Source organism: Aegilops tauschii, chromosome 5 (assembly GCF_002575655.3).
Source record: "Aegilops tauschii subsp. strangulata cultivar AL8/78 chromosome 5, Aet v6.0, whole genome shotgun sequence".
Lineage (NCBI taxonomy): Eukaryota > Viridiplantae > Streptophyta > Magnoliopsida > Poales > Poaceae > Aegilops > Aegilops tauschii.
Window position 1 is genome coordinate 539,782,590 of NC_053039.3, and position 72,089 is coordinate 539,854,678.

General features: G+C 42.7%; 3 protein-coding genes, 2 long non-coding RNA genes and 2 other non-coding genes across 7 annotated transcripts; 3 read left to right on the plus strand and 4 right to left on the minus strand.

Annotated features, from left to right (window-relative positions):
• Positions 1-1,759: 1,759 nt before the first annotated feature.
• Positions 1,760-5,641, plus strand: LOC109760595 (leucine aminopeptidase). Its single transcript, XM_020319408.4, has 4 exons — positions 1,760-2,875; positions 3,228-3,461; positions 3,578-3,904; positions 5,100-5,641. Exons 1-4 carry the CDS (start codon positions 1,883-1,885, stop codon positions 5,391-5,393), a joined length of 1,848 nt encoding a protein of 615 aa, XP_020174997.1. The 5' UTR covers positions 1,760-1,882; the 3' UTR covers positions 5,394-5,641.
• A 1,088-nt stretch (positions 5,642-6,729) lies between these two features.
• On the minus strand, positions 6,730-8,377 carry LOC120964161 (uncharacterized). The gene is made up of 2 exons (XR_005755807.1): positions 7,444-8,377; positions 6,730-7,016 (listed from the first exon to the last, which is right to left on the minus strand). It is a non-coding gene; the product is annotated as an uncharacterized lncRNA (long non-coding RNA).
• An 8,973-nt stretch (positions 8,378-17,350) lies between these two features.
• On the plus strand, positions 17,351-17,423 carry TRNAE-CUC (transfer RNA glutamic acid (anticodon CUC)). The gene has a single exon. It is a non-coding gene; the product is annotated as a tRNA-Glu (tRNA).
• A 407-nt stretch (positions 17,424-17,830) lies between these two features.
• LOC120965408 (uncharacterized) lies at positions 17,831-21,303 on the minus strand. Its single transcript, XM_040391105.2, has 2 exons — positions 21,139-21,303; positions 17,831-19,479 (listed from the first exon to the last, which is right to left on the minus strand). Exon 2 carries the CDS (start codon positions 19,467-19,469, stop codon positions 18,084-18,086), a length of 1,386 nt encoding a protein of 461 aa, XP_040247039.1. The 5' UTR covers positions 19,470-19,479; positions 21,139-21,303; the 3' UTR covers positions 17,831-18,083.
• A 34,196-nt stretch (positions 21,304-55,499) lies between these two features.
• Positions 55,500-65,350, plus strand: LOC109760597 (uncharacterized). Its single transcript, XM_020319409.4, has 4 exons — positions 55,500-55,598; positions 55,746-55,982; positions 64,337-64,727; positions 64,881-65,350. The coding sequence occupies exons 1-4, from the start codon at positions 55,500-55,502 to the stop codon at positions 65,102-65,104; spliced, it is 951 nt and encodes a 316-aa protein (XP_020174998.2). The 3' UTR covers positions 65,105-65,350.
• TRNAE-CUC (transfer RNA glutamic acid (anticodon CUC)) lies at positions 63,864-63,936 on the minus strand. Its single transcript has one exon. It is a non-coding gene; the product is annotated as a tRNA-Glu (tRNA).
• A 1,221-nt stretch (positions 65,351-66,571) lies between the features above and the next one.
• On the minus strand, positions 66,572-67,296 carry LOC109760596 (uncharacterized). Its single transcript, XR_006664701.2, has 3 exons — positions 67,007-67,296; positions 66,864-66,928; positions 66,572-66,763 (listed from the first exon to the last, which is right to left on the minus strand). It is a non-coding gene; the product is annotated as an uncharacterized lncRNA (long non-coding RNA).
• Between the last annotated feature and the right edge of the window lie 4,793 nt (positions 67,297-72,089).

The following is a 72,089-nucleotide window of genomic DNA, read 5'->3' on the forward strand; positions in this document are numbered from 1 at the left end:
CAGTAGCATTACAGCCTTGGGCGCCTCCCTCCTCCCCTGCTACACCTCTCCCTCTCGCAGAAGCTCGGCGAAGCCCTGCCGAGACCCGCTACATCCACCACCACGCCGTCGTGCTGCTGGATCTCCATCAACCTCTCCTTCCCCCTTGCTGGATCAAGAAGGAGGAGACGTCGCTGCACCGTACGTTTGTTGAACGCGGAGGTGCCGTCCGTTCGGCACTCGGTCATCGGTGATTTGAATCACGGCGAGTACGACTCCGTCAACCTCGTTCATTGGAACGCTTCCGCTCGCGATCTACAAGGGTATGTAGCTGCACTCCTTTCCCCTCGTTGCTAGTATACTCCATAGATGGATCTTGGTGAGCGTAGGAAAATTTTAAAATTATGCTACGATTACCAACAGTCGCCACATACGCCTTCGTACTCGACGTGAACGTCTCCTCCAATTAAACGTGCATCGTTGGAAGGCCTAAATTAATTCCAGAAAAATGCGAGCACCAATGTCAAGTCTAGGACTTGAACTCTGGTGGGCTTAGAATACCATTGTCTTCCTAACCATCCAACCAGAGGTTGATTCACATGTGTCCGTGATTTTAGCATGTCATGCACACACACTCTTTCATTTTTTAGATAGACTAGATGATTGTACATGTGTTGCAACGGGCATAAATATTCTAGTATGCTACCTGTGATTATCTGCCCATATAATGTGATTGTATAAATAATTGTTAAACAAATCGTGCTCATATCTAAATAAACTTTTAGATTCTTTGGTAAACACTTATTTGATAAGGACTTATTGGCTTACTAAAGAAACCATAATTTTATTTGGTAAGTCAACAAAAGGTTTGACAGTTAATGCGATTTAAAAAAAAACCCAGATATATGAAGGAAAAAAAACCAAAACCAAGAGAGACAGGGGGAAAGTATGTAAGGTCAAGGATGAGATAGACCACATATTCTTACATTCATTTATATATATATATATATATATATATATATATATATATATATATATATATATATATATATATATGTGTGTGTGTGTGTGTGTGTGTGTGTGTGTGTGTGTGTGTGTGTGTTCCCTTGCTTTAGTCTACAAAGTCCACCGGTTTCATCATCTTCCACAAAGCCTTGAGTTATTATTGGTTTCAAATTCAAAACAAAGAACCTTGTGCCTATTGCTCGGTTGCGGTTGCGGTTGCGATTGCTTAATCATTCCAAAACCAACAAAAGCTTAGTAGAGTAGTACCTAACATTATCTTAAACAAGTTGCAGCCATGTTCTCATTCATCACCATTTATTTTAAGAGTAGTACCATCATATAATACTCCCTTCGGTCCTTTTTACTCCGCATATAAGATTTTTTTAAATCAAACTTTATAATGTTTGATCATATTTATTTATATGAAAAAATATCAACATCTATACTATACTAAAGTTATACAGTATGAAAATTAATAATATCATGACGTATCTAATGGTATTGATTTCGTATTGTAGATGTTTGATATTTCTTTTATAAAATTTGAAGTAAAAAGGACCGAGGGAGTACTAAAAGTATTATAACCCTTTGGTTTACAACCTGGAATTTCCTACACCGGCAAGTTGCACCATGATGTCATTAATCATTCCAATCAAAGAGACCCTGCAAGTTGCACCCCATCTTTTGGGTTGGAGCGACCGATCGAGTGACTCACTCGTGATCGGAAGCAACTCACGCAGGAGGAGCCACCCTTTCGTTTCGTTCCCCCGGTTTCGCAGCAAAAGCACGGAGACTTTCGTTTCGTTCCCCCGGCTCGACCAGACCCAACCCCGACCCAGCCGGAAAGGCCAGCCAAACCCTCCCCAGTCCCCATTCCCCACCCCCCTCCGAGCTCGCCATGGCGCCGGTGGATCCGCACTCCTACACCGACGGCGCGCACCCGGTGACCGCCCACGCCGCGCTCGCCTTCTACCTCGACTTCGCCGCCTCCACCATCCACGCCTCCGCGCTCGTCACCCTCTCGGCGCCGCACACCGGGGACCTGCTCCTCGACACGCGCGCCCTCGCCGTCCACTCCGCCGCCACCGCCCCCGCCCCCGACGCGGCCCCCTCCCCCATCCCCTTCTCCCTCGCCGCCGACGCCGACCCGGTCCTGGGCACCGCGCTCACGCTCGCCCTGCCCCCCGACACCGCCTCCTTCCTCCTCACCTTCTCCACCTCCCCGGCCGCCTCCGCGCTGCAGTGGCTCGCCCCGCCGCAGACCGCCTCGGGCCTCCCCTTCGTCTTCTCCCAGTGCCAGTCCATCCACGCCCGCTCCGTCTTCCCCTGCCACGACACCCCCGCCGCGCGCATCACCTACTCGCTCCTCCTCAACGTCCCCGCGCAGCTCTCCGCCGTCGCCGCCGCGCGCCACGTCGCGCGCCGCGACCCCGTCCCCTCCGACCACCGCGGCGCCTGCGACGACGCGCTATGGTGCGCGCCCGGCCGCATCGTCGAGGAGTTCGAGATGGCGCAGTGCGTGCCGCCCTACCTCTTCGCCTTCGCCGCCGGCGGGATCGGCTCCCGGGACCTCGGCCCGAGGACGCGGGTCTACGCCGAGGGCGGGGACACGCTCCTCGACGACGCCGCCCGGGAGTTCGCCGGGGTCGAGGACATGGTCAAGGTCGGGGAGTCGCTCTTTGGGCCCTATGAGTGGGAGAGGTTCGATCTGCTGGTGCTGCCGCCCAGTTTCCCCTACGGCGGCATGGAGAACCCCAGGATGGTGTTCCTCACGCCCACGGTCATCAAAGGGGACGCCGCAGGGGCGCAGGTGGTGGCCCATGAGCTCGCGCATAGTTGGACTGGAAACCTCATCACCAACAAAACCAACGAGGACTTCTGGCTAAATGAGGTGATCCTTTTGTCCTCATGTGTGCTTGTTTTTTTATCTTATATGCAAATGGAATTCGAATTTACCAAAACACCTGTTGTTGTCTAATTGAGGGGGCAGATTTGTATTGTAGCTACTGATAGTTAACTTATCCATCTGCATTTGCATGAGGTAGATTTTGTACTGTTGTGTGTTTGTAAAATCCTTTCAAGCAAGCAATTTAATTTTAACTAGAATCTCAATCAAATGCGTTACAATTTTCTTCAACCAGGTCTCATTGTATAGTTGATTCACATCTGCTTTTTCCAACTGTTGTGAGTGAGGTTCACACATTCAACTAGAACTGTCACGGTAATATCTTTTCCGCATACAGGGTTTCACAACATATGCTGAGAGGAGGATTGTCGAGGTGGTTCAAGGTGAGGAGCGGGCGGCCTTAAACAGCGGAATTGGATGGAGAGGGTTGAACAGAATGATGGAGAGGTTTAAGGATAACATGGAGTTTACCAAACTGAAGCCGAAGATGGCTGGGATTGATCCTGATGATGTTTACTCAGAAGTGCCCTATGAGAAAGGCTTCCAGTTCCTTTGGCGCATCGAACGCCAGGTGGGTATAACACAAGATTTAGTTTACACTTATTTGTACCATTCTCTGATGAAATCGGTGAGAATTTGATGACTAACTGTGACTGTGTACTGCGCTCTGCCTGTTGATTGTATTAGATTGGCCGACCTGCATTCGATGAATTCCTCAAGAAGTATATTGCCAACTTCAAGTTCCAATCGATAGATACAGAGACATTTCTTGAATTCCTGAAAGCCAATGTACCTGGGATTGAAAATCAAGTTGACCTTCATGAGTGGATCAATGGTACTGGTCTCCCTCCGGATGCCATGGAGCCAGAATCAGCTACCTATAAGAAGATTTGTGTCTTAGCTGCAGAGTTTAAGTCTGGAAAAATTCCAAGTGAAGAGGAGGTGGCAGACTGGAGTGGACAAGAATGGGAGCTTTACTTGGAAAATTTACCCACAGATGTTGAAGCATCACAGGTTTGAATTGTTGGCAATACTCTGTTTTGATACTTCATCCAGTTTCGAATAGTCTATCTCTTCCTTTATAAAAGTGAAAAACGCCATCAGACATGCTTTGTTAATTTGACAATATACAGTAAATGCATCCAAGTCAGTTGTTGAAGCATTTTCTTATGTAAAGAAGAAGTCATAGTATGTTACATGACCAGTTAGAATAGATTGTTCCTCCTTCGGGACCAGAGATAACCTATTTGTTGTCAAATCATGCAGTCCTGCTGAATGCCAAATAAATAAGATAGTTGTCTGTGTGAGAACAGTTGTCCAGAGCAAGTCACATGTCTTTTGATTCATCAAGGGATATCAAACTAGCATCAGATTTTAAATACATTGAAATTAGTGGAAGAAGCATATATTCCTTTGTCTTCTTCACTCTGGAATGATATTAGAACCAGATTCTCCTTATTAGTTTTATTTATAATGGGTTGGGTAGACTTGTCAACGCAGTTTCTATCTCGAATATCAGTTATGCTGAGGGTACTTTGGAGAAGTCCCTTACTCATCATATATTTAGTCTATTATGAATGTGATGAAAACTTGGCTTTCTATTATAGAATCGTTGGGTGGCAGCATGAAAAACTACATACTCTCTCCGGTCCGAATTAAATGATGTGGACTCTATACAATGTCCATTTTACATTGTACAGAGGTTGCGTCAATTAATTCAGACCGGAGGGAGTAATAGTTTCTCAATTTATTGATACTGAAGCAGTTGTTTCAAGTCACAGAGGGAGTAGTAAAGTTCCACCCTCTTTAGCTAGGAAACTTCATTTATAGATTACACAGTACCCAATGTGAACATTCACATGATCATGTGTTTAAGCCTATGTTGGGTTCAATACTTATTGAGTCCATAGCCCCCGTTTGAGCATCTAATTAAAAAGTATGGATAGCTCTACAAAGCAAGATCTAGAAAGTACCGAGACCTTCAGGTGTGTTCAGGCTAGGGAATTCGTTACTATCTTTCAGAGTATTGTTTTATTTATATGTGGTTTTCAGTTACTGCAAACCGAAGTATTCAGTGTTATACTATACCGTTATATAGTCATTCTGTGGACAAGAGCTTGGCTTCCAAACAAATATTGATAGAAGTTACATAACTGATAAGTGACTTAAGATTAACTGATTTTTATCGCCATTTGTCGTTTCTATCCAGGTTACTGCTCTTGATGAACGGTACAAGCTGTCAGAAAGCCGCGACTACGAGGTCAAAGTCGCATTCCTCCAGCTAGCGATCCCCACGGGCTGCAGGTGTTACTTCAACGAGGTGGAGAAATGCTTGAAGCAGGTGGGGAGGATGAAGTACCTGCGCCCGCTCTACAGCTCGCTGGCTCGGTGCTCAGGGGAGGAAGAGAAGATGCTGGCCAAGAGGATCTTCTCGGAGGCCCAAGAGTTCTACCACCCGATAGCCCGCGGCGTCGCGGAGAGCATCCTTTTGAAGCATGGCTAGTTGAGTTGAAGCCACATTTTACCGAGCCTGAACTAGAGAGAACATCTTTGATGCCTATTGACTGTTTGCTCGCTCATTTCTTCCGCATAAATTTATCTCTAGAGCTGACCTTGGATGAAACACTGAACTTCCTTCCGTGATGTGTTATGTGAGACTGCATGTGCGTAATTTATTCTGACCCTGTAAGGAACTTGAAACTCTGCCTCCTGATAACAATATCCTGTGTTGATACTGCTATGATCTCTTAATGATCATCGTCTTTTAAGTCAAATCTTGCTTATACTCCCTCCGTTCGGAATTACTTGTCTCGGAAATGGATGTATCTAGAACTAAAATACGTCTAGATACATCTATTTCTGCGACAAGTAATTCCGAACGGAGGGAGTATATATTAGACTAGCAATGTGCCTGTGCTTTGCTATGGAATGAGGATGTTATCAGTAGTGTGTTGAGCACCTGTGGTTGACGTGGTTCTATCGACTGCGAGCTAGTGCCCCAACGGGGATTGAGCGTCATGGAGGTGATTGAACACGAGGAGTGGGAGTAGGTTATTGAATTTCAAACCCATCGTAACAGAGATCGGAGAACAAAAGCGGCAGGGGAGGGATTGGATTGGATGAGAAGAGATGGCGGCCGTTTATGCAAATGGTTTTTGTGTGCTGGTTTGTACAAATAAAAGTGTTGTGTTTCTTTTTTGGATCGGAGGGAGTAGCTTATTGTGCTGCATGCTATGCAAGGATCTCAATCGTCTGAAAATGCTTGATGCAACACTATATGTCTGAAAATGCTCGATGCAATGACTGCAACGAGTTGGAGTCTGAAAGTGTTCTATGCAATGCTGGCTATGTTTGAAGGGAGTGTCTATCTCGCGCGCGCGTGTTGCAGCGCTCGTTTTCGGACAGGCCTAATTTGGAAAGTGACTTAGTTACATGGATTAATTAGGGGTGGATTAATTAGCAGCGGGCCCCCTGAAAATCAGGGGGTGGCGATTAGTGTTGATTTGGGGTGGGGCCGACTCCCAGCCTTCGCATGTGTACGCGCACAAAAGTCTCACATGGTGGGCCCTGATAGAAAATCTGGTCGGCTGAAGTCTTGCGCTGGATTGGTTTCGCTCGTTGCAGCGGCCGAGCGTGAAGGAGTCTTCTCGATGTTTGAAATGATGTGCTACCAGCATGCTGACCAAAAAAATAAAATAAAATAAATATTCTCTCCGTCCGGAAATACTTGTCTTAAAATGGTTGAAAATGGATGTATCTATAACTAAAATAAGTCTAGATACAACCATTTTTAGGACAAGTATTTCCGGACGGAGGGAGTAAGCTAGAGGGGCTCCGGCTGGCAAGCCTTATGATAGGCAGTTTGTGACCCTGGCCTTCCCGATGTTCCCAAGGTAATAACTGCCATATTATGGCCCATATGTTTGGGGGTGTGTGCAAAGAGATCAGCTAGCAGAGAGAAATATCAATATTGTTCTTCCTCGCCTCCTCCTGCCGCTCCCTGGCCTCCTGCTCCTTCCTCGCCTCGTCGAATCTGTATCCCAGTATTCCCTTCCCTGTCACATTGTACTTGTATGTGACCATCATGGTAAGGGCGATGCAGCCAAACAGCAGCTCAGGCCCTCTCCTGTAATAAAGCCACCATCAACAGATCAGATATGTTGCAAACCTCAGCAACAATCAGAAAATAAATGAATTTATGAACAGTTTGTTGGGGAATAATTATGAAGAAATGAGCAACGAGAAGAGGTTGGAAATGGCAAAAGCATCAAATAAGGATGATGTATGTAGTAAGTGCCAGTTTTCGTAAAAAGATTCTATTGCTCTCTTGATGTTATCAGCCGTCCAGGATCCATAATCCGTACCATCGGAGGACATCTTCCTCTATAAATCGGAGTAGCTGAATAAGTTACTACAGTCAAAAGGAAGCTGAAAATCACAACTAGTCGAGCCTCGAGCCAAGGTAGGGAAATACTACCGCAGGCTTACAATCCCAAACATATGAATACGCAAATTACCCATGGACAAGCAGAGGTACCTACGTACGTACGTACCCTGGTGGTGCGGCTGCATCCGCTGCTGCCGGAGAACCGACGGGCCGGCGCCTGCCGCCGGAGCGCGACCCCAGTGGCCGATCGGAGCATCGCCAACGCCGCGCTTGTATTGCTCTGGACGGCCGAAGATCGCGGTGGTTGAGTCGGCTGAAAGATCGCCGGAGCGTGCGTCTTCGACGTCGCCTGGGGTCTCAGGTCGCGCCTCGCAATCGCCTCAGCCTCTGGGTCTCCAGCGGCCTGGTCCAATCCTGCCCTTGGGCGTAGAAGCCCTCGAATTCACCACTGATCCGCCAAAAAAAAAAAACATTACGAATGGAAATCATCGATGCAGACCAGGAGATGCGGACGGCCGCGATCTGTGAAGCAAAGAAAATCGCCACCCCCTAGATAAGAAAAAAAAATCAATAAGGGCCAGTAGAAACCGAGCTTTGGTTTCAGCAAAAGGCCCAACTCAAACAATCAACCATATATTGTGCTACATCTTCCCATTTTTTGAGACCTCCTGATTTAGTCGAGGAAATGACGACTGAAGGACCTTGTATGAACCGGCCATGGAACACCCCATTTACTTCCTCGATTTTTATAAAAAGTACTTTTGAAAGAAGCATTATTTTGTGAGGGTAGAAAGAAGCATTTCGGTTAACAGGTTCTAATAATTGTATTTACAAAAAGAAAATAAAGAAAAGGTCTGTGTATGTACACATATGGTTCATACATGTGAAATAAAAAGAAATCCTCATCGCCTACTTAACAAATTTTGATGTATGCGAAAACTATATCATGTGTTACAAAATTCATGTATTTTTTTAAAAAAAACTTAATACATGCGTGAATATATTTTCATGCATTTATGAAAAAAATAAAGTGTAAAAAGAAAAACCATAAACGTAAATCGAGAAAAGGGTGAAGGATATAGACAAAAATGCAAGGAATAAGGGGCTAATATGCTTAAGAGATGTCGCCTGTTCCTCTCCCGAAACCCACCCCAGGCGATTTCCTCTTCTCCTCGAGGATCCGCCCATGGCGTAGCCCTGAAAACAGAGTCTCCACGAAAACTAATCCTGTTTCCCTCCCCTTCAATTCTACCCAACCAGATCCCAGGTATTTAGCCAGTATCAAAAGCCGCCTCAGAGAAACCGCCACGACCGTCGAGTGCCTAAAGACCCAAATCGCGTCTTTGAGAGTTCATTTGGAGATCGTAAGAGCAAGTTTTCCTATTTTCCATCCCCCTCATGATGAGAGAAAGGGGCCGCCTGATCCTGGACGTGGGCAATCAACGGAGCAATCTTCCCGCTTTAAGGGTCATGAAGGGCAGGACAATTCATGGAGGCCGTTTCTGCTAAAGGAGATGGAAGGGCTCCCATTCACAGGGAGTAATTCGGTGCATAATGAAGGTATTAACATGGCCATGGAGGATCTACTATTTAGAGGAGGCTTTGTTCTGCATAATCCATCACCAGTCTCTCGTATCCAGTGTTGTGCTATTCTGTGGCACACAAGGTGTTCGTACTTTTGCCTCATGGCTGCAAAGGAAGTCCACCAGATGAAGGGTCTTGAGGAGGAGGCGGGGGCTGATGTTGTGGAGGCGTGTGGTGCAGTCGGGTCGGGGTCTGCTGCTGGTTCCTCGGCCGGCCTGCTTGGCGACCACGCCCTATCCACCATGGTCCAGCGGCCGGGGAAGGAGCTGGCCATGGCTGTGAAGGGTCCGACAAAGAAGACCCTGGTCATCAACATGACTGGGGCCCGGAAGGCAGTGCAGGCACGCTTCCTGGTGGTCGGACTGTTCCTGTCCGTACTGTTGGTGAACTCCAGGCAATTGATCGACCACATGAAGAAGGTTTGGAAGGTGCGAGGAGAGCTGGGTGACCATGAACTGGTTGCAGCGGATGGGCGAAAATTTGTCCTCGAGTTCTCTGAAGATGGAGACCGGCAGCATGTCATCAAGGGGGGGCCGTGGCAGTATAAGGGTGATGCGTTCTTGGTCGTCGGCCTGGAGAATGGAGTTGATCCTGCTTCGGTAATTTTTTCTCATGTGCCGATGTGGGTACAGTTCAGGGGCATCCCTTTTTACCTCCTCACTAAGGAGCTTGCTCGTAGCCTCGGTGATCAGGTTGGACCAGTGGTGATGATTGACAATCATGCGAGGGGCAATATCTGCGACAAGTTTCTCAGAGTGAGAGTGCACCTGCCCTTGTACTCGGCTCTACAGAAGGAGATCACGCTTGCCGATGAGATCACAGATGAAGAGGTGACAGTTTATCTGCGGTATGAGAGATTGCCAAATTTCTGTTTATTCTGTGGATTCATAGGACATATGGAAGCGAGGTGTGACTTCCCAAATGCAGAAAAGAAGCTAAGGTACAGTAAGGAGCTTGGTGTGTTCCCAGTACATTTCGATGATCCCCGAGCTTGGTTTCTAACTGAAAAAATGGGGCAAGCTACTGGATCCCGGTCGTCAACTCCCCTATGGCGTGCTCCTAATCCAGCCAGCCATGCCATGGTTATGTCAGCGGTGGAATAGATGCGGGACGAAGTTGCTCGCCTCTCGGTGGGCGATGGGATGGAAACTGATAAAAACCAGAAGTCTCAAGTTACAAGCACTCTGGTTGACTCTGAGGCTGAAGCAAATCTCAGGGAGATACAGAACACTGATGAATCAAATAACAGGCCGGTGAACGCGATGATATCTGCTAACTCCGGAAGCCTGAAGAGGGCCAACAACACCAATGCCTTGGCCCCTGCTGTGTGCAACAAACCCAAGGCCGATGAGTACAAGGAGGAGGAGACCAATGAGCACAAGGCGGGGGCTACGGTGGGTATTCCTGCGTCGGCGTCTGATCCTACGGGCGTCGATATGGTGGCCACGGCGGGGGTGTACGTCACGGGCGAACTAAACAAGACGCAGAGCTACGAGGATATCCAGCAACCTGTTGTCAACAACACCATGGCTCTCCCAGAAGGGTCCATGGTGTTTGCAATCGGCTCAAACACTCCCCCCGGTTCTGGACCGGGCAAGGGAAGATTGGGTCTGGGTGTGGCCAAGCTGGGTCGCAAGGGACTTGGTCGCTCCCCCATGCTTGTTTCTGATGTAGATGGCAGAGCCAGCTCCATTGTAAAATCGGCACTTGGAAAGAGGCAACATTGCTCTGCAGTAGAAAAACAGTTAGAGGAGGAGAGTAACATCTCAGAACAAAATGTAAACCAGAAAAAGCTCTGTAGTGGAGAGAAACACCATGTGGTAGGGCAGGACTTAGGGTTGAAGGGTGGCAAGGAAGAAACCGATCCCGGGGCTATCGGTAAACTGACGGGCGCGATTGACGACGCCCGTCAGGAGAAATGAGTATCCTCAGCTGGAACTGCCGGGGCCTGGGGCAGTCCCGGATAGTTCAAGAGTTGGTGTGCCTCGTGCAGACCTACTGCCCCCGGATCGTCTTCTTATCTGAAACAAGGCAATGTGAGGACAAGGTAAAGGCAATAAAATGGTGACTAGGGCTGAAGCATTGTCTTACCCATGATGGTAAAGGCAAAGGAGCCGGCATTGCTTTGTACTGGGATGATTCAATAAATATTAAGATTTTGTCGTATGGTCCACGTTATTTGATGTGCTTGTGTCTAATGACCCCAATGGCCCAAAGTGGCGGGGAACTTTTGTCTATGGAGAGCCACGTGCACAGGACCGACACCACATGTGGTCGCTTCTCAAGCGGATTCGACCAAATGCGAGTGAACCTTGGATGATGATTGGCGATTTTAATGAAACCATGTGGCAAGCTGAACATTTTTCTTGCTCTCGAAGATCGGAAGGGCAAATGGCTGGGTTCAGGGATATGTTGTACTTTTGCAATCTTCATGATATTGGATACAAAGGAAAACCCTGGACTTATGACAATAAATAGGGGGGGCGGAAGAATGTTAAAGCCAAAATTGATAGAGTTGTAGCCTCTCCTTGTTGGAGTGATAGATTCAAAAAGGCTCAGCTCACGCATATTATTTCCTCGAGGTCTGATCACTTCCCCTTATTACTGGACTATGAAGGTGTACCAGAAAGGAGAAAAATCCAAAGATTATTCAGGTATGAGGCCATGTGGGAGAGAAATGAAACACTTTCTGCTGAAATTGAGGAAGCTTGGAAGAAGAATAATGTGCCCAGTTCGGGCCTGCAGGGGATTGCCCGGAATTTGGCTAATGTGAAGCATGGACTTCAATACTGGAGCAGTAAATTTTTTAGGTCTGTTACTTTTCATGTGCAGTACCTTCGGAAACAACTCGCCAACTTATGGGACAGAGCTCCTTCGGTTCAGAGAGACGAGCTAATTCGTAGGAAGTCTCTAGAGCTGGATGAATATCTGTACAGAGAGGAAATCCTATGGCGTCAACGATCTAGAGTTAAATGGCTTCGAGAGGGCGAACAAAATACGAAATACTTCCAGCAAAAGGCCACTTGGCGGCAAAAGAAAAACAAGATAAGTAAACTGCGCAATACTGAAGGTAAATGGGTTGAAGGTGCTAATGAATTGGCTAGTATGGCCACTGAATTTTTCAAAGAGCTTTACAAGGCGGATAACAATCTAAATCCAGAGGCATTGCTCAACCTCTTTTCGGCCAAAGTGACACCTGAGATGAATGATCAGCTATGCAGTGAGTTTACTGAGAAAGAAATTAGTGATGCATTATTCCAAATTGGGCCTTTAAAAGCACCGGGTGTTGATGGTTTTCCGGCTCGTTTTTATCAGAGAAATTGGTCTTTTATGCGGGATGATGTAGTTGCTGCAGTAAAGGAGTTCTTTGTGAATGGAGTTATGCCCGAGGGCATAAATGACACGGTCATCGTTCTCATACCTAAGGGTAACGCGCTGGAGTGCCTTAAAGATTTTCGTCCAATAAGCCTTTGCAATGTCATTTACAAGGTGATATCTAAGTGCCTCGTCAACCGATTGCGGCCTTTCCTTGATGAGCTTGTGTCTGAAAGTCAAAGCGCGTTTATCCCGGGAAGGATGATAACTGACAGTGCCAGCATCGCTTTCGAGTGCTTCTATAAGATCCAACATAGCAAAATCTCCCAAAACACTCACTGCGCTTATAAGTTAGACCTGACCAAGGCTTATGATCGCGTCGATTGGAAGTTTCTGGAAGGTGCCTTGTCCAAGTTTGGCTTCTGCCAAAAATGGATATCATGGGTTATGACTTGTGTTCGCTCAGTGAGATATGCGGTGAGGATGAACGGGGAAATTCTGGAGTTCTTTTACCCTACGAGGGGCTTGAGGCAGGGTGACCCACTAAGCCCTTACTTGTTCCTCTTTGTGGCTGAGGGTCTCTCCATGGCCCTGGAAAAGCAATGTGAAGTTGGACACATTACCCCAATTAAAGTGGCCAGGGGAAGCCCAGGGATCTCGCATTTGTTGTTCGCAGACGATAGTTTGCTCTTCTTCAAGGCTTCGGAAGCTCAAGCTCGAAGTGTGAAAGATGCTCTATCTTTATTCCAGCAAGGTACTGGTCAATGTCTTAGCCCCGGAAAATGCTCTATTTTGTTTAGTCAGGCGTGTCCAGAACTGGTCAGGAAGGCTATTTCTAGTACCTTGGATATTACAACTTCTACTTTTGAGGAGAAATATTTGGGCCTTCCAACCCCTGAAGGCCGCATGAAAGGTGAACATTTTCAACCCATTTCAGCTCGTTTCACTAAAAGGCTTACAAACTGGGCTGAGAGGTTCATGTCTCATGGTGCGAAAGACAACCTTGTAAAATCAGTGGCTCAGGCTATTCCCACTTACACTATGAGCATTTTCAAGATGGGGGAATGACCCGTACTAAATCGCAAGGCGGATTGGGGTTCCGTGACATGAGAATTTTCAACCAAGCTTTGTTGGCGAAGCAAGCATGGAGACTTGTTCAAAGGCCGGACAGTATGTGTGCTAGAGTTTTGAAGTCAAAATATTATCCAAAAGGTAATATCATGGATACGGTCTTCCCCTCGGATGCATCTCCGGTTTGGCGAGGGATTGAACATGGGCTTGAGTTATTAAAGAAGGGCATGATATGGAGAGTGGGAAATGGAAAAAGCATCCAGATTCTTAGACATAATTGGATCCCTCGCCAAGAAGGGATGTCGATCATGTCCCTTAAGAACAGAAGCAGAATTCATTGGGTCAACCAATTGATTATTCCAAACACAAATGAGTGGAATAGGCCTTTGATTCATAGTTTGTTCTATGAATTTGATGCTCTAGAGATTTGTAAAATTAGGATACCATCAAGTCCTGTTGGCGATGTGCTAGCGTGGAATCATGAAAAGGATGGTAATTTCACGGTGAGAAGTGCGTACAAGTTGGGGCTGAACCTGAAAAATAGTACAGGCTGGGAAGAATCATCACATAGTCACGGCAATGGAAGAGTGTCTCTATGGAACCTCATATGGAAAGCACACATCCCCCACAAGATCAGAATTTTTGCTTGGAGAACTGCTACTGATTCCTTACCAACAAAAGAAAACAAATTAAAGCGGACTTTGGAACATGATAGTATTTGCAATATTTGTGGTAGGGAGCCTGAGGATGCATACCATGCTACTGTTCGCTGTACTAAAGCTAGAGCGTTCAGGGAAGCTATGAGGGAAGTCTGGCCTTTGCCAAAACAAGAATGCTTTGCTCGTTCCGGACCCGATTGGTTGCTGATGTTACTCAGCCAATCTGATAACACCTCCAAAGAGAGAATCTTGTTGTTGTTATGGAGAGCCTGGTACTTACGTGATGATATAGTGCATCATAAAGGTACTGCTTCCATTGCCGAATCTGTCGTCTTCTTGTCTAATTATTGGTACTGCCTTAACGGAGACATTAGTTCTGCTCATGACTTGAAGGGCAAAAGTCCTGTGGCTGCAACTCCGAGAGCGAAATATGAACTTAGTGCCTATGCTTCCAATTGGACCAGGGCACCTGTTGGCGTTATGAAGGTAAATTCTGATGCATCTTTCATTGCTACTTCGAGTTTGGCGGCGGCTGGAGTCATTGCAAGAAACAGCAACGGCGAGGTCTTGTTTAGTGCGGGCTGGATCCTCCCTGAGTGCAGTGATGCCGAAGAGGCTGAAGGGTAGGCGATGCTCTTAGGCATGCAAACTTTGGAAAAAAATATTTTTTGGTCCGACGATATTCGAGACAGACTGTGCGGCTGTTGTGGAGGCCCTCAATGCAAAGTCTGTGATCAGGCCAAGATGGTGGGCTACTTATAACGATTCTTTGGAGTTATTGAGGAATTACCCATCCTGGAGAGTGACAAAGATTGAAAGAGAGAGCAACGTGGCTGCTCATAATCTTGCTGCTTATGCTAGATCTAATGGCAGTTTTTTTATGATGGGCAATGTGCCATGCAGTATAACTGATGTAATCTTCAAAGATTGTAATCCGGGTAAAAGTAATATATAAAGCTCTCTTTTTCCCTCAAAAAAAAAATGCAAGGAATACAAGAATCAAAGAAATAAACCGAAACCCAAATGGGGTGTCCAGAACGGGCGCACGGCGCACTCCACGCATTTTGTTGACATTTTGACGGGTTGAGCATCAGATATGCATCACCCAATTTTCCCTGAGAATCCTATTTGCCGCTCGCATCGACAAATAACGAGAGCTATGCCTTTGTCCCAACTCCAAAGTGGGTGGCCGGGCCCAATAAGATCAGGACCATCTTCCGATTCATTTTCACATTTTTGCTGATGCCTTTTAGTTTCTCTCTTGTGTTTTTGTTTTTTTCTGCTTGTTTTGTTTTGTGTATGGGGAAAATACGTAACCACTTGCAATTTTTGTGTGTGGAAAAGGCCTAAGGCCATTTATTTAGTATCACATGTCTTTCCATACACCCTTACAGAAAAAAAAACACATCCAAATTCTTAGGAGTGTCGAATTATTAATACCCATGCATCCGTTGGTGACCTTCTCTTGATGGAGCGAACTTGTTTAAACCCGGAAGCTTGTAGAAGCAGCAGCCATGAAGTCGTCAATGTAGACCAGAAGACCCCGATGGCCATGATCTGCGTAGCAAATCACCGCCACCAGAAGAAAACACCAAAAAGAGCCTGCAAATCATCTGAAGAAACATATATTCTAACACACATGAAGAACTATTTTCAAATGCATGATTTTTTTAAATATGAATTTTTTGTACAAGGTTAAAAAATATGATATATACTTTTAATATATGAAGATTTATTTCTAGGTACATAACATTTTATTTTTCATAGACAAAATATCTCCATGTTAAACCGTTTATTTTAACAATACATTTAAATTTTATTAAATAATAAAATCCGGTGGCCAAGGAGGAGGTCCCTGATGCGTAGTGCAGAGAGGGTGGCGAGCGTAGAGCGGTAGAGGCTTTAGCAAAGGCGGCGAGTCGAGGTCCAAGTCGAGCGGCATGGGCAGTCACCAGTTGGGTGATTGGTCCACATCTTTGATGTCCGAAACAGTACGAGGTTGATTGGCTTGTGATTTCCAATACATTTAAAATTTTCTAGCTAAATACCCGTGCGATGCAAAGGTGGCAACTTTATTCTAGTGGTTCAACATAGGACAATTTTGATTGGATTGATGCGATTGAGATTGTGTACGTACAACTATGTGAGTTGATTTTATTGTTTGCTTGCAAGAATTTCTTGCTATTGGCGATTTATTTGATTTGTGCTGATTGCTTTGCAAAGGTTTGTTCACAAAAATAAGGAGGTGTGGGTCAGTTTCAGAAAAATAAATAAAGGGGGTTATCACATGGTTTAAAATAAAATCGGTGGGAAGGGGCATATCTCGATGAGAGAGGTGGAAGCGATGGAAGCAAAGCCAATAAACTTCCCTTTGATATCAGAGATTAAATAAGAAAATTAGGTGGCCAAGGAGGAGGTCGCCGATGTGCGTGCGGAGAGGGTGATGAGCATAGAGGCTTTGGCAGAGGCGGCAAAGTCAAGGTAGAAGGTGAGTGGCATGGGCAGTCACCAGGTGGGCAATCAGTCCACATTGTCGACGTCCAGAAAACTACGAGGTTTTTTGGCTTGTGACTAAGTTGCCTTAGGTTGCGGCACCTATAGTTAGATAGGTTTGACCAACTTAGGGAGTGTTTGGTTCAAGTCTCATCTTAAGCAAGATATTCTTTGCCACACTGAGGCTCAACTTGTAGTTTCCATTTTATTGACATAAGCTTAGACAAACTTAACAAAAAAATGTGGTAAAATATGGCATTGGCTGGCTTAGAACCACATGCAACATCTCGAAATTTTCCCTGTCCACCGCATGCGGTGTCCATGTTGTTGAGGGTACTTGTTGTGCTTTTAGTGTTGCCTCTGACGAAGACTTTGGTGGGACCGTTTGATTGCATACTATCTCCATACAGGTTTATTAGTCTCCCATCGTATTTTAGGTCAAATTTTGATCATATATTTGACTAGCGAAATGTTAATGTCTGTCACAAAAAATTAGATTGTTGGATTCGTATTTAAATATAGTTTCTAGTGATATTATTTTTGCTACGTATAACTTATATTTTATTAGTTATTAAAATCATGGTCAAAATATGACTACAAATACGAGGCGACTAGTGAACAAGGACGGAGATAGTAATTCCTATCCTAATTCTACCAAGTGATCAGCTTGGTAAGCTATCAACAAAAAATGCAATCAAATTTCAAGTCTCAAAAGTTGAGGACCTCCCATTGGTGCAGTGTTGAGCAACATCAAGACTAAGGTGCCCAGCTCTACATCTTGTTCTTCTGATCGTGTCAATTTGGTCTTCTTTTTTCTCACACCACGTTAATCGGTCAGTTAAAGTAACGGGTATAGCACATGTTCTTGCTTGCTCGAGTCGACACTGAATGTGCATTAGCCCGTCAGAATGTAACGAGAATAAAAAACAAATTTTACAACTCATAGCACAATCCGTCGTAGTCTAGGTGGTTAGGATACTCGGCTCTCACCCGAGAGACCCGGGTTCAAGTCCCGGCGACGGAACTAATTTTTTTTATTCTAATATAATTTGACTTTTGATGATGTCCTATGTGCCTTTTGGGGACAAGGCGTATCACAGAGATCAGTTCATTCTCACTAAACCTGCAAGCACTCAGAAGATCAGAAGGTCCAGGGAAAATTCAGTTGATGTGAAACAAAGCTGGCCTGTTGACTGTACATGCTTCTCTGACTAACCCAACACTAACCCTGAAACTTTTGAAGAAAAACAATGGGCTGAAGCTTGTAACGAATATTTGTTTTGGCATGGTACAGGTAAATGAATTGCAGCGTCCTATTATACATGGAAAAACTGTGGGGGGGAATCTGACAACCATGCTACCCTGGCGTCACTTGCACATCCCTTCAGCAAAAATGGCCTACCAGCTCAGATGCAAAGACAAACGCATGGGTCAAACACAACTTATAGTTGATAAAAATAAATAAACACAGCTTCCCTAAAAAACAGCTTAGGAAAGATAACCTTGGATTTCAACAGGACATGCCAAAGGTTTGACAGGAAATGTCGTTAGACTGAAGTAACAAACTGATAGTCACTACTCATTATTGTGATATGATGATCATACAAAATAAAACACTTCCAACCATAAATAGAACTCATGGTTGTTCTACCAGAACTAACCGGATTGACGTTGTTCCTAGCCATTAAGATGCTCCGTTCGCCGTCAAATTCCTTCCCATTAATGTCCTCCACCTGTCTTGAGCCTTTTTCCTTTCTACGTCCAGCGACAACGAGCCATCGACGACGAGGTTTGTGATTGCGAGGCAGGTCAGCCAATCAATCTCATATGGGCAGAGGAAGTACTTCTTGGTCACACTCGCACAGTCAATCTTCCTCATCGACCTATCACTGAGGCTGAATAGAAAGAAGCCATCTCCATCAACCCAGAGCACCACCGCACCACTCTTGCCCCGGAACATCTCCAAGCTGACCTTCCCCCTGATCCCTAACGTGACCACCCGCTGCGGCAAGGAACTTCTCATGTCAATCCTTTCAGATAGCACCCAGCTGCTGGTGTCACTGCCAAGCTCACTGTTGTGTTTCCAGAGTGACACCCGAAGGCCTTGCATGAAGAGCAACAGAAGCCCCCCGTCCGCTGAACTCCCCAACACTGGATCCTTGTTGCGCTTTGCTTCTGGTGGGAGCTCCAGGTATGAAAGCTCCATATTGCCAGTGTGTAGTGTGGCAACATGAGTGAGCGACAATTGTTTCCAGCTATCACAGAGCCAGCTGATGACACCATCATAAGCAGCTGCTGAGGATGGCACCAAACAAAGGCTACGCCTTAGCTCAGGAACTAATGGAGATTCCATCCATGTTCCAGTCTTTGAGCTGTAGCACACGGAGATGAAATGCTTTAATCTTCTTATCCAAATGGCAGTCAGCTGGAAGGACTGGGACACATGTCCATAAATGTCGACATCATTGGTGACTAACAAGGCATAATGGTGAGGAGGCATATATTCGAGGGTAGGAATCTTAAAGGTTTCACCAGTGAGAGGATTGCAAACACATAGCACATCCCTCGTGGCCTGACCATTGGCGTCTTTTGATTGGCGGTGGAGGACCAGGAAGCTGTCCTGGGATGCAATGGGCTTATAGAAGTTGAGGCTTGCACCAAGACCTGGAATGAAGGTCCCAAGGGATAATGGCTTGATAACACTGCGAGCGGATTTGCTGCCAAAAAATCGTGACAATTCTGACTTCCGCACAAAGCTTGGTGCCAAACAGCGGGTTTTGTCAATATGATGCTTCCAGAGCTCCGGGGAAGACTTTTTCTTGTCCTGGTAGAAGAAGCCAAGAAGGAGGGACGGGGTGAAGCCGTGGTCACCATGCCGCCTCCTTAGGCGATCAAGGAAAGTCGGGTCCTTGATGAGATTGCGCCAGAACTTGCAGGACGATGCCAGGCGGGCAAGGGAGGCTGGATCAGAGATGTGTGCCGGGATCTTGTACATGATGTCCATTGGAAGATGTGGTGCTGAGTAGTCGTCCTCCATTGGTCTCTTTTTTTTACAGTCTCCAATCTCCATTGGCCTTTCCCTGTAAAGAAAAGCAAGCCACGTGTGTTTATCCCATGAGTTAACTGATTGTCCCAAGGGAATTTATCATAGACTTTCTTAGGATGACTTAATAGAAAGATCTGATCGAAATATCCAAAAAAAAGTATTTGGAAGAACCCCCTAAGGAAAACTGCACATTCCAATTTAAATCATCATCCAGAATAATAGTAAGGCAGACTTGGAATATTCGACAAAGCTATGGTTATTTCCATAGAACCGCGATATAAGAGATGCGACACGCGATTCATGAAGCTACACGGTAAAAATCCATTCCACATTCATCAGCAGCGTTAGGGCTAATTTCTGATTAAAATATCAAACTGATTGAACTGGCATTAAATTACATTACATAGCAAGACATTCTTTTACTAGAAAACAGTTTGTATGGAAGGACACCAACATGGTCGTGAGCCAAACTTGGAAACATTAACAAGCAACGATTATTCTGCTGGAACCACAAACTGACAAACACATGGAACTGTATACCTATAACATATGACTAGTGATAATTATAGTGTACCAGTTTTGAATCTGGATTTGCTACCCTACCATTTGCTTACTGCCCAAACAACCGTTGGCTCAAAAACCACGGTTTATTTCTCCTCCCATGCATATCACTGCCAACCATCAAACAAACACGGACATAATCAGACGGCTAAGATCAACCGGATTTGCTCCCGTTTCCGGTGCACATGCCTGACTGGGCTTGTCAATAAAAAAAAAATCCTGATTGCTGCCGATGTCAAGAAAGTTCAGAAACTGATGTCACCTCATCACATGTATGTACGGCAATTCTGCAAGAGCTAGCACTTTGCAGTTTGTCTTATTTATTATACGCTAACATCATTACTCAATTGTAACCAATGTTAGCTAAAGTTTTATTCTGCTCCATAGAAGTGAAATATTTTTATTTCAGTCCACCATAAACTTTGTCTCAAGCTAATACAAGAGTATCTGTCAACTCTAAATAAATTTAGTTTCACAAAATAGCCCATATGTATGTACAGTACACAACCAGAGGACTCAAATGGAACTATGGATTAATGGAGCTCATGAAACAACATAGTATGTAAATAAAACTGCAGCTTTTATGGTGCACCAAAATTCACAAAATAGGCTTGCCTGTTGGAAGCTCAGTTCGATTTGTGCAAGTGATTTGCATCTTATTATGCAATTTATCATACGAGTTCACAGCTGTTGCAAATATATATACCACGAAATTTACTCGGGATCTGTGTACCGATCATACAGATCTATACACGTGCCTCCTACCAGTGACCGATGATTCGTGAGCCTATGCGGCCAGTAATAGCACAGCACGCCACTGTTCATCGCCGTTGCCGTTAGGGTTAGGTCTTCACCCAATATCCCCAGCTGAATAGCTGATCCAGCATCTCGTTACCCTACTGCGATCGAAATAAAACACTAGGCAACAACCCCACAGACACGGGATAAGTGGGGATTGGGGAGGAACTGCCAATCAATTTCGCTGGCTCGGGAGCAGACGGTTTATGGGGGTGGGGGGAGAACTAAGAGCAGCCATCAATCACGACGTATAATCCATCTGCCCCCAGATTGTTTCAGTAATACTACGTACAAGGCAACTTCGCAGTGGATAGATACCTAGGAAGAGCGGTACCTGGTCGCCGTCGCCGTGGGCGCCGCCGCGTTCGCGCCTGTGTGGCGTCTGTGTACGGGGAGAGGACGACAGAAATGGGGCCGGACGGCGATCACTAAGCAAGAAGCCTCAGTCGTGACGCCGTTGTACAAGAGGCATACGACGTGTACGGCCCGGTCCAAAGCCTGTTTTTTTTAGAAAAACGGTCCACAGCCTGCTGAGACAGTATTTTGGGGTGCTCCTATTTACCGCATTATGCGGCAAACAGACGCCTCTACGCACAGACCGCGCGCAACTGGGCCGGCCCATTGGAGTAAACCTCTTCGCGTTGTTCGGCGCAAAAAATCAGAACAAAAAAGAATGCGCAACCTGGAATTCGATCCCCAGATCTTCTGTTGTGGTCAGTACCGTGCTAGCCAGCCAAACCGTACACACAGATGTGAAATTCAGTAGCACCAAGTCTAAAGAACAAACTGCAGCAGCGTCATAACCATCACTCAATATTTTAAAAAACACAAACAATTTATTAAATTCCAATTTCTTTTCAAAATGCGAAAAATGGTTTGAAAGAACAAACAATATTTGAAAAGTTGGAACAACTTTTTGGAATTATGAAGATATATCAAAAAATGAGAACAAAAAAAATAAATTCCAAGCAATTAAAACACGAACAAAATCTGAAACTCCGAGCTTCTTTGAAAACGTGAATTTTTTTAGAAATTACGAACATTTTTAGGGAAAGCGCTTTTTTTGAAACTCTCAACTTTCTTAGAAACATGAATACATTTTGAAATTCTGAACATTTTTTTGAAAGTTTGAAGAATTTTTGAAAAAACGAACACCATTCTTATTCAAAACACAAACAAATTTACAGATTCCGAAAAAAATTAGTACAACAAAAAAATTGAAACGCTAAACTTTCTAGAAAACACGAACAATTCTTGAAATTGCGAACATATTTTGTAAACATGAACAAAATTTTGAAACTCCAAACATTTTTTGAAAACATGAACAAATTTCACAATTCAGAACTTTTTTGGTAATTGTGAACATAGAGCAGCATAAACCTTTAAGAAGCAACATCCAACCCAGATCCGACATATTTTTAGATCTTCGAACGCAATAGTTTTTGAAAAACCCTGAGTGTTTTATGAAACAAAAACTTTTCAACTTTGTAAAAAGAAATTTTTGCAAACAGAAACATTCAAAAATAGGAATATTTTATGAATTCCTAAACAAATTTCGGAACTAGAACTTTTTCTGAAATTCCCATACATATCTTACTTTGTGAACAAATTTCAAACTGAACATTTATTGAATGTCTGTACAAATTTGGAAAACAGCAACATTTTCTAAAATTCCCAATTTTTTTTGAATGTGTGAACAAAATTGAAAAACGTGAAAGTTATCTGAATTTGCAAAGAAAATTAAAAAAGGGAACATTTTTAAAATTTGTGAATTTTTTTAGAAATTCCTGAGCATTTTCTAATTCGTGAACAAATTTTAAAACACAAACACATTTTTAATTTGTGAACAATTTTGAAACGTGAATATTTTTGAATTTTTGAACTAATTTTGAAAATGCGAACAATTTCTTAAACCAAGCATTTATTAGTTTGTGAAGGTAATTGAAAAAGACGGACAGTTTTTGAAACTTTGAACATTTTTTGAAAATAAGCAAACACATTTTGAAATTCTAAACTTTTGTGAAATTTTTGAACAAAAATTTGAAGACAGGGACATTTTCTGAAAAAAAAATTGAAAATTTCTGAAACAACAACGACAAGCCTTTAGTCCCAAACAAGTTGGGGTAGACTAAAGGTGAAACTCATAAGATCTCGCAACCAACTGAAAATTTCTGAAACATTCGTTGCAAATAGAAAAAAATTGAAAAAGAAAAGAGCAAGAAGAAAGAAAAAAAAGACATAAAAAAGAAAGAGAAAAAACTAAAAAGTAGAAAAAATAAAAAATAAATATAAAAAGAAAAATAATTCAGGAACCTTCTAGAAGATTCCCAAAACTGAAAAAAAAGCTGGCTAGGAACATTCATAGAAGGTTCCCAAAACCGGTAGGGTTGGACCGCTTAACAGGCCGGCCCGCTGGTGTGGGCTCGGTCGATAAGCTGTGCGGAACGCCGACTGTTTGCCGCAGAGAGCGGCAAATAGGGTTTTCCAGTATTTTGTGCGCTTGTTAAAAAGCCAGACGAGCATTTGTTTCGAGGAAAGACGTAACCCAACGAGTCCCCCACAGAGCCGAGGCACAAAATTAAATCACGAGCCCATGAATGGTCGCAGTCCAAAAATGCTACACCTACGTAGCCTGTTACTTGAACTTACGTTTCTTTCCTTCTCAACTAATCATCTCCCCCCTAAGGAAGATATTCTGTAATCGTCGAAGAGATCATTGCTAGGGCAAGAGAGTTTAATAGGTGTGTTTTTGTCTTTGTGGGTCGAGCTATATGAATTGGGATGCTCACAACTTAGCTAAGTTTTCTAGTTCTTTAGAGTCTAGTCGCCATGTGTGCTGGGGGTTCCTCATGATCCCCTCATTATCCCTGTAAACCTTGCAGCTGAGTAATAAAGATTGGTTTATCACTAAAAAAAACTAATCATCTCCCCCCTGATTTTTATGGTGTGGCCTTGGGCCTTTTTTCTCCTTCAACGAAATTAGGCCAAATCAGCTCTTACATAACTTTCTTAAGTAGTTTTACGTAGGTGTAGCAAAGCTCATCGCAGTCCCCGTAGGAATCTGTACAGAGCGCAGGAGGAGAGCTCCTCCCCAGCGCGGCGGCTATTTCTGCGGTGGATCCTCTTTCACGCTCATGGGCGTCAAAACGTCATGCCTTCGCTGAAGGCGCTCCCATTGGGCCGGCCCACATAGGCGGCATCGTTTCTCTTTTTTATTTAAAAAAAATATTCGTACTAAACGTTCAAATATTTTCTGTTCTAATTTTCAATATTTGTTCACAATATTTGTGTGTTATACAAAAAGTTCAATGTGTATTGCAAAACTGTGCATATGCATTCAAAAACTGTTCAACATATATCACTAAAATGTTCAACGTTTATTTAAAAATTGTTCAGTGTATATAAAAAAATGTCTAATGTGTATTTAGAAATTGTCTAGAGTATATTACATGTTCAATGTATATTTAAAAATTGTTCAGTGTATATAAAAAAATGTCTAATGTGTATTTAGAAATTGTCTAGAGTATATTACATGTTCAATGTATATTTAAAAATTGTTCAGCGTATATGATTTTTTTTCATTTTTTCTATTTTTGTTTATCTTTTCAAAATTTGTTTGCGTTTTAAAGGTTTTTTCGAATATTCAAAAAAATTGACATTTTCAAACATCATTTGCATTTTCCAAGAAAATTGCAAAAAAAAAAAAACTGAATATGCTACTGTGGCTGGGTACTTCAATGTTACCGCTGTGCTTAAGCTTGCAAGCTCGAGTGGCCAACAACCGTTGATTTGTAGCAGGAGGCCGGGAGTTTGAGTCCGCACTGCTGCTTTTTTCATGAAGTTTTACATTCGTTGCCTGCGAATGGTCGGCCCGCTTGCGCGACCTTTAGCAAACCCTGCACGAAAGCTGCTCCATTTGACGCTACCGAGCGTCAAACGGGCTCATTTCTCGCTTTACGCGAGATGATGGAAGGAATCTCTCGCGTAAAGAAGATACAATAACGGGCTGGTCCAGTTCTAGTAATAAAATAGGAGAAAAAGGAAGGAAAGGAGGGCTCGTAGGGATTCAATCCCAGGTAGCCCGGGCTAGTGTGAGGCTACCCGGGATCGAATCCCTACGAGCCCTCCTTTCCTTCCTTTTTCTGAGGCTACCTGGGATCGAATCCCTACGAGCCCTCCTTTCCTTCCTTTTTCTCCCATTTTATTACTAGCACTGGGCCGACCCGTTATTTTGTAAATATTGTTCAATATTTTTCAAATACTTGTTCAACATTTTTATATACATGATTAACATTTTTTCAAATACTTGTTCAACATTTTTGAAATACTCATTCAACATTTTTTGTATATGCATTCACCATTTTTCAAATACATGATTAACATTTTTTTAAATATTATGTAAAGTCTTTTTTGTAATATATATGTGTAGAGTATTTGAAAGTGTAAACAAAATAAAAAATGGAATAAACAAGCAAAATAGAAACGTGAAGAAAAAACATAAAAGAAAACGAGGCAGTGTAGTACCCCTCACATATTTTATTGCAGTTCTACCAAAATAACCATATCTCTGTTCAATATTTTCAACTCTGCCTTACTACTATGTTGGATAATGGTTTAAATTGGAGTTGCAGTCTTCTTGTGGGGGTTCTTCCAAATGCATTGTTTTGATATTTTAGTCAGATCCTTCTATTAAGTCATCTTAAGGAAAAAAAATTAATAATTCCCTTGGGCCAATTGTTTAAATCATGAGGTAAACACACATGGTGCCTTGCTTTTTTCAAGGAAGGACCAATGGAGGATGATGTGATGGAAATATGCCCGAGAGGCAATAATAAAATGGTTATTACTATATTTCCTTAATCATGATAAAAGTTTATTATTCATGCTAGAATTGTATTGACCGGAAACTTAAATACATGTGTGGATACATAAACAAATACCGTGTCCCTAGTGAGCTTCTACTAGACTAGCTCGTTGATCAAAGATGGTTAAGGTTTCCTAACCATAGACATGAGTTGTCATTTGATAACGGGATCACATCATTAGGATCCGTTAGCTTAGCATATGATCGTTCAGTTTATTGCTACTGCTTTCTTAATGTCAAATACATGTTCCTTCGACCATGAGATCATGCAACTCCTGGATACCGGAGGAATAACTTGTGTGCTATCAAACGTCACAACGTAACTGGGTGATCATAAAGATGCTCTACAGGTATCTCTGAAGGTGTCTGTTGAGTTGGAGTGAATCGAGATTGGAATTTGTCACTCCGTGTAACGGAGAGGTATCTCTGGGCCCTCTCGGTAATACATCATCACAAGAAGCTTGCAAGCAAAGTGACTAAGGAGTTAGTTACAAGATGATGTATTACAGAACGAGTAAAGAGACTTGCTGGTAACGAGATTGAACTAGGTAATAGAGATACTGACGATCGAATCTCGGGCAAGTAACATACCGACAGACAAAGGGAACTACGTATGTTGTCATAAAGGTTCAACCGATAAAAGATCTCGTGGAGTATGTAGGAATTAATATGGGCATCTAGGTCCCGCTATTGGTTATTGACCGGTGAGGTGTCTCGGTCATGACTACATAATTCCTGAACCCGTAGGGCCGCACGCTTAATATTCGTTCACGCTAGAGTAGTATTGGGATATTTGATGAGTGGTAACCAAATGTTGTTCGGAGTCCCGGATGAGATCCCGGACGTCACGAGGAGTCTCGGAATGGTCGAGAGGTAAATATTTATATATGGAAAGTCACATTTTGGGTTCTGAAAAAGGTACCATTTTTTCGGTATTGTACCGGGAAGCTTCCAGAAGGTTCCGGAGGATTCCGGAGGGGTCCGGAAGTCCACAAGTGGGCCCACCATGACCCAAGGGCTAGCATGGGATGTTGGGAGGTGCCTTGGCCTTATTGGGCTAGGCGCACCAAGTCCTCAAAAGCCCATGTGGCTAGGGAAGGCAAAAAGGAAGGAGTCCTAGTAGGAATAGGATTGGACTTGGAGTCCAAGTCCTCCCCCCATTAGTTGCGCCTTAGGGCTTGGAGGGGCTGTTTCCCACGCCCCTCCACCTATATATAGAGGGGAGGGGCGCCCCAAGAACACACACCAAGCCCTTGGCGCCCCTCTCTCTCTCCCGTTACTCCGTAGTTCCACCGCCTCGTCTCGGCGACACTTAGCAAAGCACCGTCGGTGCTCCACCACCACCATCACCACCACGCCGTCGTGTTGGTTGTGAGCCCATCTACTTCTCCTCTCCCGCTTGCTGGATCAAGAAGGAGGAGACGTCATCGAGCCGCACGTGTACTAAACTCAGAGGTGTCGTCTGTTCGGCACTAGATCGGTTGGATCGTGATCGGATCGCGAAGAGTACGAGTACATCAACCGCGTTGATAAACGCTTGCGCTTAGCGATCTACAAGGGTATGTAGATTATCTCCCCCTCTGGTAGTTATGCATCTCCATGGATAGATCTTGCGTGCGCGTAGAAATTTTTTGTTTTCGGTGCAACGTTACCCAACATGATGATGGTGCACGGCATCTTCCTATGGACATCATGTACAAGATCCCAACACACGTATCCGATCCAACCTCCCTTGCCTGCCTCGCTTCGTCCAGCAAGTTATGGCGCAATCTCATCAAGGATCCGATCTTCCTTGATCGCCTTAGGAGGCGGCATCGTGACCACGGCTTCACCCCGTCCCTCCTTCTCGGCTTCTTCTACTAGGACAATGAAAGGACTTCCCCAGACCCATGGAAGCATCACATTGACAAAACCAGCTGTTTGGCACCAAGCTTCGTGCGGATGTCTGAATTGTTATGCTTTGTTGGCAGCAAATCCGCTTGCAATCAGGGGCAGAGCCATAATTTTCGCCAATGGGTTTATTCACTAACTAGTTGTGAAAATTCCATATGAACTAAGTCCTGCTTTGTGACATATCAGAACGAGATTATATCAGTCAAAGAAAGCACAATGAATATGAATATGATATCACTTATCACACATATTTGTTACTTTAAAATTGAAGAGTGCATAACACACCGATCGACTGCAATTATAAAATCACTCGTTTACACATTATAAATAAAGTCGTACCAGATAAACTTCATATTTCAGATCCAACTTCTCATCTTTTTGAAACATTGAAGAAAATAACAAGTTAGTTTGGCAAGTTTAAAATAAAAGTGACATCATGTAAAGTCACTCACATTTCAGAGCGTCCCTTTTCGATTTTTCATCGCCTTAAAAAGATCAAACACAACATCATTAGTAATGGGAGAAAACATCTCGTTCTCCACATAGCAAATTAGACAATCACTCATGAATTGATCACCAATTTTGTTGCGCAACTTTTTCTTGACAACATTCATAGCCAAAATGCATCTTTTCACGGATGTTGTGGCAACTGGTAATATCAATACTAGCTTTAGAAGATATACCAAAGGAAGAGTAACATGTTTATTATTCTGCACCAATAACTTTGCAAGATCAGCAATCCCGTCCAAATTAGAAAACCTTTCATCCGCTTGCACATTATCAATGTAAGTGCGCAGTTCAGGACCATGATCATCCATTTTTTTGAATCAAAATCATCTGGATAAAACTCAGCTAGCTTCACTAACCTATCCAATTTAAAAGGGACAATTCCATCTTTTGGGTTGAAAGAAGCGATGTGACCAAGGAATGCAGAATTTACCTCATTGAAACGGTCATCAAACTCTTCAAGTTGCCAGTCAATAACAGAATTAAGACACTCTACTTGGTAATGCTGGAGGTTTTTCTTATTAGTTCTTGTCTTGGTTTGTGTTGATTGATATATTGCTCCTGCATATTCGCGTTCTCAATGTGATGTTCTTCAAAAAATGAATATGCCTTCTGTATCAATGAGCCCCATCCATTCTCCCTTAGTTCTTGTAGCTCATTTCCTTGTTGAATTCACACATGACATGGCATTAAGGATGTCTTGATCCTTTTTTTGTAAAGAATGTGACAAAGTATTCGCATTTCCTAATATATGCATCATCATGTGCAAATAAAACACAAAATCAAAGGTCTCGAAATATGCTAAAAGACCACGTGCCTGACTTTTCTTTTCATTTTTGCCTTATTTCTCCACATATTTCAGAACATACATGACTGAAGGGAATAACTTCACTAGACTTGAGAGAGTTCTGTAGTGTGAGCCCCAACATGTGTCACCAGTTCTATGAAGAGTTTGATCTTGATTTAACCCTCTGCCAGTGCTAATCTGCCCACTACCTATGGCTTTTATTACATCCTCTTGATGTTTCTCTCTAATCATGTCCTTTCTTTCGCAAGAAGCTCCAACCACATTAAATAAAATGGAGATCATGTAGAAAAAAATCTGCAATATCTTTATGCTTCTTTGCTATTGGTACAATAACCGTCTGGAGTTGGTGAGCAAAACAATTCACATAATAGACCGACTTATTCTCTTGCAAAATCTTTGCTTTCAAGCCATTGAACTCGCAACACATATTACTAGCCCCGTCATAACATTGTCCTCTCACTTGTCTTATGCTTAAACCAATATAAATGAATAATTTTTTAAGTGTGGCCTGAAGACACATTGCCGATGTTTCTTGCACATGTACAACTCCAACTAACCATTCAATGATAAATCCACACTTGCTAATTAAGATATCTCAAAACAATTTCCATTTGCTCTTTGTCAGACACATCAACAGCCTCATCAATCAAAAACTGAACACATCACCTCCAACTTCTTCAATAATAGAATTCAAAGTTAGATGTGCAAAACAATAAGGGGATCATAAGAGATTAGTTTAACTTGTAAGACAACAAAAATAGTAGGAAATATAATTTAATTATGATGTTACCTTGGCAAAATAGTTGGCAATTTCCTTCTGAATATCTCCACATACCCACTTGCAATTTCGTGGAGCATTCTCAAGAACTACCTTCTGTATATCATCATTTTGATTTGCCAAAGTCTTTACCAACTCTCCAAAGTTACCCTTGTTTTTTGACTCTTGTGATTTGTCATGGCATCGGAAAGCTAAGCCATCATTTTACTGCTACATTATGGAAGCTATTAACATTACCTTTACCGTCATGGGTATCCAACCTACTTTTCTTGTTCTAGCCGTTAATTCCAAATGCATCACTCCCAGCTTGTCCCTCATTATTATGTCTAAAAAGATAGCAACACAAATAAAAGGCCTTATGCACCTTGTCACTATACTCAAGCCAACGACCATAATCTTTAAATCATTCTGGATTGAACCTTCGTGGAGTATCTCAAATGTCCCTGTGTGGGTAAATGATAATCCCCAAGTGCAGGGAATCATCGTAGCAATTCCCAAAGGTGGAAGTGATAAGTATGGAGTGTCGAACCCACAAGGAGCTAAAGGTAAGATCAATATTCTCTCAAGCCCTATCTGCCACTGATACGACTCTACGTGCACCGAACGTTTGCTTCCAACTAGAAACGAGAAATAAAACTACGTTGTGGGTATGAAGAGGATAACTTTGCATGGTATCGGAGAGCTAAAATATAAAAGCAGGTGCTGTTATCATAAAGTTAGAATAGATTACTAATATTATAAATAGCGAGTGTGGAATAATGGTGGATCGGTGTGCAGAATTGTCCTAGGCAATTGTTAACAAGACCGGTAGTCGTCATTGCAATTTCATATGAGGGAGAGGCATAAGCTAACATATTTTCTCTTCTTGGATCATATGCACTTATGATTGGAACTCTAGCAAGCATCCGCAACTACTAAAGATCATTAAGGTAAAACCCAACCATAGCATTAAAGCATCAAGTCCCCTTTTATCCCATACGCAACAACTCCCTTACTCGGGTTTAAGCTTCTGTCACTCTAGCAACCCACTATAAGCGAATCATGAACGTATTGCAACACCCTACAGCGGGAATGCCTCACGCTTGCGCGACACGGAGGGCACCATAGGACAGCACCAAAATAAAACATACAACTCGTACCAATCTAGATCATCAATCAACCCAAGGACAAAAGATATCTACTCAAAACATCATAAGATGGCAACACATCATTGGATCATAATATGTGGCATAAAGCACCATGTTCAAGTAGGGATTACAGTGGGGTGCGGGAGAGTGGACCGCGTAAAATAGATGAGGATGGTGATGATGATGGTGATGTTGATGAAGACGATCACCGCGGCGGTGATTCCCCCACTCGATGGCACTCCGGCACCACCGAGAGAGAGGAGGAGAGGTTCTCCCCTTGTGCTTCCTCCTCCATGGCCTCCCCCCTAGATGGGGAAAGGTTCTCCCTCTGATCCTTGGCCTTCATGGCGATGATGGCCTCTCCGGGATACTCCTCCATGGCCACCGGTGATGATGGCCCCCTCCGGCAGGGTGCCGGAGAGGGCCTAGATTGATTTCTCGTGGCTACAGAGGCTTGCGGCGGCGGAACTTCCGATCTAGGTTAATTTTCCGAGGTTTCTGTATTTATAGGAATTTTTGGCGTCGGTCTCACGTCAAGGAGGTGCCCGAGGTGTCCACGAGGCAAGCCCACACGCCTGGGGGGGGGGGGGGGTGGGCGGCCCCCACCCTCGTGGGCACCCCGGGACTCTCCTGGCCCAACCCTTTTACTCCGGGGTCTTCTTTTGGTCCATAAAAAATCGTCAAAAATTGGCTCGTCAATTGGACTCCGTTTGATATTCCTTTTCTGTAAAACTCAAAAACAAGGAGAAAACAGAAACTGGCACTGGGCTCTAGGTTAATAGGTTAGTCCCAAAAATCATATAAAACCACATATAAATGCCCATTAAACATCCAAGATAGATAATATAACAACATGAATACTTCATAAATTATAGATACGTTGGAGACGTATCAGCATCCCCAAGCTTAATTCCTGCTCGTCCTCGAGTAGGTAAATGATAAAAAATAATAATTTATGAAGTGTGAATGCTAGCGGGTGCACAAGTTTGATCAATGATAATTTCAATCACCTTTTCTAGCATCATTATATGTCATAACAGTAGCTCATCTCATAAAACTTCTCATGATAAGGTAACAAGCTATTCATATGTTAAAGTATAGATCATAAACTTTCTTGAAAACTAACAAACCGTGTTATCAGTCATCAAACAATTACAATTCATCTTATTTTCAGGAAGAGTCTATGTCAGAGCTTTGATTTAGCAAACTCCACATACTCAACTATCATTTAGTCTTTCACAATTGCTAACACTCACGCGATATTTATGGGTTCAAAGTTTTAATCGGACACAGAGAAAGATAGGGGCTTATAGATTCGCCTCCCAACCTTTTACCTCAAGGGTAATGTCAACAATAATAGTTCATGATAACTTACATCCAATTGGATATATATATATATATCAGGATCTTTCCAACACAATGTGCTTGCTAAAGGATAAAATGTAAAAAGGAAAGGTGAAGATCACCATGACTCTTGCATAAGGTAGAAGATAAAAGTAAAAGATAGGCCCTTCGCAGAGGGAAGTAGAGGTTGTCATGTGCTTTTATGGTTGGATGCACAAAATCTTAATGCGAAAGAACGTCACTTTATATTGCCACTTGTGATATGGACCTTTATTATGCAGTCCGTCGCTTTTATTTTTTCCACATCACAAGATCGTATAAAGCTTATTTTCTCCACATTAATAGATCATACATATTTAGAGGGAAATTTTTATTGCATGCACCGATGACAACTTACTTGAAGAATCTTACTCAATCCATAGGTAGGTATGGTGGACTCTCATGGCAAAACTAGTTTAAGGGATATTCGGAAGCACAAGTAGTATCTCTACTTGGTGCAAAGAATTTGGCTAGAATGAGGGGGAAAGGCAAGCTCAACATGTTGGATGATCCAAGACAATATACTTTATTTCGGATATAAGAAAACATAACCCATTACGTTGTCTTCCTTGTCCAACATCAACCTTTTATCATGTCATATTTTAATGAGTGCTCACAATTACAAAAGATGTCCAAGATAGTATATTTATATGTGAAATACCTCTTCCTTCAATATTCTTTCATGAATTGTTCAAGTGACCAATTCTACGTTTGCTAACTTTTAATAAGTTTACTACCTATACTTATTATGTGTGAAGTCATTACTCCCCATGTTATAAACATATGAAACATATATATATATATATATATATATATATATATATATTAATTCAGATTTATGACATTCAATTCATTTAACCATTTACTCATAGGATATACGTGAAACACATGAGTAAATGACAAACTACTCCAAAAGATATGAGTGAAGAACACTGAGTAGTCAAATAATTAACTAGCCATGGGAGGATTCTTTTTCATTCAATATTTCAGATCCAATGATTTTATTCAAACAGCAAGTAAAATTTAAAATACGCTCCAAGCAAAACACATATCATGTGACGAATAAAAATATAGCTCCGAGTAAGGCATACCGATAGTTTTGAAGACGAAAGAGGGGATGCCTTCCGGGGCATCCCCAAGCTTAGGTACTTGAGTCTTCCTTGAATATTACCTTGGGGTGCCTTGGGCATCCCCAAGCTTAGGGTCTTTCCACTCCTTATTCTCCTCATATCGATATCTCACCCAAAGCTTGAAAACTTCAATCACACAAAACTTAACAAAACTTCGTGAGATAGGTTAGTATGATAAAGAGCAAACCATCCACTTTGGTACTGTCTAAGAAAAGGTTCATAATTATTCCCACACAATGTCTACTGTACCATATCATTTCTACAATTTATATTGAGACATATAAGCCATAGAAACTAGAAAACAAGCAAACTATGCAATGAAAACAGAATCTGTCAGAAACAGAACAGTCTGTAATGATCTGAACATAAACTATACTTCTGCTACTCCAAAAATTATGAAATAAATTGGTGGACGTGAGGAATTTTTCTATTAATCTTCTGCAAAAAGAATCAACTCAAAAGCACTCTTCTGTACAAAATGACAGCTAATCTTGTGAGCGCAAAGTTTCTGTTTTTTACAGCAAGATCACATTAACTTTCACCCAAGTCTTCCCAAAGGTCTTACTTGGCAATTTATTCAAACAAAAGCTATAAAACATGATTACTAAAGTAGCTTAATCATGTAAACACACAAAAACAGTAAGGGTAAATATTGGGTTGTCTACCAACAAGCGCTTTTCTTTAGTGCCTTTTAGCTAGGCATGATGATTTCAATGATGCTCACATAAAAGAAAAGAATTGAAACATAAAGAGAGCATCATGAAGAATATGACTAGAACATTTAAACATAACCCACTTCCTATGCCTAGGGATTTTGTGAGCACACAACTTATGGGAACAAGAATCAACTAGCATAGGAAGGCAAAACAAGTATAACTTCGAAACTTTAAGCACATAGAGAGGAAACTTGATATTATTGCAACTCCTACAAGCATATATTCCTCCCTCATAATGATTTTCAGTAGCATCATGAATTAGTTTAACAATATAACCATCACATAAAGCATTCTTTTCATGATCTACAAGCATAGAATTTTTTCTACTCTTCACATAAGCAAAATTCTTCTCATTCGGAATAGTGAGATCACTAATTCCTAAAGTTGACACTCTTCCAAACCCACTTTAGATGATAGTATTATTCATACTCCAAAAGATATAAGTGAAGTTCATGGAGAATTCTACAATTAATATAGACCAACTAATATCCAAGCTCAAAATATAAAAGTGAAGCACACGAAGCATTCTACAAAACCATACTCAATTGATTTAAGTGAAGCACAAAGAGCAATTCTATAAGATCATACTTAAAAGATATAAGTGAAGCACGTGGAGTATTCCATAAATCAATGAAGAGCTATCTCATACTAGCATGATTCTTAAAGAAAAATAAAAACTCAAAGGACACAAATCATGTGAACAAAACAAAAACCGAGGTATACCGATATTTGTTGAAGAAGAAAGATGGGATGCCAACCGGGGCATCCCCAAGCTTAGATGCTTGAGTATCCTTTGAAATATTTACTTGGGGTGCCTTGGGAATCCCCAAGCTTGAACTCTTGCCTCTCTTTATTCTTCTCACATCGGTAACTCCTCGTTCTTCAAACACTTCATTCACAAAAACTTAAACAAAAACTTTGTGAGATCCGTTAGTGTAATAAAGCAAACTACCACTTTAAGGTACTGTAATTAACTCATTCTTTATTTATATTGGTGTTAAACCTACTGTATTCCAACTTCTCTATGGTTCATACCCCCCGATACTAGCCATAGTTTCATCAAAATAAGCAAACAACACGTGAAAAACAGAATCTGTCAAAAACAGGACAGTCTGTAGTAATCTGGAAGTTTAGTATACTTCTGTAACTCCAAAAATTATGAACTAAATTTGAAAATTTGAACAATTTGTACGTAAGTAATGTGCAAAAAGTTTCAGACCCATTTGACTTTCCAGTAAAAAATGTAAATTCACGCACTACAGCCAAAGTTTCTGTTTTTGTTCTGCACATAGCAAACAAGCAATCTAATCATCCTAAAACCAAAGCTTGGCACATTATTTTTATAATACAATGGATATATACAAGGGGATAATTATTTACAGAGAAACTTCCATGAAAAATTCTACATTGTTTCCGTGAGCATGAACACAAGTGCTCAAGGTCGACCCTCACTTCTGCAATGCATAACTTTCCAATCACTTCTCTTTTTGAAAAACTTTTTAGGCATGAGAGGCAAGTAATTTTTTTTGTATTTTCATTCTTTAATTTTTTTTGTATGTTTCACCCACAACTTAACAGAAACAAAAAGAAAAAAAACAAAATCTACTTAGTGAAGAAAGCAAACAAGCACACACGAGAATATCAACCCCACGCTATTGCTCCCCGGCAACGGCGCCAGAAAAGAGCTTGATAATCCCCAAGTGCAGGGAATCATCGTAGCAATTCCCAAAGGTGGAAGTGATAAGTATGGAGTGTCGAACCCAAAAGGAGCTAAAGGTAAGATCAATATTCTCTCAAGCCCTATCTGCCACTGATATGACTCTACGTGCACCGAACGTTTGCTTCCAACTAGAAACGAGAAATAAAACTACGTTGTGGGTATGAAGAGGATAACTTTGCATGGTATCGGAGAGCTAAAATATAAAAGTAGGTGCTGTTATCATAAAGTTAGAATATATTACTAAATATTATAAATAGCGAGTGTGGAATAATGGTCGATCGGTGTGCGGAATTGTCCTAGGCAATTGTTAACAAGACCGGTAGTCGTCATTGCAATTTCATATGAGGGAGAGGCATAAGCTAACATATTTTGTCTTCTTGGATCATATGCACTTATGATTGGAACTCTAGCAAGCATCCGCAACTACTAAAGATCATTAAGGTAAAACCCAACCATAGCATTAAAGCATCAAGTCCCCTTTTATCCCATACGCAACAACTCCCTTACTCGGGTTTAAGCTTCTGTCACTCTAGCAACCCACTATAAGCGAATCATGAACGTATTGCAACACCCTACAGCGGGAATCCCTCACGCTTGCGCGACATGGAGGGCACCATAGGACAACACCAAAATAAAACATACAACTCGTACCAATCTAGATCATCAATCAACCCAAGGACAAAAGATATCTACTCAAAACATCATAAGATGGCAACACATCATTGGATCATAATATGTGGCATAAAGCACCATGTTCAAGTAGGGATTACAGTGGGGTGCGGGAGAGTGGACCGCGTAAAATAGATGAGGATGGTGATGATGATGGTGATGTTGATGAAGACGATCACCGCGGCGATGATTCCCCCCCCCCTCGATGGCACTCCGGTGCCATCGAGAGAGAGGAGGAGAGGTTCTCCCCTTGTGCTTCCTCCTCCATGGCCTCCCCCCTAGATGGGGAAAGGTTCTCCCTCTGATCCTTGGCCTTCATGGCGATGATGGCCTCTCCGGGATACTCCTCCATAGCCACCGGTGATGATGGCCCCCTCCGGCAGGGTGCCGGAGAGGGCCTAGATTGATTTCTCGTGGCTATAGAGGCTTGCGGCGGCGGAACTTCCGATCTAGGTTAATTTTCCGAGGTTTCTGTATTTATAGGAATTTTTGGCGTCGGTCTCATGTCAAGGAGGTGCCCGAGGTGTCCACGAGGCAGGCCCACGCGCCTGGGGGGGGGGGGGGTGGGCGCGCCCCCACCCTCGTGGGCACCCCGGGACTCTCCTAGCCCAACTCTTTTACTCCGGGGTCTTCTTTTGGTCCATAAAAATCGTCAAAAATTGGCTCGTCAATTGGACTCCGTTTGCCTTTTCTGTAAAACTCAAAAACAAGGAGAAAACAGAAACTGGCACTGGGCTCTAGGTTAATAGGTTAGTCCCAAAAATCATATAAAACCACATATAAAAGCCCATTAAACATCCAAGATAGATAATATAATAGCTTGAATACTTCATAAATTATAGATACGTTGGAGACGTATCAATAAACAAACATAGACGACAGCCTGTAAGGTCCCCTTGTTAAATATCGTCGCCTAATCTCATGTTGCTTATTAGGGTTTCTTGTGTACTCCCACATTCTCTTCCGATCAGCCGGATCATAGGGAAACTCATCTAAATTAATCTCTTTCTGGATAGAAGGCTTCGGGAGACTACTGAAAGCAACATTTGATGCTCTTTGCTTACATCTAATGGGTGACCTCGATGTCCTCGCATCATAATATGGATCTGGTGATCGACTTCTCTTCTTTGAAAAATATCTTTCATAGCCTACATCAATCAGAGTCCAGGAGAAAAAGAACTAGAAAATTAGGCGAAAAGTTTCCTATACTAGGCTATTAGATTTAGATTGGGTAGAACGTACAGAGGGAAGAGATGTGGAGGTGATCTTATTGCCTCAAATTAAACTGCAGTTGAGCGCTTCTACGCTTGCCGCTGTGGCGCCATCGATTCCGCCGGGTGTCGGTGAAACGTCTCCAACGTATCTATAATTTATGAAGTATTCATGCTATTATTTTATCATTCTTGGATGTTTTACAACCATTTTATAGCAACTTTATATCATTTTTTGGGACTAACCTACTGACCCAGTGCCCAGTGCCCAGTGCCAGTTGCTGTTTTTTGCTTGTTTTTTACATCGCAGGAAATCAACACCAAACGGAGTCCAAACGCAACAAAGTCCACGGAGATTTTTTATGGACCAGAAGGAACCCAATGGGCCAAAGCTGCACCTGGGGGGGTGCCCCGAGGGGGGCACAACCCACCAGGGCGAGCCAGGCCCCCTGGCGTGCCCAGGTGGGTTGTGCCCACCTTGGTGGCCTCCCGTACCCCTTCTTTGCACTATAAATTCCCAAATATTCCGAAACCCTTCGGGGTAGACCTAGATCAGAAGTTCCATCGCCGCAAGGCTCTGTAGCCACCGAAAACCAATCTAGACCCCATTCTGGCACCCTGTCGGAGGGGGGAATCATCTCGGGTGGCCATCTTCATCATCCCGGCGGCCACCACGATGAGGAGGGAGTAGTCCACCCTCGGGGCTGAGGGTTTGTACCAGTAGCTATGCGTTTAATCTCTCTCTCTCTCTCTCTCGTGTTCTTGAGATGTCACGATCTTGATGTATCGCGGGCTTTGTTAATATAGTCAGATCATATGGTGTTTTCCCCTCTCTGATGAATTGAGTTTTTCCCTTTGAGATTTTGTTGTTATCGGATTGAATACTTTTATGGATTTGAGAGCACTTGATATATGTCTTGCAATTGAATACTCGTGGTGACAATGGGGTATCGTATTGATAATACTTTTATGGATTTGAGAGCACTTGATATATGTCTTGCAATTGAATACTCGTGGTGACAATGGGGTATCGTATTGATTCACTTGATATATGTTTTGGCACTCAACTCGCGGATTCCCGAGGTGACATTGGGGTAATCTATGCATAGGGGTTGATGCACGTTCTTGTCTTTAGTTTCCTCGGTAGAAATCTCGGGGTACTCTTTGAAGTTCTTTGTGTTGGGTTGAGTATTATGAATATGAATTTGCTTTGGTGTTATTTTAGTATGAACTCTAGGATAGATCAAACGGAAAGAATAGCTTTGTGTTATTTTAGTACGAACTCTTGAATAGATCGAACAGAAAGAATAGCTTTGAGGTGGTTTCGTACCCTACAAACAATTTATTCTTATGTTCTCCACTAGATAGGAACTTTGGAGTGATTCTTCATCGCACTTTGAGGGATGGTTATATGATCCAATTATATTAGCATTGTTGAGAGATTGCACTAGCGAAAGTACAGACCCTAGGCCTCATTTTCAAGCATGGCAATACCGTTTTTGTGCCCGTTTACTATTTGCTACCTTGCTGTTTTTTATTTATTCAGATTATAAAAAATATATTTCTACCATCAATATTACACTTTTATCACCATCTCTTCGCCAACTAGTGCACCTATACAATTTGCCATTGTATTGGGTGTGTTGGGGACACAAGAGATTTCTTGTATTTGGTTGCAGGATTGTTTGAGAGATACCATCTTCATCCTACACCTCTCACGGATTGATAAACCTTAGGTCATCCACTTGAGGGAAAATTGCTACAGTCCTACAAAACTCTGCGCTTGGAGGCCCAACACAAGTCTACAAGAATAAAGTTGCGTAGTAGACATCAAGCTCTTTTCTGGCGCCATTGTCGGGGAGGTGAGTGCATGAAGGTATATCTTTAGATCTTGCAATTGGATCTTTTAGTTTCTTGTTTTATCACTAGTTTGGTTTATAAAAGAAAACTACATAAAAAAATGGAATTGAGGTTGCATCATATTATTGGTCATCTTTATAATATCTTTCTTGAAAATGATGAATCGGAAAATTGTGCTCAATTGTTAGAAGAAGAAGTCAATAAAATGTTTGGCACAAAATATTTGAATGATGAGCATGATTGCAATGTTGTTAGTGTGAATTCTTTGAATATCCAAAATGCTAATGATGATTGCACAAGTCATGACAAAAATGTTTCTTATAAGCATGTCACCTTTTGCGGAGTGAATTGGGAGTGCAATTGCACACCAAAAAGGGAAGATACATTTTGTAAGAATCATAAATATTTAGAAACGAAAAAGTTGCAAAGAGGCTAGATGATTGTGCTGAAAGATTTTTTTCCGCCATCCTTGTGAACTTTGCAATGAACATGGTCATTTAAATCTTCAATGCAGATTCTTTCATGATCAAATAGTGTCCAAAAATTATGATAACTTGATTACCCTTGAGCATCATAAAGAGCTTATCTTCTTTTGGGGTATGAAGAAATGAAACATATAACTAAGGATATTCCAAAATTTAATCTCAAGAGATTTCTTGATTTTGATCTAGAGGAAATTTATATGTTTTGTACGGTAAATTGCATTGAGAATCCTTATATTGCCAACTATCTAAAGACAAGAAAACAAATAGAATATGAAGAGAGCACTAATGAAAGGGAAAATATTTCCCAAATACCCTCCTAGTGTTTATTATGATGAATCAGGTAACGAGGAGGAACTTCCTATCCAATCAATCTATTCAACAAGGAGCTCGAAAAAATAATTGAGCTCACACATGACGTGCTGAAGAAGAAGAAAAGAAGAAAGAATAGAGGTAAAAAGGTATCTCTCCCAAATAATGTTGCTCCTATTTTTGTGCCTCATGAAAATGAATCAAAAATAATTGTGGAAGATGATGCATGATACGTCTCCAACGTATCTATAATTTTTGATTGTTCCATGCTATATTATATTCTGTTTTGGACATTAATGGCCTTTATTATACACTTTTATATTATTTTTGGGACTAACCTATTAACCGGAGGCCTAGCCTAGAATTGCTGTTTTTTTGCCTATTTCAGAGTTTCGCAGAAAAAGAATATCAAACGGAGTCCAAACGGAATGAAACCTTCGGGAACGTGATTTTCGGAACGAACGTGATCCAGAGGACTTGGACCCTACGTCAAGACATCAACCAGGAAGGCACGAGGTAGGGGGGCGCACCTACCCCCCCAGGGCGCGCCCTCCACCCTCGTGGGCCCCATGTTGCTCCACCGACGTACTTCTTCCTCCTATATATACCTACGTACCCCCAAACTACCAGATACGGAGCCAAAAACCTTATTCCACCGCCGCAACCTTCTGTACCCGTGAGATCCCATCTTGGGGCCTTTTCCGGAGCTCCGCCGGAGGGGGCATCGATCATGGATGGCTTGTACATCAACACCATAGCCTCTCCGATGATGTGTGAGTAGTTTACCTCAGACCTTCGGGTCCATAGTTATTAGCTAGATGGCTTCTTCTCTCTTTTTGGATCTCAACACAATGTTCTCCCCCTCTCTTGTGGAGATCTATTCGACGTAATCTTCTTTTGCGGTGTGTTTTTTGAGACCGATGAATTGTGGGTTTATGATCAAGTTTATCTATGAACAATATTTGAATCTTCTCTGAATTCTTTTATGTATGATTGGTTATCTTTGCAAGTCTCTTCGAATTATCAGTTTGGTTTGGCCTACTAGATTGATCTTTCTTGCAATGGGAGAAGTGCTTAGCTTTGGGTTCAATCTTGCGGTGTCCTTTCCCAGTGACAGTAGGGGCAGCAAGGCACGTATTGTATTGTTGCCATCGAGGATATCAAGATGGGGTTTATATCATATTGCATGAGTTTATCCCTCTACATCATGTCATCTTACTTAAAGCGTTACTCTGTTCTTATGAACTTAATACTCTAGATGCATGCTGGATAGCGGTCGATGTGTGGAGTAATAGTAGTAGATGCAGGCAGGAGTCGGTCTACTTGTCTCGGACGTGATGCCTATATACATGATCATACCTAGATATTCTCATAACTATGCTCAATTCTATCAATTGCTCAACAGTAATTTTTTCACCCACCTTAATACTTATGCTCACGAGAGAAGCCACTAGTGAAACCTATGGCCTCCGGGTCTATTTTCCATCATATTAATCTTCCAACACTTAGTTATTTTTATTGCCTTTTATTTTACTTTGCATCTTTATCATAAAAATACCAAAAATATTATCTTATCATATCTATCAGATCTCACTCTCGTAAGTGACCGTGAAGGGATTGACAACCCCTTTATTGCGTTGATTGCGAGGATTTATTTGTTTGTGTAGGTGCGAGGGACTTGTGCGTGGCCTCCTACTGGATTGATACCTTGGTTCTCAAAAACTGAGGGAAATACTTACGCTACTTTGTTGCATCACCCTTTCCTCTTCAAGGGAAAACCAACACAGTGCTCAAGAGGTAGCAAGAAGGATTTCTGGCGCCGTTGCCGGGGAGTCTACGCAAAAGTCTACATACCAAGTATCCATCACAAACCCTTATCTCCCGCATTACATTATTTGCCATTTGCCTCTCGTTTTCGTCTCCCCCACTTCACCCTTGCCGTTTTATTCGCCCTCTCTTTCCCGTTTGCCTCTTTTTTGCTTTCTTGTCGTTATGGCTAGTTCCCTATCTTCTCCGTTGTCTCCCGAGAATGAAGTTCTTAATTTTAAGCAAGGGAGGGAGAAAATCTAAAAGACGCTTGGTATAGAATTTGCAATGCTCAAAATAGATCTACCAGGAAGAAATCTACTTCCGTTCTTCTTCGCAATTTTTATGTAGGCGCTACTCCTTGGTACAGATATATCCTTGATACCATTACCGTAGGGAATTTCTTGGGTAGCCATACTTTTGATTCTTATAATGCTATGATAGATTTGTTTAGCTCACCAGCTCTTTTGGTTAATGGAACTATGTTAACTTTGGAGCATGTAATGCAAAGACTTGAAATTATTGAAAATAAAGTTGCCACCGTAGAGTCAATTGAAAATTTGGATAAAAAGGTCCACAACCAAATCACCCAATATGGATCCAAAGTAGGAATCATTTTGAAAAATATTAAGGAAAAGGAACCCATAGTTAATGAAAGAATAAATCAGGATTCCACTAGAATCGATAAACTTGAGGGTATCATTACCAACTTGGGAACCGCTTTTTCTTCCATAAAGAATACTCCAAGTCCTCCAACTAAAATTGCCAAGCTTATGTATGTTCCTAAAAATAAGGGTGAATCCTCTAGTAAGGAAACTGCGGATCTCAAATCTATAAGTATTCATCCCAATCTTTTTGCTATCATTAAAAAACCATTTGCTACAAATAAATTTTTCGGTCATGTGCCTAGAAGTTTGATAATTAATAAAAAGAAAGAAACTCCTAAGGGTGATAGATGTCTCATTGAAGAATTGCTTACCAAAGATGGCAATACCTAGATCTATCTTTGCTTTTATGCCTAGCTAGGGGCGTTAAACGATAGCGCTTGTTGGGAGGCAACCCAATTTTATTTTTAGTTTTTTTGCTTTTTCTTCTGTTTAGGAATAAATATTTGTTATAGCCTCTGTTTAGATGTGTTTTTATGTTTTAATTAGTGTTTGTGCCAAGTTAAACCTATAGGATCTTCTTGGATGATAGTTATTTGATCTTGCTGAAAATTCCAGAAACTTTCTGTTCATGAAAATAATTGTTAAAAATCACCAGAAAGTGATAAAATATTGATTCCAATTGCTGCTGATCAATAAACAAATTGTATAGGTCTTCCTATTTTGGCTGAAGTTTTTGAGTTCCAGAAGTTTGCGTTAGTTACAGATTACTACAGATTGTTCTGTTTTTGACAGATTCTGTTTTTCGTGTGTTGTTTGCTTATTTTGATGAATCTATGGCTAGTAAAATAGTTTATAAACCATATAGAAGTTGGAATACATTAGGTTTAACACCAATATAAATAAATAATGAGTTCATTACAGTACCTTGAAGTGGTGTTTTGTTTTCTTTCGCTAACGGAGCTCACGAGATTTTCTGCTGAGTTTTGTGTTGTGAAGTTTTCAAGTTTTGGGTAAAAGATTTGATGGATTATGGAACAAGGAGTGGCAAGAGCCTAAGCTTGGGGATGCCCATGGCACCCCAAGATAATCTAAGGACACCAAAAAGCCAAAGCTTGGGGGATGCCCCGGAAGGCATCCCCTCTTTTGTCTACTTCCATCGGTAACTTACTTGGAGCTATATTTTTATTCACCACATGATATGTGTTTTGCTTGGAGCGTCTTGTATGATTTGAGTCTTTGCTTTTTAGTTTACCACAATCATCTTTGCTGTACACACCTTTTGAGAGAGACACACATGATTCGGAATTGATTAGAATACTCTATGTGCTTCACTTATATCTTTTGAGCTATATAGTTTATGCTCTGGTGCTTCACTTATATCTTTTAGAGCACGGTGGTGGATTTGTTTTATAGAAACTACTGTTCTCTCATGCTTCACTTATATTATTTTGAGAGTCTTAAACAACATGGTAATTTGCTTAATCCTAATATGCTAGGTATTCAAGACTAGTAAAAACTTTCTTATGAGTGTGTTGAATACTAAGAGAAGTTTGATGCTTGATGATTGTTTTGAGATATGGAGGTAGTGATATTAAAGTTGTGCTAGTTGAGTAGTTGTGAATTTGAGAAATACTTGTGTTGAAGTTTGCAAGTCCCGTAGCATGCACGTATGGTAAACGTTATGTAACAAATTTGAAACATGAGGTGTTCTTTGATTGTCCTCCTTATGAGTGGCGGTCGGGGACGAGCGATGGTCTTTTCCTACCAATCTAACCCCCTAGGAGCATGCGCGTAGTGCTTGGTTTTTGATGACTTGTAGATTTTTGCAATAATTATGTGAGTTCTTTATGACTAATGTTGAGTCCATGGATTATACGCACTCTCACCTTTCCATCATTGCTAGCCTCTTCGGTACCGTGCATTGCCCTTTCTCACATTGAGAGTTGGTGCAAACTTCGCCGGTGCATCCAAACCCCGTGATATGATACGCTCTTTCACACATAAACCTCCTTATATCTTCCTCAAAACAGCCACCATACCTACCTATTATGGCATTTCCATAGCCATTCCGAGATATATTGCCATGCAACTTTCCACCGTTCCATTTATCATGACACGTTCATCATTGTCATATTGCTTTGCATGATCATGTAGTTGACATAGTATTTGTGGAAAAGCCACCATTCATAATTCTTTCATACATGTCACTCTTGATTCATTACATATCCCGGTACACCGCCGGAGGCATTCATATAGAGTCATACTTTGTTCTAGTATCGAGTTGTAATCATTGAGTTGTAAATAAATAGAAGTGTGATGATCATCATTTTTAGAGCATTGTCCCAAGTGAGGAAAAAATAAAAAAAAAGAGAAAGGCCAAAAAAAGAAGAAGAAGGCCCCCAAAAAAAATAAAAAAAGAGAGAAAAAGAGAGAAGGGACAATGTTACTATCCTTTTACCACACTTGTGCTTCAAAGTAGCACCATAATCGTCATGATAGAGAGTCTATTGTTTTGTCACTTTCATATACTAGTGGGAATTTTTCATTATAGAACTTGGCTTGTACATTCCAACAATGGGCTTCCTCAAATGCCCTAGGTCTTCGTGAGCAAGCAAGTTGGATGCACACTCACTTAGTTTCTTTTGTTGAGCTTTCATACATTTATAGCTCTAGTGCATCCGTTGCATGGCAATCCCTACTCCTTGCATTAACATCAATCGATGTGCATCTCCATACCTCATTGATTAGCCGCGTTGATGTGAGACTTTCTCCTTTTTTGTCTTCTCCACATAACCCCCATCATTATATTCTATTCCACCCATAGTGCTATATCCATGGCTCACGCTCATGTATTGCGTGAAGGTTGAAAAAGTTTGAGATTACTAAAGTATGAAACAATTGCTTGGCTTGTCATCGGGGTTGTGCATGATGAGAGCATTCTTGTGTGACGAAAATGGAGCATGACTAAACTATATGATTTTGTAGGGATGAACTTTCTTTGGCCATATTATTTTGAGAGGACATAATTGCTTAGTTAGTATGCTTGAAGTATTATTACTTTTATGTCAATATTGAACTTTTATCTTGAATCTTTCGGATAGAATATTCATACCACAATTAAGAAGAATTACATTGAAATTATGCCAAGTAGCATTCCACATCAAAAATTCTGTTTTTATCATTTACCTACTCGAGGACGAGCAGGAATTAAGCTTGGGGATGCTTGATACGTCTCCAACGTATCTATAATTTTTGATTGTTCCATGCTATATTATATTCTGTTTTGGACATTAATGGGCCTTATTATACACTTTTATATTATTTTTGGGACTAACCTATTAACCGGCGGCCCAGCCCAGAATTGCTGTTTTTGCCTATTTCAGAGTTTCGCAGAAAAAGAATATCAAACGGAGTCCAAACGGAATGAAACCTTCGGGAACGTGATTTTCGGAACGAACGTGATCCAGAGGACTTGGACCCTACGTCAAGACATCAACCAGGAAGGCACGAGGTAGGTGGGCGCGCCTACCCCCCCAGGGCGCACCCTCCACCCTCGTGGGCCCCATGTTGCTCCACCGACGTACTTCTTCCTCCTATATATACCTACGTACCCCCAAACTACCAGATACGGAGCCAAAAACCTAATTCCACCGCTGCAACCTTCTGTACCTGTGAGATCCCATATTGGGGCCTTTTCCGGAGCTCCGCCGGAGGGGGCATCGATCACGGAGGGCTTCTACATCAACACCATAGCCTCTCCGATGATGTGTGAGTAGTTTACCTCAGACCTTCGGGTCCATAGTTATTAGCTAGATGGCTTCTTCTCTCTTTTTGGATCTCAATACAATGTTCTCCCCCTCTCTTGTGGAGATCTATTCGATGTAATCTTCTTTTGCGGTGTGTTTGTTGAGACCGATGAATTGTGGGTTTATGATCAAGTTTATCTATGAACAATATTTGAATCTTCTCTGAATTCTGTTATGTATGATTGGTTATCTTTGCAAGTCTCTTCGAATTATCAGTTTGGTTTGGCCTACTAGATTGATCTTTCTTGCAATGGGAGAAGTGCTTAGCTTTGGGTTCAATCTTGCGGTGTCCTTTCCCAGTGACAGTAGGGGCAGCAAGGCACGTACTGTATTGTTGCCATCGAGGATAACAAGATGGGGTTTATATCATATTGCATGAGTTTATCCCTCTACATCATGTCATCTTACTTAAAGCATTACTCTGTTCTTATGAACTTAATACTCTAGATGCATGCTGGATAGCGGTCAATGTGTGGAGTAATAGTAGTAGATGCAGGCAGGAGTCGGTCTACTTGTCTCGGACGTGATGCCTATATACATGATCATACCTAGATATTCTCATAACTATGCTCAATTCTGTCAATTGCTCAACAGTAATTTGTCCACCCACCGTAATACTTATGCTCATGAGAGAAGCCACTAGTGAACCTATGGCCCCCGGGTCTATTTTCCATCATATTAATCTTCCAACACTTAGTTATTTTTATTGTCTTTTATTTTACTTTGCATCTTTATCATAAAAATACCAAAAATATTATCTTATCATATCTATCAGATCTCACTCTCGTAAGTGACCGTGAAGGGATTGACAACCCCTTTATTGCGTTGGTTGCGAGGATTTATTTGTTTGTGTAGGTGCGAGGGACTGGTGCGTGGCCTCCTACTGGATTGATGCCTTGGTTCTCAAAAACCGAGGGAAATACTTACGCTACTTTGCTGCATCACCCTTTCCTCTTCAAGGGAAAACCAACGTAGTGCTCAAGAGGTAGCAATGCACTTGATGATGATTTTGTTATGCCTATTGCTTGTTGTGATGATTATGATTGGGGAGACAATGATGTCCCTTATGATCTTGAAAATATTTTTAGCACTTGCTTGGAAGAATATGATAATTTTTGCTATACTATTGGTGCTATTCATGCTATTGATAAGAATGATTGTGATGATATGCAAAACCACAAGCTTGGGGATGCTATGTTTGATGAGTATGACATGTTTGAAGATTTATTTGCTAGAAATAATGCTTGTCCTAAGCTTGGGGATGCTTTGCTTAATGAATATGATCCTTTGATTCCTTCTACTTTCGATAAGAAAATTTATTATGATGATAGCATGCCTCCTATTTATGATGATTACATTGATAAAAGTGGGTTTGGAAGAGTGTCAACTCTAGGTAGTAGTGATCCCACTATTTTGGAGGGTGTTGAATCTTATTACAATAATGATGAAAGTGGATTTGGAGAGGTCATGAATTTATTTAGTGATACATCCACTATTTTGGAAGAGGTTTCAATTGATTATGACAATGAAGTTGCTATCTATGATGATTATTATGATGACATCGATCTATGCCATAAAGAGTGATAAATCTTCTATGCTTGTGTATCATGAAAAGAGTGCTGTATGTGATGGTTATATTGTTGAATCCATTCATGATGTCTTTGAAAATTATTATGAGGAAGGAACTTATGCTCTTACATATCTCAATAATATCAAGTTTCTTCTCTATGATTGCACTTGTTTTGCCTTCCTATGCTAGTTGATTCTTGCTCCCATAAGTTGTTTGCTCACAAAATTCCTATGCATAGGAAGTGGGTTAGACCTAAATGTGCTAGTCATATGCTTCATGATGCTCTCTTTATGTTTCAATTCTTATCTTGTATGCGAGCATCATTGAAATCATCATGCCTAGCTTAAAAGGCATTAAAGAAAAGCGCTTGTTGGGAGACAACCCAACACTTTTACCTACTGTTTTTGTGTGTTCACATGATTATGCTACTGTATTGATCATGTTTTATTGCTTTGTTTCAATAAAGTACCAAGTAAAGCCTTTGGGATCATGTTGGGTGATAGTTGATTTGACCCTGCTGAAAAACAGAAACTTTTGCGCTCACGAAAATAATTCTTATTTTTAAAATAGAGTGCTTTTGAGTTGATTTTTTTTGCAGAAGATTAATATACAAATTTCTCACGTGGTCTAATTTTTTCAGAATTTTTGGCGTAGCATAAGTATGGTTATTCTGCAGATCATTACAGACTGTTCTGCTTTTGACAGATTCTGTTTTCAATGCATAGTTTGTTTGCTTTCTAGTTTCTATGGCTTATATTGCTCAATATAAATTGTGGAAATGATATGCTACAGTAGGTGTTGTGTGGAAACAATTATGAATCTTGTCTTTGGCAGTACCAAAGTGAAATGGTTTGCTCTTTATCATACTAACCTATGTCAGAAAGTTCCGTTAAGTTTTGTGTGATTGAAGTTTTCAAGTTTTGGATGAGATGTCAATATGAGGAGAATAAGGAGTAACAAGATCCTAAGCTTGGGGATGCCCAAGGCACCCCAAGGTAATATCCAAGGAAGATCCAAGCAATTAAGCTTGGGGATGCCCCGGAAGGCATCCCCTCTTTCGTCTCCAACATTATCGGTAACCTCACTTGGAGCTATGTTTTCTTTCGTCACATGATATGTGTTTTACTTGGAGCATTAATTTATTTTGTTAGGATTTTCTTGCTATTATTTAGAATAATGTTTTGCATCTTTCATTTCAATAACTGTCAAGGATAGCCTTTACCATGCTTATTTTACAAGTCTACATGTTGCTGTTTGAAAACAGAAAGTTTATCGATGTTGCAAAAATTCCCTAGAAAAGTCAGAATGTGATAAAACGTTGAAACTTTTTGAAAATTAAGCTCTGATAAATTTTCTACAGTGTGGTAGAATTCCATAATGTTTGGAATTGAATAAGTATTGATACTCTTGCATTCTTTACAAACTGTACTGTTTTGGCAGATTGCTGTTATGTTTGCATTGTTTGCATATGCTTGCTTGTTTAATGAATCTATTTGAGGATAGGAGTTTTAAATATGCAGAGGCATTTAGTATGCAATGTTGAATAATAATTTTATTGATTTTCTTCAGTAGAGAATGATAAGGTTTTTGCATTGTTTTATACTAACTTATCTCACGAGTTCTTGTTGAGTTTTGTGTGGATGAAGCTTTTGAGATTTAGGAAAACCGTGATATGAGAGGAATTAAGGAGACAGTAAAGCTCAATCTTGGGGATGCCCAAGGCATCCCAAGATAATATTTCAAGAAGTCTCAAGCATCTAAGCTTGGGGATGCCCCGGTAGGCAGCCCACCTTTCTTCTTCAACAATTATCGGTTAGTATCGGTTGAGCCTAAGCTTTTGCTTCTTCACATGATGTGTGCTATCCTTGAAATGACATTTTATTTTATTTTTCTTGCTGTTTTAATAAAATACTTAGATATGAAAGTTCTAAATAAGAGAGAGTCCTCACATAGCTATCTATTTACTTAACTACTCGCATGATCTTCACTTATATCTTTTTGAAGTAGTTTGTCATTTACTCTTGTGCTTCACTTATATCCTATGAGTAAATTGTTGAATAAATTGAATATCATAAAGTTGAAATCATATCATGCCTAGTGGTAGCTTCACATTTGGTTTAGAAAGTGAAATCTTTTGAGGCTTGTTAATCACAATATTGGTCATACAAGCAATTCACGAATAATTAGTATAAGGAAGAGAACTTTCACATGCAAGCACACTATCTTGGAAATCTTTTGTGATTGTGAGCCCCCATCAAAATATTATATGCCAAAATTGTAGACGTTGGACAAGGAAGACAACGTAATGATTTATGTTTGCTCATATTCACATAGAAGTCATATTGTCATAGATCCTTTAACATGTGGTGCTTGCCCACCATCTTTGCTAGCCAAAAATTCCGCACCAAGTAGAGATACTACTTGTGCATCCAAAAACCCTTAAACCCAAATCTTATTTTCAAGAGTCCACCATACCTACCTATATGCGGTATTTCCGTGCCGTTCTAAGCAAATTTGTATGTGCCATCTCTAATTTTCAAAAATAAATTTCTCTTTTGTGTGCTCATACCGCTCGCGAGGCGGTGAGGGGTGGCCAATATTTTCCATGCTAGATGTGTTATTCTCACGATGAGTGTTTATTCACTTGTCATTGCACGAGTGTAAGGCAAAGGTTTTAGGGATGCCCAGTCCCGAAATAAAAAATGAATTTACTTTATGTTGTCAAATAATAAATTCCTTGGAAAGTGTTGGTATGGAGGGCACCCATGGATACAGCTAGCCATTGAAAGTGAAAGTATGGTGGAAAAAGGAATAAACTTTATTTTCTGTTTGGGAACCGCCTATGATATATCTAGCATGGAAAGTGTTGGGAGCTCTAAGTCGTTTTCGTTGGTGGGAAAAGTATACCTCTCAAAATGTTTTTATCTCTCAATTTTCACTTTGAGCTCTGGCACATCTACAAATCCCTACTTCCTCTGTGAAGGGCCTATCTTTTACTTTTCAGTATTTACTTTTATGCAAAGAGTCAAAGTTATTCTCTCTATTCCTTTTTATTTTTTCTCTTTTGGCAAGCATCATGTGGTGAGGAAAGATCTAGGCACATATGTCCAGTTGAATATGGGTAGCATGAGTTATTATTGTTGGCATCACCCTTGAGGTGAATACGTTGGGAGGCAAAACAATAAGCCCCTATCTTTTTATGTGTCCGGTTGAAACGTTTTGCTCATGTGTATGCGGTGAGTGTTAGCAATCATAGAAGACTATATGATGGTTGAGTATGTGGAGCTCTTACTTAGACTCCGTTGAATAAGTTGAATTGCAATTGCTTGGTGACTAAGAACATAGGTTGTTGGGTTTCAAGAGAGTTCATTGTTTGAACCTTAACATGTGAATTGGTTGCCACTACAACAGGAGAAATTTTATGAGACAAAATTGCTGTTATGATGCTAGAAAAAGTGATTTAAATTGTCATTGATCAAACTTTTGCACTTTGCTAGCATTCACACTTCATAAATTATTTCTTTTATCATTTACCTACTCGAGGACGAGTAGGAATTAAGCTTGGGGATGCTGATACGTCTCCAACGTATCTATAATTTATGAAGTATTCATGCTGTTATTTTATCATTATTGGATGTTTTACAACCATTTTATAGCAACTTCATATCATTTTTTGGGACTAACCTATTGACCCAGTGCCCAGTGCCAGTTGCTGTTTTTTGCTTGTTTTTTACATCGCAGGAAATCAATACCAAACGGTGTCCAAACACAACGAAACTCCACGGAGATTTTTTATGGACCAGAAGGAACCCAATGGGCCAGAGCTGCACCTGGGGGGGTGTCCCGAGGGGGGCACAACCCACTAGGGCGCGCTAGGCCCCCCTGGCGCGCCCAGGTGGGTTGTGCCCACCTCGGCGGCCTCCCGTACCCCTTCTTTGCACTATAAATTCCCAAATATTCCGAAACCCTTCGGGGTAGACCTAGATCAGAAGTTCCGCCGCCGCAAGGCTCTATAGCCACCGAAAACCAATCTAGACCCCATTCCAGCACCCTGCCGGAACGGGGAATCATCTCCGGTGGCCATCTTCATCATCCCGGCGGCCACCACGATGAGGAGGGAGTAGTCCACCCTCGGGGCTAAGGGTTTGTACCAGTAGCTATGTGTTTAATCTCTCTCTCTCTCTCTCTCGTGTTCTTGAGATGTCACGATCTTGATGTATCGCGGGCTTTGTTAATATAGTCGGATCATATGGTGTTTTCCCCTCTCTATCTTGTTGTGATGAATTGAGTTATTCCCTTTGAGATTTTATTGTTATCAGATTGAATACTTTTATGAATTTGAGAACACTTGATATATGTCTTGTAATTGAATACTGATATGTCCATTTTGCATCATGTTTTCTTACTGTTATTTACAATGTTTTTATCCATAATAATGCTTTTTGGAGTAATTCTAATGCCTTTTCTCTCATAATTTGCAAGGAACACACCAAGAAGGAGAATTCCGGCAGCTGGAAATCTGGACCTGGAAAAGCTACGTCAGGCCATCTATTCTGCACAACTCCAAATGAGCTGAAACTTCACGGAGATTTTTTATGGATTATTTAAGGAATATTGGAGCCAATAAACACCAGAGGGGGGCCACCAGGTGGGCACAACCCACCTGGGTGCGCCAGGCCCCCCTGGCACGCCCTGGTGGGTTGTGGCCTCCTCGGCCCACCTCCGGTACCCATCTTCTGGTATATAAGTGGTTTTGACCTAGAAAAAATAGAATAATACTTTCGGGATGGAGCGCCGCCGTCTCGAGGCGGAACCTGGGCAGGAGCACTTTTGCCCTCCGGCGGAGCGATTCTGCCGGGGGAACTTCCCTCCCGGAGGGGGAAATCATCGTCACCGACAACTCTTCCATCTTGGGGAGGGCAATCTCCATCAACATCTTCACCAGCACCATCTCATCTCAAACCCTAGTTCATCTCTTGTATTCAATCTTGTTACCGGAACTATAGATTGTTGCTAGGGGGTGACTAGTAGTGTTGATTACATCTTGTAGTTGATTACTATATGGTTTATTTGGTAGAAGATTATATGTTCAGATCCATTATGCATATTAATACCCCTCTGATCATGAGCATGTTTGTTGATTGTGAGTAGTTACTTTTGTTCTTGAGGTCATGGGATAAATCATGTTGCAAGTAATCATGTGAATTTGATATGTGTTCGATATTTTGATGGTATGTATGTTGTGATTCCCTTAGTGGTGTCATGTGAATGTCGACTACATGACACTTCACCATATTTGGGCCTAAGGGAATGCATTGTGGAGTAGTAAATAGATGGTGGGTTGCGAGAGTGACAGAAACTTAAACCCCAGTTTATGCACTATTCCGTAAGGGACCGATTGGATCCTAGAGTTTAATGCTATGGTTAGGATTTATCCTTAATACTTTTCTCGTAGTTGTGGATGCTTGCGGGAGGGTTAATCATAAGTAGGAGGTTTGTTCAAGTAAGAACAGCACCTAAGCACCGGTCCACCCACATATCAAATTATCAAAGTAGCGAACATAAATCAAACCAACATGATGGAAGTGACTAGATGAAATTCCCGTGTACCCTCAAGAATGCTTTGCTTATCATAAGAAACCGTTTTGGCATGTCCTTTGCCTCAAAAGGATTGGGCTACCTTGCTGCATACTTGTTACTATTATCGTTACTTGCTCGTCACAAATTATCTTGCTATCAAACTACTCGCTACTTACAGTTTCAGCACTTGCAGACATTACCTTACTGAAAACTACTTGTCATTTCCTTCTGCTCCTCGTTGGGTTCGACATCTTACTTATCGAAAAGAGCTACAATTGATCCCCTATACTTTTGGGTCATCAAATACTCGTGGTGACAATGGGGTATCGTATTGATTCACTTGATATATGTTTTGGCACTTAACTCGCGGATTCCCAAGGTGACATTGGGGTAATCTATGCATAGAGGTTGATGCACGTTCTTGTCTTTAGTTTCTCCGGTAGAAATCTCGGGGCACTCTTTGAAGTTCTTTGTGTTGGATTGAGTATTATGAATATGAATTTGCTTTGGTGTTATTTTAGTACGAGCTCTAGGATAGATCGAACAGAAAGAATAGCTTTGTGTTATTTTAGTACGAACTCTTGAATATATCAAATGGAAAGAATAGCTTTGAGGTGGTTTCATACCCTACAAACAATTTATTCTTATGTTCTCCGCTAGATAGGAACTTTGGAGTGATTCTTCATCGCACTTTGAGGGATGGTTATATGATCCAATTATATTAGCATTGTTGAGAGATTGCACTAGCGAAAGTATGGACCCTAGACCTCATTTTCAAGCATTGCAATACCATTTTTGTGCCCTTTTACTATTTGCTACCTTGCTGTTTTTATTATTCAGATTATAAAGATATATTTCTACCATCAATATTACACTTTTATCACCATATCTTCGCCGAACTAGTGCACCTATACAATTTGCCATTGTATTGGGTGTGTTGGGGACACAAGAGATTTCTTGTATTTGGTTGTAGGGTTGTTTGAGAGAGACCATCTTCATCCTACACCTCCCATGGATTGATAAACCTTAGGTCATCCACTTGAGGGAAAATTGCTACTATCCTACAAAACTCTGCGCTTGGAGGCCCAACACGAGTCTACAAGAATAAAGTTGCATAGTAGACATCAGTCGACATCTGAGGAGGTGATGACCGAAGCAGAGGGCTAGGGCTAACCGAAAACTGGTCGAGATGGGGAAGAGAGAGGCGAGGCGAGTTGGGAAAAATCGACGACGCGTGCTGCCGCCGTGTGTGTATTCATCGTACAGGTATTGACTAGTAATGAATAGGCCTGACAGTGGGCTTTTGGGCTTTTAATTTATCTATTCATGTGGCCTTAGCAGCTTGATGGGGTCAGGCCTAATATGTGGCATATAACATGTACAACGTTGGCTCTACCCTGCTTGCAATGCTATCAAGCCACTATCCCTTGAGACCTTCATTCCAGGTCTTGGTGCAGTCATCAACTTCTATAAGCCCATTGCATCCCAGGACGACCTCATGGCCCTCCACCCAGTCGAAAGACGTTAATGGTCAGGACATGAGGGATGTGCTATGGGTTTGCAATCCTCTCACTGCGAAATCATTAAGATTCCTACCCTCGAATATATGCATCCTAACCATTATGCCTTGTTTGTCACCAATGATGTCAACATTTATGGACGTGTGTCCCAGTCCTTCTAGCTCAATGTCATTTTTTTGGATAAGAAAGGCAAAGAGTTTCACCCGCGTGTGCTACAGCTCGAAGACTGGAACATGGACAAGGCCTCAAGGTGAACCTGAGCTTATGTCTGGCCATTACTTGGTTTCATCCTCGACCACTACTTCAGGCGGTGTCATCCATTGGCTCTGTGGTACCTTGGAACAAATGTCGCTCACCCACGTTGCCACACTGCATATTGAGAATATGGGGTTGTCATACCTGGAGCTCCCACCGGAAGAAAAGCACATCAAGATACCAGTGATGGTGAATTCAGCAGATGAGGGGATTTTGTTGCTCTTCATGCAAGGCCTTTAGATGTCACTCTAGAAACACACCGGTGCACTTGGCAGTGACAGCAGCACCTGGGTACTTTCTAAAAGGATTGACTTGAGATGTTCCTTGCCTCAGTAGGTGGCCACGTTGGGGATCAAGGCAAAGGTCAGGTTGAAGATGTTCAGAGGAAAGAGTGGCGCGGTGGTGCTCAGGGTTGTTGGAGAAGGCCTCTTTCTGTTCAACCTCAGTGATAGGTCGATGAGGAGGATCGACAGTGTGGTGACCAAGAAGTACTTCCTCTGCCCATATGACATAGATTGGCTTTCCTGCCTCGCAATCACAAACCTCGTCGTCGATGGCTCGCTGTCGCTGGACGTAGAAAGGAAAAAGGGTCAAGACCGATGGAGGAGATTAATGGGAATGGATTTTTCGACGAATGGAGCATCTTAATGGCTCCAAATAGCGTCGCTCTTGTTTTTAGTGGCTCGGCAACCATGAATTCTTATATCGTTGAACATGCTTCCTTTTGTATGAACATCCTAATGATGACCATCAGATCTTTACTTCACACTCTAGTAACGTCATTCACTATGAAAACTTTTCACTCTTGTGTCCTAATGAAGCCCAAGACTTCCTTATCTGCTTATTATTATTAATCAGCTAAGCCCTATTTAACCCATGTCCATTGCATCTTAGCTGGATCGACAGTGTGGTGACCAAGAAGTACTTCCTATTGGAAAATTAGGCAATTTCATGATTAATTCCAGTAAATAATTCATGACTAGAAAAGATACTAGCATGCAATGATCTAGCAAACTAGAGGAACAGCAGAACATGCAAAATAGTAGCGTACACGAAACAACAGCTATAGAGACAAACATGAACAGATGATGTTGGACGTACTGTTCGTTAGCTATTGTGGGTGCGACGGTGTTGATGACGATGTTGGCGACGATCTGCTGCTGACGGCGATGAAGGCGACGATGAGTAGCACCTCCTGACTTGGACGGAAGATGACCCGTGATGACGAATTTGAGCAGTCGCGCAGAGCGCTTCCCAAAAACCTAATTCGTCCTCTCCCGGTGCAGGATCGCAAGGACGAACGGTTCCGGAGACCTACTCTCCCACGCGCCGATGCATGCCGGCGTTTGGGATGAAGTAGACTACGACAGCGGCTCAAGTTGCGAGATGAGGCAAAACCCTAGGTGTTTTCGATGTGTCTTTGGCCGCAGACGGTACCTATATATATTAGGACCAGAGGCGGTATTGTGTCGCGATCACAATCCCAAACCGACTTGGTTTCTAATTCGTATACTTACCGGACAAGAAATCATAAACTTGTCTGCCAAAAAATAAAACGGCAAAATGAAGCTGCGCCCCTGCAAGGAGATGGACCGGATTTCGGCAGACCATTCACGCGCATGTCGCACGTACGCGCCGCCACGCCATGCCACGGCCCGGCCAGGCCAGGCGAGGCGAGCGAGTGCGCGCGTGTGGTCTTCCCTTTCTCTTCTCACACACCACTTAGAGTGGTGGAGAGAACCCACTATATGAAGAGGTCCAACTCTTCTTCAACTTCCGGGGTGGGACTAAACTTTAGTACCACCACTTGCCATTTTACACATGGGCCACTATTTGAGATTTCAGAAATTGCTATGGGCCTAGCCCATTAATTCTAACAATCCCCCACCAGATCTCAAATACCCATTGAGAGATTTGCCTTCTCTCACCACTTGTTTAATATACCAGTGTTTCAGCAGAGACTGTTAAGTTGAACTTCTGCCTAGAACTTTAAGCTACATCCATTCACAACTTGACAATGGACTATGCCTTGAATTGCTAGTTTTGTGTGAACAGGTTTTACTCAAAGTCTTAACCAGTACCTGACCGCCAGTAGGCTACCCCGCGGTTTGGAGCTTATATGTCATACTCCCTGGTCTCTTCGTGAGCTTACTAGAGATCACCCAAATCTCATAGACTGCGAGGTTTACAGTCGGAACTCATATAGGTGTCTTCTTTCAAGACTGCTCTGTAGGACAACATCTTGCTAATTATAGCCAATAGAACCACATTAAGGAATGTTGCCAACCCGCCTTACAGCTCTGAGAGTTTTGCATCTTCACTTAGAGACGGTCATTAGTTATTACTCTCCTCAGTTAACCAATAGCTTATTCTTCCCAGATCCTAATTCATGGGATCTCCGATCACAAAGGTTGGGTTACTACTATAGTGTAACATCTATGGGTCTCATACCCATCTCCCTCGATGCAATATATATCACATTTCGTGATAGTCCCTTTGTAAAGGGATCTGCCAGGTTTTTGTCTGTTTGAATATATGTAACAGTTATTACTCCGGAGTTTCTCAACTTCCTGACAGACTTCAAACGCCTCTTCACGTGTCTTGATGACTTCACTTTAGAATTGTTCACTTTAGCGATAACCGTTTGGTTGTCACAATTCATAAGAATAGTCGGTACAAGTTTTTCAACCACAGGCAAGTCCATCAAGAGCTCACGCAGCCATTCTGCCTCAACAGTAGCTATGTCCAAAGCGGTTAGTTCTGCTTCCATAGTTGACCTCGTCAATATGGTTTGCTTGCAAGACCTCCATGACACTGCGCCACCTCCATGAGTAAATACGTACCCACTTGTTGCATAGAGTACATCAACATCGGAGATCCAATTTGAATCACTATATCCTTCTAGCACAGCAGGATGCCCTGAATAAGTAATTCCGTAACTCATAGTACCTCTCAGATAGCGCAAGACCCTTTCTAGTGCATGCCAATGATCATCACCCGGGTTGGACATGAACCTACTCAGTTTGCTCACAGCAAAAGAGATATCTGGTCTTGTAGCGCTAGCTAAGTACATGAGTGAACCGACAATTTGAGAGTATCTTAATTGATCTCTCGTTTCTTTCTTGTTCTTTCTGAGTGTCACACTGGGATCATACGGTGTTGGAGAAGGCTTTCTATCCATAAAACCAAATCGGTTCAAGACCTTCTCAACATAGTGAGATTGCGTTAATGTAATCCCACTCTCATCCTTAATAAGTTTGATGTTTAGAATTACATCGGCTTCTCCCAGATCTTTCATGTCAAAACTTTTTGATAGAAAAGACTTGACCTCATTGATTGCATTGATGTTTGTACCAAAGATCAGTATGTCGTCCACATACAAACATAATATGACACTATTGCCCCCACCATGGCAATAATAAACACACCTATCAGCCTCGTTAATGACAAATCCTGCAGAAGTCAGAGTTATTTCAAACTTCTCATGCCATTGCTTAGGTGCCTGTTTCAGACCATATAAAGATTTTAACAACTTGCACACCTTTCTCTCTTCACCCTTTACCACAAACCCGTCAGGCTGATCCATATAGATTTCCTCTTCCAACTCTCCATTGAGGAAAACTGTCTTTACATCCATTTGATGAATGATAAGACCACAAGAGGCAACCAAGGAAAGTAACACTCGAATGGTGGTCATTCTAGCAACAGGTGAATAGGTGTCAAAGTAATCTTTGCATTCTTTCTGAGTGTAGCCCTTGGCCACTAGCCGTGCCTTGTACTTATCAATAGTACCATCAGGCTTTAGCTTCTTTTTGAACACCCACTTACAGCCCACAGGTTTACAACCATATGGTCTATCAGTTAGTTCCCAAGTTCCATTAAAAAGAATTGATTCCATCTCATTATGAACAACTTCTTTCCAATCATCTACATCTGAAGATGCATATGCCTCTGCAATCGTCTTGGGTGTGTCGTCCACAAGGTATACAATGAAATCATCACCAATGGATTTTGCAATCCTTTGTCTCTTGTTCCTTATAGGAACTTCATTGTTATCCTTCTCAAGGACTTCCTTATGTGATTGTTCGAAATATTCATCAGTTGTACTAGATTCAAGAATTATCTTAGAAGAAAATCTAGCAATGCTATGCATATCTTTCATAGGAAATATGTTCTCAAAAAATGTTGCATCTCGAGATTCCATTATAGTATCAACATGCATATCAGGTACTTCAGATTTTACCACTAAAAATCTATAAGCAATGCTCCGTTGAGCATGCCTTAGAAAGACACAATCCACTGTCTTTGGTCCAAGTTTGCGTTTTTTAGGAATAGGAATATTGACCTTTGCCAAACATCCCCAAGTGCGCAAATAAGAAAGTGATGGTTTTCTCCCAACCCACTCCTCATAAGGGGTTTTCTCCTTATTATTGTTAGGAACTCTATTCAGGACATGACATGAAGTCAAAAGAGCCTCCCCCCACCATGCCTTAGATAAACCAGCAGTGTCTAACATGGCATTCACCAAGTCAGTCAATGTGCGGTTTTTCCTCTCAGCAACTCCATTTGATTGGGGTGAATAGGGAGGCGTCCTCTCATGAATAATACCACGTTCCTCACAAAATTCATCAAATACTTTGGGATAATACTCTCCACCACGATCGGACCTAAGACGCTTGATCTTTCTCTCTAGTTGATTTTCAGCTTCAGCTTTATAGATTTTAAAGTAGTCTAATTCTTCATCTTTAGTTTGCAACAAATAAACATAGCAAAATCTAGTCGCATCATCAATCAAAGTCATGAAATATTTCTTTCCACCTTTTGTCAACACACCATTCATCTCACAAAGATCAGAATGTATGAGTTCTAGAGGTGCCACGTTTCTCTCCTCGGCAGCCTTATGAGGCTTTTGAGGTTGCTTAGATTGCACACAACTATGGCAGTTAGAACCTTTGGTAACGGTGAAATTCGGAATTAAACTCATACTGGATAGCCGAGACATTAAACAAAAATTAATATGACATAAACGAGAGTGCCCAATACTTGCATCATCATTAACACTAGCACAAATTTGGTTTACTGACTTACTGCTAAAATCTGAAAGGGAAAAGCGGAACAAGCCTCCGCACTCATAGCCTTTGCCTATAAATTGTCCAAATCTTGACACGATTACTTTATTCAACTCCAAAACTACCTTAAACCCATCTCGACATAGAAGGGAGCCGCTAACTAGATTCTTGTTCATAGTAGGGACATGCTGCACGTTCCTTAGTTGCACGATTTTTCCCGAAGTAAACTTCAGATCCACCGTGCCAATGCCACGAACAGAAGCATGTGACCCATTCCCCATTAGGACGGAAGAATCCCTTGCGACCTGATAAGAAGTAAACAGGGAGACGTCAGCACACACACGAACGTTAGCACCCGAATCAATCCACCATGAAGATGATTGAAATACTGAAAGCACAATAGGTAAATTACCATACCCATCAGTATTGCTAGCGGTCACCATGTTGACAGTCTTGGAGCTCGTTTTCCCCCTGCGGTCTGCACGTTCAGGGCATTCCTTGGAAAAGTGTCCGGGCTTCCCACAGGCGTAGCACTCTAGCTCAGCCTTGTTAAACTTCTTCTTCTTGAAGGTAGGGTAGGCTTGCTGAAAACATGTTTGTTCTTCCCTTTGTTTTCGTTCTGTGGGTACCTCTGCACCATATTGGCGGTAGGCTGAACCTCACCTCCTTTCTCAGTAGTGTCTTTAGCCCGAGCTTTTTCTTCAACATCAAGAGATGCAATCAGATTTTCAACTGATATCTCCTGTCTCTTATGTTTCAGAGTTGTGGCGAAATTCCTCCATGAAGAAGGCAATTTTGCAATCATTCACCCAACCACGAATTTGTCGGGTAGAACACACTTAAGGAGTTCAAGTTCCTTCACAATGCACTATATCTCATGAGCTTGTTCAACCACAGAACGGTTACTCACCATCTTGTAGTCATGAAAACTCTCTATGATGTACAGTTTACTGCCTGCATCTGTTGCATCGAATTTTGCATTCAGTGCATCCCATAGAGTCTTTCCATCATCTATGTGCATGTACACATCACACAGATGGTCAGCAAGAACACTCAGAATGCATCCCACAAACATAGTATTGGCTTCCTGGAATTTTCTCTGATCTTCGTCAGTCATTCCCTCCGGAGCACCAACACTAACATGGAAAACTTTCAGAGCAGTAAGCCAGAGCGTGGTCTTCACTTGCCACCTCTTAAAGTGCACACTGGTAAACTTATCCGGCCTCAGTGCATCAGCAAATCCGGCCATAGTTAACTCAGGAAATTGCCTACAATTAGATTTTTGGATTGTTGGAAAATTAGGCAAGTTCATGATTAATTCCAGTAAATAATTCATGACTAGAAAAGATACTAGCATGCAACGATCTAGCAAACTAGAGGAACAGCAGAACATGCAAAACAACAGCGTACACGAAACAACAGCTGTAGAGACAGACATGAACAAATGATGTTGGACGTACTGTTCGTTACCTATTGTGGGTGCGACGGTGTTGATGACGATGTTTGCGACGATCTGCTGCTGACGGCGATGAAGGCGGCGATGAGTAGCACCGTCTGACTTGGACGAAAGACGACCCGTGATGACGAATTTGAGCAGTCGCGCAGAGCGCTTCCCAAAAACCTAATTCGTCCTCTCCTGGTGCAGGATCGCAAGGACGAACGGTTCCGGAGACCTGCTCTCCCACGCGCCGATGCACGCCGGCGTTTGGGATGAACTAGACTACGACAGCGGCTCAAGTTACGAGATGATGCAAAACCCTACGCGTTTTCGATGTGTCTTTGGCCGCACCCGGTATATATATATATATATATATAAAAGGACCCGAGACAGTATTGTGTCGCGATCACAATCCCAAACCGACTTGGTTTCTAATTCATATACTTACCGGACAAGAAATCATAAACTTGTCTGCCAAAAAATAAAACGGCAAAATGAAGCTGCGCCCCTGCAAGGAGACGGACCGGATTTCGGCGGACCATTCACGCGCATGTCGCACGTATGCCTCGCCTCGCCTCGCCTCGCCATGGGGAGGCGAGGCGAATGAGTGCACGCGTGTGGTCTTCCCTTTCTCTTCTCACACACCACTTAGAGTGGTGGAGACAACCCACTATATAAAGAGGTCTAACTCTTTTTCAACTTTCGGGGTGAGACTAAACTTTAGCACCACCACTTGCCATTTTACACAAGGGCCATTGTTTGAGATTTCAGAAATTGCTATGGGCCTAGCCCATTAATTCTAACACTTCCTCTGCCCATATGAGATAGATTGGCTTTCCTGCCTCGCAATCACAAACCTCGTCTGTCGCTGGACGTAGAAAGCAAAAAGGCTGAAGACCGATGGAGGAGATTAATGGGAATGGATTTTTCGACGAACGGAGCATCTTAATGGCTCCAAACAGCGTCTTTTTTTTATTGGCTCGGCAACCATGAATTCTTATATCGTTGAAGATGCTTCCTTTTGTATGAACATCCTAATGATGACCATCAGATCTTTACTTCACACTCTAGTAACGTCATTCACTGTGAAAACTTTTCGTTCTTGTGTCCTAATGAAACCCAAGACTTTCTTATTTGTTTATTATTATTAATTAGCTAAGCCCTGTTTAACCCATGTCCTTTGCACCTTAGCTGGTTGACCATTCTGCTGAAGGGATGTGCTGCATGTGCAACTGACACCATGGTAGCATGGTTGTCTGATTTTTTCCACAGACCCAGACCAGGGGAGCTTTTTTTTGCTCGAGAAACAAGTCCATTGTAATTTCTATTATCTGTGCAATGCCAAAAAAAAATATTGAAAATCACAGCATGCTATCGTAGCAATCTTCTTTTTCAAAAGAAACAGTTGGTCAGCTTGTTTCAGGTCGACTATATTGAATTCGTGCACCGACCAATTCATCCAAAAGTCCGAACTGATGGAAGGAGGCAGACAATATATTTCAACACTCCCCCTTACGTCTAGGCTATTTTAGTCCTTAGACGTGGGATCGATGTAGCCCGCGGAATCGTTTTATTTAATACTGCGTTGGCAGGGTCTTGAACTCAAGACCTCTTGGCTCGGATAGCATATTTAATTCGTGAACCGACCAACTCATTCAAAAGTCTGAACTGATGGAGGGAGGCAGGCAATATATTTCAACAGACTAAACTATCCCTAAAGAACACATAATATTAATCTCCTAGGACATTAGATAGAAGTCTTCATCGTTCCCTGAAAAATGTTATAGAAGTCTTCATCATGCTCGCCAGTAGTAGTTAGGAATGTACTAACACGAAACTGAAACTGTTTATAAAGATAACCAGGAAGAATGCTTTAGACAAAAAGCCATACTTTATGGGATGAACTGTTGAGTATTAAAATCTAATGAAAATACGAAAAAAAAGTAGTTCCGTCGCCGGGACTTGAACCCGGGTCTCTCGGGTGAGAGCCGAGTATCCTAACCACCTAGACTACGACGGATCTATGATTGGGACTGGCAGTTCAGTTTTAAATTCTCAGTGAAAATGGCGCAGGTGAAATGCCCACCGACGAACCCAAGGTTATTTGTGTAGCATCTACGGCATTGATATGTTACTTTCACCCTATCTAATCCCACGGAAAAAATAATTCTACCGTCACAGCTTTCACATGTCAGCAATAACCGAATGACCGACCTATACGGTGCCAGCAAATAGAGCTCGCCGCAGGCTGTCCTCGCCAAGAATGTTGCGGCGACAAGAGCCCGTGACCTGTAGCGCGCCTTCAAATCAACAAAATAGAAGCTCTAAACATAGACAACTTGCCCTGAATAAGCCTCCTGCCCTTGCTCTCAAGCACAATATATATACCCGTCCATTGCACGAGGAGAAGAAGCTGCTAGCCATCTGCAATCAGCCTCCTCCCTATTAGTTGCACATCCTTTCCTCCTTTATTAGTAGGTGAACAAGCTAGAGGGAGAGGCATGGACGGTGGAAAGGACAAAGGTGCGGGTGGATACAGCGGGTACCCCGGTGGCTACCCTGCTCCGGCGGGATATCCCGGTTACCCTGTTCCGGTAAGCACGTATCCGCCGGCGCCCGGATATGCTGCTCCACCTGGGCAGTATGCGCCACCTCCCGGCGCGTACCCTCAGCCCGGGGGTTATCAACCGCCGCACGTTGCTTATCCTCCGAGCGGGTACCCTGCGACCGCTGGGTATCCGCAATATCCTACGACCCACCCTCCAGCTGGTTATCCCGCTCAAGGGCAACCAATGCAGGTTCCTCCTTATGGTATGTCCTTTTACACCAAAAAGTCACTTCGAACTCATGTCCAAAAATGTTAGTAAAGCAATCAGGTATAATAAAATGGCACTTCACAGTTCATATGGAGGCATGACCATGTTATGAACTCGGTCGAGTCAACTTACAAGCCATTTTGTTCAGGCCACGCTCCTATGTACGGGGGAGGCGGCCATGGCGTAGCAGGCGGTATGGTTGCCGGCGGCGCGGCAGCGGCAGCCGCAGCATATGGAGCTCACAAGATGTCGCACGGCGGCGCCCACGGGATGTACGGCCACGGTCACCACCAGGGCAAGTTCAAGCATGGCAAGTTCAAGCACGGCAAGTTTGGCAAGCACAAGAAGATGTACGGGCGCAAGTGGAAGTGAACAGGGGAGAAGATACGGCTACTCGGATGTACGTATTACGTAGACAACATGTAGACCCGTATAATTCGCCATCTTGCTCTCTCACATCTCACCAATGACTCCTCGCTTGTGCCGCTCAGAAGGGAAAAAATGTGATCACCTGTGTTATCGTTCCTTTTTCTTCTGAGGATCACTAGCAGCCTTATTTGTTGATGAACAATGTTCATACGAATACAAGCAAACTCATAAAAAATATGGGATTTGTTCTATTGTTTCTAGTCTAGTACTGTAGTACTAGCAACACATAGGATCTCCAATTCTCCAAAGATTGACGGTGCATGATAGTGCTTACGGAGTCTCGGCATCTCCCGGCATCAAGCCTGACGAAACTGCTTTCGCAAAAAAAGGATGTCTGACGGAACTGAACATGTTCATTCAGGCAAGTAACGAAACAGGGGTGATGGAGCGCCTGCCGAGAGGGCAACTTCAGCTTGGGTAACAAAGATACTCCCTATAGACAAATCCGTTTGAGCGACGAGAGTAATATGGATAGGAGGGAGTACCGTGTTTCTCTCCTATGCTCCTCCTACCCCAAGTCCCGCCAAGTTCTAGTTCTAGTTCTTCAATTCTTCCTCTTGTCATAGGAATCCCCAGATACGAAATTACAGGTGCATCGGGTCATAACAGGCTAATTACTTGTAATAATTTATGTATAACTAAACTGGTTTTCATTGTACAAAATACGCACACAGGACATGCAGGTTCCAACCAAGGCCTGCAGGGTCGTTCACCTGCTTGCAAAATTCGTAATACGGTTATTATGTCCATCCTCTGGAGTGTGTGGAAAAGAAGGAATGCTAAAGTTTTCAAGCAAGAAGTTGAGTCCTCGGGTTTCGTTCTTCGGCGGGCAGCGCAAGACCTCTTTCTTTGGGCCCATAGATGTGGAAATGAAGATTGCAAACAAGTTCTGATTGACTGGGGTATCATGTTGTCCCGGCTAGATGTAGCATTAGCATAGTTGTTTTCTTTTGATGTTTCTACCTTCTCCAATCCCCCACCCTCTGTACATATACTCTGTCAAACCTTAAAATTAATAAATGTGTTCAGGCTGGCTTTTGCCCGCCGTAGTACCCTAAAAAAAAAAGAGGTTCCAACCTAGCACGGGGTGGCATAAAACTGAACTTGATGCCTACAAGGACTTCAAGCACATCAACCTTAGCTTGTTTATCCAAGATGCTGATGCTTCTCAGTAAAAGGAAGACATGCACAGATGCTTCAAAGGCTATCCTTTTTCTTCCCCTCCTCGTGTCCACATGCCTTCTGCTTTTCATGATCAGTCGTCTGCACTCTTATCCTGTAAGGGCATATACAATGGGGCGCTAATGACAGGCGCTAAGGCTAAAAATCCCGGCCGTTTTGCTAGCGCGGAGAGAAATTCCTGGCGCCTACTAGCCCGCGACGCCAGTCTTGGCACCGAGCGCTTCAGTTCACCGATAAGCTAATTTGATGAGAGAGAACAAGCGTCTCACAGCTCGCCAGCGTTGGATGCCGAGGCGCTTACCCGGACGCTCTTTTATGTTTATTCCTTAAGCATCTACGCAAGCGCCTGCACATTGGAGATGCCCTAAAGTAGTTCCAATGGCGGTGGCAATGATTGCGAACCAGGTCACCGGCGTTCTCCTGCAGAGAAACCACCGTCAAAAGACAGAACTCAAATCTCCTTTACCTGACGAATCTAGTTAGACACACATTTGATGGAAAAGAATGATAGGGCACGCACAAATTGAAGGGTTCGTCCCACAATATCGTACTGTAGAATACACCGCCGCCGGTGGAATGCTTCCGCTGCAAATCACAAGGGATGGCCAGAATTGTGAGTATTTAACCCTGAACCTAGAAAATTAATTAAACGTGGGTGCCTACCCTGACGGCGGTGAAGCTAGGTCCAGAGCTGCCGCGTCCGCCGCCCTTGCTGAGGAAGCGAGCGGCTGGTGCCAGGTGCCGGAGGGCGGATCGGAGCGTCGCCACCCCCCCGGTTGACGCGGGCCCTCCTATTGAGGACGGGAGGCCGATCGATGCGGCGATGGCTGCAACGACCTCGGCTTGGATCGCCTCTTGTTCTCGACCGTGTTGCGCTGGCTGCCGGGTAGGGTTATGGTTGGGGGATCTCCGGGTTGGCTGCGGGGCATGTTATTTACAGGAGCACCTCCGATTCCCAGTACGAAGCGGATTGAAAGTCGAGAAGGCGAGCCGTGGATCCGTCATTGTGTCAGCTCTGAAAAAAGGGTTGCATATGGCGAGTATTGTTGCAGGTATTCATACTTTCAAAAGGCTTGTATATGGTGAGTGGGGATGTGAGAGTGAATTGCAGAAAACATCGACATTGAAAGCTAGGGTTGTAAGAACTACAAGTCTACGGAATTATGCCCAAAACTACTAGTAATTTTTTGTCTCATTTTTTGCAAAAAACACTAGTCACCTAGTTTGTTTGTTTTAATCATGATTATGACAGATGGGTCCCGCTGAAAAGAATGATGTGGCACAACATAACATATCGTAAATAGACAGAATACAAGGGACTACAATGTAAAAAGGCCTGAGAGGATAAGGACATTTTTTCATTTAGTATAGAGTAGAAAAAAGAGGATAAGGTTCCAGCTCCACCGTTCACTCGCACCTGACTGCCGGCGCCGCTGCTGCTCGAGCGTGTTCGCCGGCGTCGCTGCTCGCTCGCGTCGCTTCGGTCGCCGCTGCTGCTAGCGCGTGGCCGTCGACGCCGCCGCTCGCTGGCGCCTGGCCGCCGGCGTCGCTGCTCGCGCCCGCGCTCGGCCGGCGCGGCTGCTGCTCGCGCCCGCGCTCGGCCGGCGCGGCTGCTGCTCGCTGGCGTCGCTCCCGTCGCCGCTCCTCGTTCGCGCCTGGCCGCCGGCGCCGCTGCTCGCGCCCGCGTGCAGCAGGGGCGGCTGCCGCTCACTCGCGTGCCTGACGCCGCCCTCGCCCTATGCGTACGCGGCACCACCGGCCGAAGGCCTGACGCCGCCCTGTTCCTCCTCAGAGCAACGCTCCGGTGTCCGTACCTCGCCGGCGACGAAACACCACGAACTCGTGCTGCAGTTTTTGCTTGGATAGGACCCGATTGCATTTTTAGTTTTGCACGAAGGGTGTTTGTGTAAATGTAGATAAACTGTCTAATGCCGTTTGTGGAGAACCGTTATGCCACGTCAGCTTTTACGGGCTTCACTTGTCATAATCGTCATCAAATGGGTCAAAATCGACAACTAGTGTTTTTTTGCAAAAATTTAGACAAAAAATTAGTGGTTTTGGCCACAATTCCATAGACTTGTGGTTCCTGCAATCCTGGCCTTTAATGTCGATGTTTTCTGCAATTCACTCGGGGATGTGAGGATGTCCAACACTGTTCCTTTACATGTCGGCGGGCGAAGGATGTTTGGTTTGAGCTGGGCTTGTCTAAGATTATACAACAAGTGGTGATGAAAGATCGCTCAGGCTCAATCACTGGAAATTTTGGCAAGATTGGATTTATTCTCATGAGCTGCCTACGGCGGAGCTAGTTGTAATTGCGGCTTGGTACTTATGATGGCAGCTCCAACAATTTGTGAAAGGGAAAATGATACAGTCACCCGAGAGATCCGCGATATCAATTAAGGTACTAGCAATAAATTTTGTTAGATCTCTAACCCCTAAACAACCAGTTAGAAAAAGTGCTTACACGTGGAAGAAGCCGAGCCATGGAGTTATAAAAATCAGTGTTGATGCCTCATTTCAGTCTGATACTTTGTCGGGGGAAGATATCTGGTGCTCCGGCTTCGGGAGCTTTTCAGCCGTTGGATCTAAAATCTAAAGGCCAAGGAAAGAGCTCGCGCATTTATTCAAAAAACACCCCTAGAAGTCCGTTATTACAACCAGATCCAGCGCATCCCTAAATGACCGTCAGATTATAGATCCAACGGCTGAGGAGCTCCGGGAGCATCTAAACTTAGGTGCCCCCGTAGCACCTGATATTTTCCCCTTTGTCGGGTGCCACTGGAGCTGTTGCTCGGGATGATCGGGGTAACTTTATATCGGCGGCAATATGGTTCCTACCCCACGTGAGTACCGTTGATTCAGCAGAAATTATTGCTATTAGGAATGGCTTATACCTGGCAGTAAATATTGGGTGTACTAGTATGGTTTTGGAGTCAGACCGTTCCTTTGTTGTTGATGCTGTGATCCAACATGATGCATATGTTGGACTGGATGTGACGACTATCATAGAGACTAAGCAACTAAGTATTGACTTTGCAAAAGTCCCCTACTACCACTGTTGCCGAGAAGCGAATGAAGTTGCAGATGGCTTAGCAAAAGACTCTTTCGGCGCTGATATTGTTCAAACTTGCTTTAAGCGCAAAAAATCGGCTATTGTGCTTAAACTTGATTTCAAAAAAGCGTTCGACTCGGTCTCTTGGACCGCTCTAGCAGCTATCATGCTTGCCAAGGGTTTCCCCGAGATTTGGTGCAATTGGGTTGATAGCCTGAACCGTTCCAGTCAGTCGGCTGTTGTTCTGAATGGCAAGCCTGGCCCTTGGATCAACTGCAAACAGGGGCTGCGACAGGGCGACTCGCTTTCTCCGTATCTTTTTATTATTGTTGCTGATGTCCTTCAACGTCTGATCTACCAGGCCTCCAATGATGGTAGGTTAGCTCACCCTATTAATCAGGAGCTTCCTTGCCCAGTTCTTCAGTACGCTGACGATACGTTGATCATCTTGCTGGCGGGGGCTGCACAACTTCAGTCCTTAAAAGATATCCTGCTTCAATTCTCTCAAGCCACGGGGTTGCATATCAATTTTTATAAGAGCACGTTTGCCCCCATCCACGTGCCTCCTGAGTTAGCCAAGGATTTAGCTGACATTTTTGGTTGCCCGGTTGCTTCTTTCCCTCAGTCCTACCTCGGCCTTCCTCTATCTACTCACAAACTTCACATCGCAGTTTTTTTTTCATTATCGACAAGATCGACCGCCGCCTTGCTGGATGGCGCGGGATTCTTCTTTCTATTGCTAGGCGAGCTATCCTGGTTCGAGCTGTTCTTCAAGCCCTTCCTATATACGCCATGACTTCTCTGCTGCTGCCGATGGGTGTTGTCGCTGAAATAGATAAACGCTGCAGAGCCTTTTTTTGGGCGGGTCAAGACAAAGTTTCGGAGGTCAATGCAAGGTTGCTTGGGATTTTGTGTGTGCGCCTTTCACTCGTGGGGGACTAGGTTTCTCTTCTCTTCAACACCTCAACTCTTGCCTACTTCTCTCTCATTTAACCAAGCTTCACTCACGCTCCACAGCTCGCGGGGTTTCTCCGTTGGCTGCTAGATATGGGTGGTCCGACGACCAGGACCTAGGCACTACTCATGCTTATGATTCCCATGTGTGGCGTGATATCGCCAAGGGGATCCCCCTCTTTCGTAACTTAACGCAAGTGGACATCGGCAACGGTACCTCCACCGCCTTCTGGCTTGATCTTTGGGTTCCGTGCTCTACAGATATTCTTGCTTCACAGTACCCTGCTCTGTTCTCTCATGTTCTCCGACCCTCGACTTCTGTTGCCAGGGTTCTAAGCTCGCCGGATCTGTGCCTCGACCTCGCTCCACGCCTAACTCATGCTGCCGAACTTGAACTGGGCTACCTGCGCAACTTGCTGGCTTCCGTTTCCTTGAATTTGCAGGAACCAGACCGACGAACAGGACGATCTGATGGCAAGCCTCTGACTTGCAATGCGGCATACAAGGCTTTGTGGGTGGGAGAGCCTATCGATCCCTTGGCAATGGCCATCTGGAAGAATTACACTCCAAACAAATGTAGAATTTTCCTCTGGCTGCCAAACAAGAATCGTCTCTTCACCAACGAACGGCGTTTTCGCAGAGGCATCACAACTTCTCCGGCTTGCCCTCTCTGTCCAGGGACGGAGTCCGTAAACCACCTGCTTCTGCACTGCCCAGAGCTCACTACTCTGTGGGGAGAACTCTCCTCTCTCACTCCAGGTATACCCGCAGATCTTTGGGATCTTTGGGCCAACGACATGCAGAATAAAGTTCGCTCTACAATAATCTTTCGCCATCCTTTGGAACATTTGGAAAAGAAGGAATGCAAAAGTCTTCAGGGATGACACTCGACCGGTTCACCTCATCGCTCGTTCTGCCGCTGATGATGTTCTGCTTTGGTCTAGCAGATGTAATAATGAGCAAGCGCAAGGTTTGCTGCGCGACTGGGGTACCATGTTGTTTCACCTATCTATGAGATTGTAAACTAAAGCCGGATACCTCTGCTCCTCCTCCCTCCTCTGTTCCTCTGCTGTAAATATTATCTGGTTATTAATGAAAAGGTTCAGGCCGGCGTAAGCCCGCCGTAGCGCCGTAAAAAAAGAGACTCTTTTAGCACTAGATCTTCTAGTTTTGGGGAATCTTCAATCCCTGACTTTAGTTCTCACCCCATTGTAAAAGATATGACCATTATTTGAGGAATAAAGTCTGCTTATTATAGAAAAAAGGGAGTTGCAACGGTTATATGTTGAAATGAAGAAGGTATGTTCTTGGGTACGTCAATGATAGTTTTCAGGGAATGACAGAGAGAGAAGTGCATATTTCAACCTCAAACTGAATCAACCTCGAACTCTGAAAACCGGCCAGGATTCAACCCTCCCATCCCCACACCCTGGTTTTGACCCTATTGACCGGGTTTGACTCGTTGACCATCCTGCCAGCAAGCCATGTGAGAGCAGTCGTTGTCATATATTAAATAAGTCAGAAAAATTCAGAACTATTCTGTAAAATCAAGAAAAAAATTATATTCATTCTGGTAAAGTTTTAGATATTTTTTCTTAAATAATGAAATTATCGTCTACGCCAAATTTGGGTAGAAAATGAAATTTAACGCTAATTTCTATTATTTGAAAATCTGTAACTTCCCGACAATTACTAGATTTTTTTCTTGATTTTTTTGAATTTTTATGGAAACTTGAA

Coding starts and splice junctions, on each gene's coding strand:
- LOC120965408 (XM_040391105.2), bottom strand. CDS start 19,469: ATGGAGATTGGAGACTGTAAAAAAAAGAGACCAATGGAGGACGACTAC.
- LOC109760597 (XM_020319409.4), top strand. CDS start 55,500: ATGTCGCTCACCCACGTTGCCACACTGCATATTGAGAATATGGGGTTG. Junction 55,599..55,745: donor ACATCAAGATACCAGTGATG/GTGAATTCAGCA, acceptor TTGCCTCAGTAG/GTGGCCACGTTGGGGATCAA. Junction 55,983..64,336: donor ATGGCTCGCTGTCGCTGGAC/GTAGAAAGGAAA, acceptor AGAAGCTGCTAG/CCATCTGCAATCAGCCTCCT.
- LOC109760595 (XM_020319408.4), top strand. CDS start 1,883: ATGGCGCCGGTGGATCCGCACTCCTACACCGACGGCGCGCACCCGGTG. Junction 3,462..3,577: donor TTTGGCGCATCGAACGCCAG/GTGGGTATAACA, acceptor TGATTGTATTAG/ATTGGCCGACCTGCATTCGA. Junction 3,905..5,099: donor CAGATGTTGAAGCATCACAG/GTTTGAATTGTT, acceptor GTTTCTATCCAG/GTTACTGCTCTTGATGAACG.